Below are 72,089 nucleotides of genomic sequence, written 5' to 3' on the forward strand. Positions count from 1 at the left end.
AGTTATCCTCACTTTTGTCCTAACAAGGAGCAAAGGATCGTTTATGAAGCAAGTGTTGAAGAATGTAACTAGTTCCAGTCTTCATAATTTTCATTTGTCTCATGTAATGACGTAATATCTATGTATTTATCAAAAGAAGAAAGAAAAATGTAAAAGAAAATTATTTATAAAGCATGGGTTTCATGCTTGGGTCAATGGTCAATAGGTCAAAGCATCATTTGCATTATTATAGGGTTTATTATGAGTCAAATGTCATTGTTACATTGTAAATGACCTATTGGGAAATTGTATCAAAGAAACAAATATTATTTTTTGAATTATAAGTCTCTAGAGTGTTCCAAGAGGGCTTAAAGAGCCTCTTGGAAAGGAAATATAAAGGAGGTACTTCGACCTCCTTAGCAATACATACACACACTTATCTTGAATGTGGTATGTGGCCTAAAAGGGATGCAAATAAGTTAGGAAGTCTCAAGAGGATCCGATCTACATCATCACTTGTTCTCTCATGCAAGGTCCCTAGATTTTGCTAGGGTTTCTTCAGGTCCAAGTTGTAGGAAAAAAATCAAACTATGGAGAATTTATCTTTCGCTATTTTGAATACATTGTATGGGAAGGAAGGTCAGTTTACTTGTTTTTGGTAAGATCCCTGGTCTAGGGTTTGGCCTTGGAAGTCTCCTTTGAATTCATTATATAAGAAGAGAAATTTTTGCTGGGTTTTCCCCTTGGAGGGGTTTTTCTATGGCTTGAGCCTATTTCTGGTGAGTCTCTCTTTATGATTGTGATCTTCATGTTTTTTCATTTATTTGATGATGAGAACATAAACATAATAATCTAAGAATAACTAAATATCACAAATAAATGTCATGTATGGAAAATGTTAAAGTTAAATATGTTTCCTTTATTGACTTGCCTACATGGTATCAGAGCTAAGGTTAAGACAATGGCAGCTAAAGAGTTCATTGTGGTTCGATGAATTTCAATATCCTTTGAAGGTCAAAGTAATTGAAGGAAGAACCAAGCTTGAAAATATCATCTTTTTGATAGGCCATACCTCTGTTATAGAGGTCAAATTCCTATACACTACTTCAGGAGGCCAAAGCTTCTGTATAGGTCAAAAATTTATGAAAAGGAAAACAAAACTCTTTTGTCAAGACTTCGAGGAATCTATTTAAGTGTGGATTTGATACCTGTAGAAAATTGAATTGTAGAAGTGAATTTTTGGAAGGAAAGTAGGCCTTTGGACTAGGTCAAATCTACGGTACTAAACTCAACTATCAAAAGTATCTTCATAGGCATGGCTACAAGTCTAAGTCCCAAAGTAAGAGGCCTATTTTACATTGAAAATATTTGAAGCAGAGTCGAAAATCTTGAAAAACAATACCTGTGATCATTTTAGAAGGATGAAGGGCCTACAGATCTGAGAGGCCTACTCTTGTGGTTGCATTGTCAAGGCAGAAAAACAATTATAATTTGGGAAGCCTAGAAATAGTCCTATAGGAATTCATGGGAAATAATCTACACTGACCTTCATTTTAAGATAACATTAAAAGGCATACATAGTGAAAGTGTGAAGCCCTAGTTTGAGGACCAAAGCCATAGAAGTACCTAATCTAGAGGGTCATATAAGAAGCAATCTGTATGAAGTTTCGCAAAATGGAAAGACATTTTTCTCAAGGAATTCTAGTGACTGTACCAAGAAGACCAAGGCTGGAAAAGGTCAACATGAACTAGTACTAGATCTACCAAATTTGAAATTTTGAAGTCTCAAGGCTAGTAAAATCTTCAGGCGTTCAAAATTCTGAGATAGGTATGAGACCTATTTTTTAAAAACGAGACTTTTGTGGAATTTTGAAGTTGGTAGAAGTGTAGATATCAAATTTGAAAGGACAATTACACTCACGAGAAATAGTTGTTAGTCGTCATAAGAAGAAGTAGTTTGTCTCTTTTTTGGCACTCTCAAGATCATTGGAAGTCATATTTTAGCTTTGGCATCTTTGGAGTTTTCACTCTTGAAAACAATAAGAATTAGATCATGTAAGAAGTGGAAATACCTTGGATAATGAAATCAAGGAGAGGGATTTGTAGTAGCTTCCAGTTGTTGAAGATATGTATTCATGAGGTACGTACATTTTTTTATGAATAGAAGAATAAAGGGTCTAACATGATACATATTAGGGTTTTGTGACATGTTTGATTATGGGGTTCTCTAGTCTTCACCTTTTTGAAGATTGTTGGTAAGTAGGATTTGTAAACCCTAGTTGGCATTTGGAAACCCTAGTTATATGAAAACCCTAACCCTAATTTGTTTTTTACCTCATAGAGACTCTGAATCTTGATTTCTAGGGTGTGTAGATAGTTTAGGGTATATGGAAAGCTAGAGCAAGGGTGGAATTGAACTTTAGGATATGAAATCAAAAACACTAGGGTCAATATTTCTATGAGCAATATCAAAGGAATTTAGGGTTTGTGTCTAAGAATCCTAGGAGAATACCCTCTGTGAAAACCATGAAACCCTAGGTCGTTACCATGCTCTTGTACTTGTGTTTTTCTTGGTCATACTTATCGGTGAATGTTGTTGGTACAAAATGAAGGAAGCAAAATGAGAAGAAAAGAAACCCTTCTTCTTTGGTGAGCATGATGGAAGAGAGGGAATTGTAAGGACCATGGAAGTATTGATAACATCAGATTCATTATAGTAAACATGCATAATTGTATTATGTTGATTTAGTATGGCATCATGTAATAGTAGCATATTTAGAATCTACTTGTTTGGATTTATGTATAAGAATCACCTAATCTTTTAAATTTTGAGAGAAACTTGCATAAGGTTCATCCTCTCATTGTCTAACATTATATCAATTTTCTAAGGTGGATCCTCAAGATCCTATAAGAACCATCACTTTGGAGGTTCTTGGAAGAAGCATTATGACATAAGGATGATAAAATGCAGTTGGTTTGGTTGCAATCTCATAAGGAAAGAGATCCATCTCTCTTTGAGTATGATATGTTGACTAATTTAAGGTATATAACTAGATGATTGAATGAAAGCATATGAATTTATAATTGAAATAACTTTTGGGTAGGACTTATAGTAATCCTGCAATAAAATTTAGTCATTATGATTCTTAGGAAAATGTAATTGTCTTACTCTAGAAAGATGGAATGTTGAAGACTTTCTTGTTAGAATTTATATGTTCAACATCTAACATGATCTTCGGAAGGAAGTGGTAAATTGATAATCAAGTTGGATCCTTGGGCACTCTAATACATAAAGGTAGACTTGTGTGGTGATGGACCATGAGGATGTTGATGCCTTGTTGAGAAGGTCGTCATAGTAAGGTAAGTTTGTTGTTAATATCTATTATTGGTTATTTGGTTAACATAATTTTTTTTCTACTTGGAGGAATGTTGTAGGTATTCATAATGACAGTGGAGGCTAGTCCAACTATGAGGATGGAATACTTGAAGAATATGGAGAGGAAATCAATACCTAGCAACTATGAAGATCAAGATGTGCTCATATTTGGAAGTAGCAGTGTGATAAGATAACCTAAAGGTCAAAATTTGTACTAAATTTCGTACTACGAGAATGAAGATCACTTTCGAGGAAACAATGATGAACTTGAAGTCTAGGAAGGCTTGAAAAAATGCCTTCATGAATGAAGACAAGATGAAAATGATGTGTAAAATGGATGAACTGGAACTTGCCCTGAGAAGATGGCCCTATAACCTGTGATATCAAGAAAGGAAGCATGCTCAGTATAATGAGATGCGGAGGAAAGATGAAACCATGCAATCTTTGAAGAACTAATAGTTGAATGAAATAGAAGTAAGAGAACTGTGGAAGTTTGGAATATCTTCTAGGTTTGAGAGGGAGTAAAATGAGTCTCCTTAATTAGGAGCAGGATATCCTCCCTTTGGGGAGCGATGGTGGATAATTTATATCCCTATTTGTTATGCACTAGACTAAGACTAACAATTGTAAGTCTTAGTGAAGGCCATAAGGAAAGAATGGTGTTTGGAGGATTGGATACACATCTAAGACTAGTACTCCTTAAGGATTAGGAATCCAATATAGGAAGTATTCTAGTGGACTGACACTCTTTGAGAACAAAATAGGCATCCAACATAAGAGTTGGCGAAGACGACTGATATTCTTTGAGAATTTAGGACCAGGAATCCAAGATAAGAATAGTCCTAAAAGGACATACCTTGTGGACATTTGGATGGGGTACGTGCCTTATATAGGTAGTGCAATATCACATGTTGGTTGATCATAATGTTGATGCTTACAATATTTCTTATCAATCTCTTCTTATGAGACATTTTCAAAGGGAGCATTTTCCTTGTGCTGGTTGAAAAATTATGAATACCTCCATGTTTAAGAGGGAGTGTTGAAGAATGTAACTATTTTTGGTCTTCATAATTGTCATTTGTCTCATGTAATGATGTAATCTCTATGTATTGATCAAAAGAAGAAAGAAAAATGTAAAATAAAATTGTTTATAAAGCATAGATTTCACGATTGGGTCAATGGTCAATAGGTCAAAGAATCCATTGCATGCTTATAGGGTTTGTCATGAGTCAAAGGTTATTTTTACATTGTAAAAGACCCTATTGGGCACTTGTATCAAAGAGACAAATATTATTTTTTGAATTAGAGGGTTTTGAGAGACAAGTCGGCTAGCCTTTCTTAAGTTGGCCTGCGAAGGCTTAAAGAGCCTCTTGGAAAGGCTATATAAAGGAGGTACTTCGACCTCCTTGGCAATACATACACACTTTTCTCTTGAATGTGGTCTGTGACCTAAAATGGATGCGAAGAAGTTAGAAAATCTCATGCGAGATCCTTAGATTTTTCTAGGGTTTCTTTAGGTATGAGTTGCAGGGAAAAAGATCAGACTATGAAGAATTTATGTTTCACTATTTTCAGGACATTTTATGGGAAGGCAGGATGGTTGACTTGCTTTTCGTGGGAGCCCTAGTCTAGGGTTTGATCTTGGAAGTCTTCTTTGAATTCATTATATAAGAAAATAAATGCTTGATGGGTTTTCCCCTTAGAGGGGTTTTGCCATGGCTTGAGCCTATTTCTGGTGTCTCTCTCTTTATGATTGTGATCTTCATGTTTTGGCATTTATTTGATGATGAGAACACAAACATAATAATCTAAGAATAACTAAATATCACAAGTAAATGCTATGTATGGAAATTAAATATGTTGCCTTTATTGATTTTCTTATAGTAAGAAAGAGGAAGGCACTAGCAATAGAAATAGAGTTATCCAAACCATCATATCCAGTTAAATACAATATATCATTGAAAATTATTAACAATCAATGGAGAACAAGTTGAATCAATACTAGCAAGGGCCATCTTCGCGCGTGGCATCCCTTTTAATCTAGTTTGTGTTGAAACTGGGTAGCATCAAGAGGTACTCTCACATGCCCTTTGAGTTAGGCTTGTGAGAGAAAAATACCCACAAAGTATGAGTGTGTGGGCCTTGCACCCAAGTTGTGGTATTTTCACCCAAAGTGGTGGGGTTTTGTGCCCAAGAAAAACAATTAATATTCTAATTTAAAGTTCACAATGATGTTTGAGGTTTATTAAAGGACAAGGGGGTCTCCAAAGGGACCTAAGGATAAGTATAAATAAGAAGTTAATGGAGAGGCTTGAGGAAAAGGAGATCAAGGATCATTCTCCGTGTGAGGAGAAAGAGGGCTAGAAAAGATCTAGACATAGGTTGGTGATTTTGTCTAGGGGATAGACATGATATTTGGCATATATTTCAAAGATTTTTAGGTTTTAATTTTTGAGGTTACCACGAACCTGTGTTTAGGGAAACAAAGTATTCTTTATGGAATCGTGGGGATATTTCAAGAGGGTTGAGTTGAGGTATGTGCCTTAAGAGACTAAGCGACAACCAAAGGAACCTGTGTTAAGATTGGTAAAGTGTGCAAATCAAGGTGTGGATATTGGCCACAAGGTCAAAGGACTATTGGGCTTGCATCAGGATAAACGTGCATCTCTGCCTAGAAGTGAACAAAGGGTTGGTAAAGTTAGTTTGAGGATAGTTGTGGGTTGTTATAGGCCTTGGATAGCAGGGAAAGCTCGTTTAAGGAGTAACCAAGTTGGTTAAGGTTGGTTGAAGGGTACTTAAGGAGAAAAAACTAGTGCAGGAGTGAACAATAGCCTACAAGGAGCTAGGAAGCTGAGGAAAAAGGTCATTGAGCCTAGGAAAGGTATCAAAGTGACATGGTAAAAAGTCAGACCTGAGTGAAAGCAGTTGTGCTTACTAAGAGGGAAAGGTGTGCCTTCATGGATGCTTATGCATGAAGGAGTTGGTTGGGAAAATTGGTGGGCATAAGTATTGGTGGAAAAGGACAACCACTAGACATTGTAGTTGGGCAAAAAAGGACCTAAGGGAATTGGCCTCTGCCCTAGGAAATTTTGACAAAGGATTTGTCTTGCAATTGGGCATTATATAGGGATTATGAAGGGACATTATCCTTGGCACGGGGAGATTTGAATTTATTGTTAAAGGAATTATAAGAAATTAATTTTGGAAAAAAAATTATATGTACAGTGCATGGTCTAATTGTCAGTGTGTTTTTTGTTGTGAAAAAGTTATTTTAAGGTTAGGCATTTCAATGTGTTTGTGTATTTTGTTTTGTGAAACTTCCAATCAATAAACCAAACCTAGGGTGCGTGGAATTCTAACATGTTATTAGAGCTACTCTCAATAGAACTTAGGTTAGAATTGTGCACAGGTGGCAGCTCTAAGAGGTAGCTGAGTTGTCTTATTTATGGAGGGATAGTTGGTCTCTTGGATTTCTTGGTAAGAATCCAACAGAGAAAATGATTTCTAGCTTGAGGTTTGAGGATTGGTTGGAATGGATATCTAACTACAGTTCGTGGAAGGAAAGAATCAAGCTAGTGTTATTAGTGAATGTTATATGGGATTATGCCAAAACCCAGATCAAGGAAGGCACTAGCAATAGAAGAAGAGTTATCCAAACAACAAATATAGATTGTTGAAGATTCTTGACAATTAAGGGAGAGAAAAAGTTGACTCAAGAATGGCAAGGGCCATCTTCACTTGTGGCATCCCTTTTAATCTAGTTTGTGTTGAAATTTGGTAACAATAGGAGGTACTCTTACATGCCTTTGAAGATATTCTTGTGAGAGACAAACACACACAAAGTATGAGTATGTGGGACTTGCACCCAAGTTGTGGGATTTGTACCCAAAGTGATGGGTTTAGGTGCCCAAGGAAAACAATTAATATTCTAATTTAAAGTTCACATTGATGTTGGAGTTTCTTAAAGGAAAAGGGGGATTTCAAAGGAACCTAAGGATAAGTATAAATAAGAAGCCAATTGAGAGGCTTGAGGAAAATGAGATAAAGGATCATTCTTCTTGTGAGGAGCAATAGGGCTAGAAAAGAACTAGTCATAGGATGGTGATTTGGTCTAAGGTAGAGACATGATATTTGGCAGAGATTTATGGGTTCTGATTTTCTGAGGTTATTGTTGAGTATGTTGTCATTGATTTCAAAGCAGTGGATATCATCATTGATGTCCTCAGTATGTTGGTATCCATGGATGAGGTGATGCATTAAAGAAACCCTAACCATAGGTCTTTTACATCAGTTGGATGGCATGCCAAGGTTGAAGCCTCACATTTGTTGAGTATTTTGAAGATGCAAGTCAATGAATTTTCCTTGGATCCCTTTCCATTGGATTCTTCTTGTCATGTTGATTCCAACAGTATATGGTATGTCATGAGATTCCTCGTGGTTTGAGAGATATTCCCATCAGAAGATATGAACCCCCACCTTGTGGCGAAAAGCCCCAAGGTGATGATTTGGCATAATATTATTGGCTTGACCATGGCTGAGAAGGATGCTTTAATTAAGGATTAAATATATTTTTTTTAATTTTCAAAAGGGTCCTAAAATTAAAAGGAAAAATTGGCTTCATTCAAAATGCAAGTCGACCCAAGTTAAACATGGGATTTTTGGCTCTATCGATTGAAATTTAAAATTTGGATTTATCTCCAAAAACATTAAGTCGGCTACCCTCAAATGATGTCTCCTCAAAAGTATATAAGGATGAATTTCTAGCCTTCTCTTGTATCAAAGCAAGTGGATCTTATCTCTATTTTTCCTGTGGCCACAACAATCCTAGAAACCTTAAGGAAGTCAAGATTCTGGTATGATTTTCTTTTTGGCTTGGGTTATGGTTTGGAAAGGTGGTTTTTCACTGGGTTTTCTTTGTAGGTGAATTTGTGCTATTGAAGGGTAATTTTCAACCAGTCGAAGAAGAGACTTGTGTATGAAAGAAGTCTAAAATTCAAAAGATGTGATCTCCTATGGATGTGAGTTTCTTCTTGTTTTTTACTATGAGATTTGGATAGGGCCTAGGTGAACTAAAAAGAAAGGTCTCCATAGCCTCACTTTAGGAGGATATAAACCTTACCATGAAACAAGATTTATCATTGTGATAATTTCGATCTTCTAGGAAGTTTTTCCCTTGGTACCTTAATCCATTTATCTTGTGAAGCTAAGGGTTCGTTTGTATAAAGCAAAACATGGACCAGTAATAGGTTCATAGCTGAGTTGAGAATGTGGCTAGGGCTTTCAATAGCCATGCATCTCAATGAATCATTAATCCTTGACGATTGATCTCAAACTATCTTCTACATTGGAATACATTCTCAAAGCTACTATGGAATTGTTCTTCAAACAAACTTAATGAATATATGTATCTTCGAATTTTTAATGTGAATTCTGACTAATCTGGTGTGAGCCTCAACATCATTGATTTGCATGTACATAAGTTTTGAAGGCAGTCTTGTAGTTCATAGCAATGAATTTTTTAAAGACAAATTCTAGAATGCTTCTAAAGAATATTCTTCATCACCCATTGATCAATAAACACAAGGATTATTTACATCCTTGTTGTGTGTGATATCTAGTGCATGGAAACTCCCTATTGGAAGGCGTAATTTATGAAACATTGTAGGAGGAATATGCATTATTTTGAGGTGCATAATTGTGAGTACCATCAATACTCTGAAGTCTTTTTCTATATGTGAATTTTTTAGGCTTGTTTGGTGGATAGAAGATGGAATTCATGCATCCCTACTCCATGTGAAACCTATAACCTATGGTTATGAAGTTATTAAAACATTTCTTAGGCATAGATCTAAAGGATTGTATTTTTGAATTGTGTTTAAGTGCAAGCTAATGTATGTCTCTGGAGCCCAAATGCATACAATAGCATAAGGTAGCATTGATCAAAATATATGATCGTTTATTAAAATGATGGAGCAATTTTGTATTAGCAGTGGATTGGATAAGTGAAAAATTGGTTGGTTGATTTATGAAACAAAAGGAGGGTTAATTGCAAACTTATGTGCTTGGGCATTAATGACCAGTGATTGGTATGTTATGAATATGTTTGAGTACAAAGTATGGTCAAAGTATTTATTGTGAAAATTTATGCAACAAAAATATTGGCAACCTTCTTGTGTAGTCGCTATTGTATGGAGATTGCGATAGTGAAATTGTTTGTATGACAAAAAGTAAGATCATAGGCAATGTAATTTTTATCTAACATTGTATTGTAGGAATACAAAGGAGTAAATCATGTTTGTGTTCATTTTCATTGTTTTCAGGGTTTGTTTTTCATAAGGATTGAATATGGAGTTGCTAGGGTTTATTAGTGATCTTGATGTGATGCCTTTTATATTATAGAGTGTTATTGAGTTTCCATGATATTACCGTGTTTGTTGGAGCTCATACTTGTTTCCATGTTGGAATATTTTCTAAGCTATGATTTTCTCATCTGTGCACTACTAGCTAGGGTTTGATGCACATGCTATACAGAGAAGGTTTCCTATGGTATGAATTTTGAATTTGACAAGGTAATGTGTTGTTGTTGTTTAGAGTATGGAAGAAGGCATCTTAAAGCCTTGTCAATAATTTAGTGTATCTCTTCTTGCTTAGATCTCTGTAAAAATATTAATGTGTTGAAGCTCAATCAAGTTTCTAAAAGGCTATCAGAGAGAAGTAGCATCATCAATTTGGAGGCGTCAAGATAAGTTTCAGAAACAATAGTTGGTATAGCATCAACATTTAAAGAATGTTGAGAAATCAATATGCTTGTATATTAGGGTTGATTCCTCTTACTTGATAATACTTGTGAGTGTTTGTTGTATTTTATTACGTTATTACTTCTTCTTCATCAAGAAATTATCAAAACATAAAGTGCATTAATATCACAAGAGACAAAGAACACAAGATGGAGGCTCCAAGCTAGGGAAAAACCCCACAAAGGGGAAAACACAAACAACTTCTCTTTTTATAGAATTATATCAAAGTGAGATATCCAAGGCCCAAGACCAAGTCAGCTCTCCTTCAAATCTACTCCAACCAAACAAACTCAACAAGTACCAAATTTGGTTAAACCTCTTCTATTCAAAATTTCAGACCTGCAAATTCACAGAATTATCCCAACACCTTCACAAAAGCATAATTTCAGCCTTGTCAACAACTTTGCATGTGTGAACAAAGACAAGTAAAATTTTGATTTTCCTTCCTTCCATAGAGTCTTCTCTTTCTCCTTGGTCTTAGCTCTACTTTTTATTCTCTCTTTCACATAAATCAAAGTGTAAGTTTCAATGTTCAAATTAGGTCAAAGTATCTTCCTTTTATAGTCATACAAGAGGTCGAATAGGGCCTCTTCAAGGACATCCTGGTCTTGTGGGGAAAAATGACCATTTTTGACTCAAAATAATTTTTTCCTTTTTGTTACAAATTGTCCAAATGGGACTTTGATACATGAAAATTTTTCTTCTTGGCTCAATAAACCCTAGAAGCATGATGATCATGCTTTGACTAGAAAATAATAATAATTATAAAAAATATTTTTCTTCTTTTTGCTTCTTACATGAAAGACATATTGATACAAGTACAAGCATAATTTTGAAGACCAAACCTAGTTACACTTTTCAACACTCCCTCTTAACTAGGGAGGTATTCATAATTACACAACGAGATACAAGGATACTCAAATTGAAATATTCTCATAATAAGAGTTTGGATTGATAAGTATCATCAAGCATCATCATCATAACCAACATTGTCAATTACAAAATAAAAAGGCCTTGATTGACAAGATCTAACTCTCCACTAGATTAGAGCACAATGCTAAGAGGCATACATTTGGACACCACCACCACCAGCTCTCAAGGCACATACCCCATCTGAATGTTCACCAGGTATGTCCTTATAGGAATATTATTTTCTTGGAATCCCAATCCTAAAAGAATATTGGTCCTCCTAGTTTTGGAGAATTTGGTATCTACAGATAAATACTAATTCCCTAGATAAGTAGTTGTATCTAGAACAACAATTTAAGTGTTTTAGACTTTTCCTATAAGCAATAGATAAGATGAGAAGATAAGAAGGCCTACTTGTAGTTCCACTTTCCTCTCGTCTCCCTTGTATCGATCCTGTCACTCCTTCCCATACTTAATATGCTTGATAAGTACCCTACAAACACAACAAAAAACAAAGAACCAATCAAAGCACACGATCTATTGAATATAAGTGAAAGGAATCAGATACAATTCACACATATAAGCATTATGAAACAATACAAACATATGGGAAAAAGGTTCAAACAATTTATTAGATAGAAGAAGGAATTACAACCATTGGTGTCTGATTCAAAGCCATTCCTCCAACTTGGATCCCATCCACATCACATCAAAAGCATGAAAAACTTGTAGCACTACAATACTTGCTTCAAAGCCAAATACCATAGCAAAATTATCTCCTTACAATTCAACATAATCCAGCCCCTGATCACTTAGATGAGTGGTCAATTTATAGGAAGATGAAGGAGGTTTTGTCATAAATGGTGGCATTGAATGGTCTTCCATACTTAGAATTAGTTCCATGGAGGAAGGGATGAAAGGATAGGATGCACTTTAACTCATTCCTCATCCATTTTCGAGCTCATAGGAGTTGATAAGTGAGGGAACCTTCTAGATGACTCCAAAAGATAAGAATATTCCCCAAAACCTATGTGAATTTCTCTCATTATCACCCAGCGCAAGTGAAAGGAAGCCTAATTTCTCTACAGAGCACCCTGGTAGTGGACTCAACTGCTCTGCAGCGCACCTTTACAAGGCCTTACCTGCGCTGGTCCCTCTAGAGGCTAATTTTGGATGTCTTCAAGTCATGAAATTGTCTGGGAAGGAGGCATTCAAAGGGGTGACTTGTTTATGGCATGAAGCAACTGAAATTAGGGTTTGATGAGCCCTAAAACACTGATCTGGATTTTGTGATTGATGTACCCAAATCGATCTATAATAGCTGCCCCTAAAGCATGAAGTCGGAAAAATGCCAATGTCAAATGAAATGCTTTATGATGTGATGAGGAGGTATCAAAGTGAAAGGTGACGTGCATCAATTACAATACATATATCATGATATTTGGTTTTACATGAATTGCTGAGGGAAGGCATACCCATGCTCAACTTATAAACTTTCATTACATGTACATAAACAGTCATCTACAGATATAGACCCATGATCGGAATGACCATCAATGTAAATCCATTGTACATATGATTTAGTACTCCTGAAATCGCAGCCCAGATGAAACTAGATCTGGGGTCTTCTATCTCGTTCAATCTTTCACTCAAGTACGAGTCTAACCATGTGAATATGTGATTTGAAGTCAAACATGGGAAGACACCATCTGAGTACTAGTCAATGATGTAAGTTGTTAATAGAAGCGAGAAAAATCACCGATAACGATAATGATCCTCAAGGCATTGCAGTACATTATGCATGGTGTGAATGGATGATTTGATGTTGAACACCATACAAAGTCTTTCGGTCGAAGTCCATTGATGTATGCCTATCGCCAGAAGCGAGAAACCTGCCATTGATGCATGCAAGCCTCAAGGTACTAGAAGGGTGTTTCTAAGTCAACTTCTTAGATAATGAACTAAGGTCGAAAAGAAGCGACTTATCGCAAGAGGGCCTTGACGTATCCCACATCAATGACACAAAACGAATGTAGTGATTTATGAGATGGAATTTCACTGACAACACAAGGTTCAGGAATGGTGGTCATGAAAATGAAGGCTTATGGTATTGCAAAGGATGGATTTTGACTAAATGACTTCTCTTAAACATGTCGGCGACACTGAAATGAATTGGTAGCATTGACCCAAAACAAAGTGATGGATGGTATGATAGACCAACGGTGTGATAACCATCAAGCTAATAACCCAACCCAGATAGTCACGATGATGGAGTGAAAGTGTCATGTTCAAGAACGACCTGCTAGCATAAAGTGGTTTTCCCCTTTTTCCATTTTCACTAGTAATTGCTAACCAGTACCTCTTTATTTTTATCAAGCTTGAGGAGGATAACGTATGCTTGTTGTATAATTTCACCCTTCTGGCGAATCCATCGCTATTTGATGTTTTAACGATTCTAGCGAAGGTGAAACTCGGTCTTGTCTAGATGGAAAAGTTTGTCGCTATTTGATTTTTTAACAAGTTTAACGACAAAGATAACTCCGTCCTTTTCATGTTTATATAGTTTGAAAAGGGACAAAAAGAAAACTACACAAGTTCTTTTTCGTAAATTAATCTCTCAAGCCCGAAAAAGTGTAAAATAATACAAGAGAGATATCATTTCCAATCCGTTAACAAGATGGAAAGGACAAGCGCTCGACAATATTTTCATGTTTAGAGAGTCTGAAAAGAGCTTAAAGAGGGCTCCAAGGGGGTTCCTTTTTCATTTTTAACAGAGCTCAAAAAGGAGATAAAAGTGTGCTCTATGGTCAAAGGGACAATTTACAACTGAGCACGTTGAATTCTGTAAGTCAGTTGCAAAACCTACTCTAAACACCACCAAATGGATTAAAAATATCTATTTCATAGGCAAAAATAGGTAAATACTAATGTTTACTCAATTAATGAACATGAAATAAACATAAAACAAGCTTTTACTGCGACATTTTACCATTTAGAACTTACCATTCAATTTTGTGCTCTGAGCTAGTTTTTACCTCGACCTTCACCGGCTGATTGCGAGAGATTCTGCGGACCATTTCTTGAGCCGTCTAGACTAGGTAGGAACTAAACCTCTCTACTTTATTTTCAAGTCACTCTTTTGTTATTTCATACAAGTTTTAGTGTTTTTTGGGGGCCCTTGGGGTTTCATTTTTTTGCCCTGGGATCAGCGTAGGCTTTCACATCGAAAACTGCGTTGAAGAGCACCTAGATAGAAGGTTGTGTGCTCTTCAATGCATTGTCTCTATGCATGGGTTGAGTTGGGTGAATTTACCAAGTTTGATTTAGCTGTTTTCTCCAAAATTTGTCCTGTTTTTTGCATGGAAAGGATCCTAATTAAGCTTATGATTGTGTTTCAGGATTTCATCGGATCAGAATGTCGATTACATGGCGAGAAAGAGAGCTTGAATAAGAAGACACGGTTGCCCTAAATAATCCAGGTACAGTTGAGGCCCTCAAAAACTGCAGGTTACTCAAATAGTTTAAGTTGTCCGTAATGAGGCAAAAAATAGAACTGTTGCAGTTCCTTGTTCGTGCATGGGATCTGACAGATCAAACTTTTCACATTAGGGACAAGATGGTCCCTATTACCATTGATGACACTTACTTTCTTACCGGACTGTCGAGGTGAGGTTCCCCCATCTCACTTTCTGGATTTGCCCGTGGAGGTGAATCGATGAGAGATTATATTAGACAGTTTTGTCAGCTAGGTACACAGCCTACCAAGGATGGGAAAATAAACATCAGGGATGTAGGTGATTTTCCTTTGAGAATGATCCTCTTCACAATCACAAAATTGGCTAGCAATGTGACACTACATCTAGCGAACACATCTTATACGCAGTATGCACTGAAGTGTCTAGAGCCAAAAGTTTTCAACTGGTGCGAGGCTATGTTTTCTTCACTGAAAGAACAATTGACTAAGGTAAAAAGTGGTTCGATCTTAATCGCTTTTACCTTGGAGAGAATCCCATTGATGCAACCACAAGATGTATCACTGGGTGTAGCTAGTCCTAGAGATCCATGTATGCAGAGGTGGGTTGAATTGATGGCTTGACATGCAGGTCAGTCAACAATAATTTTTTCCACTACATTCTTCAGTTGGCTCGAGTGACAACATCTTTTCATCGAGGAGCATCCATACTCAGGGATGGATTTATGTGGAGATCCATATTTGATTCTACCAGTTGGAGCATTATGGGGTGCTATGGGTAAGTTGTTTGACTAAAGTGTTTTTTGATTTTTCAAGTTTCTACATGTTTTTTGTGTTTTTAATGTTTCCAAGACTAAACTAAAATTACCCTTATGCATGCAGATGTGGGTACTGTTCGACCTGTGGGACACCAACAGGTTGCAGGTGGGCCAACGCATAGAAACATTGGGAGAGAAGTTCTCCAAGACTTAGATTTGGTCGAGACCTTAGCAAAGTTGCAGGATCACATATTGGGATTAACCCTTGGTATGCCGAAATTCCAGATCGAGGAGTTACCAATGAGGCTACAGTGCCACACTATTGGTGTTCCTAGCCACTGGGTAAGGCTTTTTCGCATGATAGCACATGTTGTGACCTGTTACCATGAGCACCACTAGATCTACTTAGGATGTTTTGCATGCATTTTGAGTTTTTGGGTCAGATGACCAAATGTGCCTTGGACACAAATTTTGTAAAAACTTTTAAAACACCTATTTCTTTTACTTTCAGAGTTTTCTACAGTTATATGCAATCCTATTCAATGGATGATGTGAATTGAAAATATTACTTTACATGTGTTGCAAATGTCTATTTAACACATAATTTTCTAGAGAATTAGTTAATGTGTTAAGACTTCTGGAAATATGTTGATATTGAATGTGTTCAAAATGTCTTTCCAAAATACGAACTCTAAGGAACATACGAAAAATTGTTGGATTTCGAACAGTATAAATGCTTGTTAGTTGTACTACAACAAGTTTCAAGTCCAACCTAACGATGATTCAACGAATGCCAAGTGAAATGGCATCAGAGAGTAGTTTAATCAATGCGCTATACTCAGCAATGTTGTTCGTCGACCGACCGATAAAAATCCCTTGGAAACTCACTAACTCGCCACTTGGAGTGAAAATAGCCCACGCTGCAGAGGACAAGTTCTGCATACTATGACTAGCACCATCGGCGTGACCAACAAAAGGTTCCGAAGACTCCGACATCTGCAACAAATGTAGAGAAGATTACTAACCAAATAAAAATATCTAAAAGATACACACACACACATGCAACGAAAGCATATATAAAGTGAGTTTTACTACACTTTAATCAAGCATAGTAATGTTTGAGGTACAACCCGTTTCAGGGTTGCGACAATGGAATCCCATCATAATCTACTAACTCATAGGCACCTTTTGCCAAAACAAACTTGAAAATGTAAGGACCCATCCACATTGGTTCGAATTTCCCTACTCCAAGTTTATCAGCTTCTTGATCATAAAGCAAGACTAGGTCTCCTTCTGAGAAGATACGAGGCTTTACATTTCTATCATATTGTGCCTTCATACATTTGTTATGCGCTTTGTTAGCTAATCCAGTATCACGACAGATTTCATCCATATGGATTAATTCCAAGAAACACGCTTCTTCTTCAGAAGTGTCAAGTAACAGGTCAATCGCGAGTTTGAGTGATGAAATTTCATATTTTATTGGTAAGATTGCTTCCAAACCATACACCAAATGAAAGGGTGTGAATCTAGTTACATTTCTCACTAAGGTTTGATATTCCCACAAGCTAGGGTATAGGATTAAGTGCCAATTTTGCTTATGAAACCCTATCATTCTCTGAAACATCCGCTTCAGGACTTTGTTGATGGCCTCAACTTGTCCATTTGCTTGCGGGTAATAAGGGGTAGAACTATCATGTGACAGTCCTAACTTACCAATCAACTCAACCATCATGTGATTATGAAAATGCAACCCATGATCTGTAACTATGGCTTGTGGCACACCAAACTGGGCAACCACTTGGTTAGAAAAGAAAAGAGCAGTCATTTCACCACTATTGTTCAATGTTGGAATCGCCTCAGCCCATTAGGTAAAATAGTCAACGATGACTATAATATACCCATGCCCCCTAGCCGAGGTAGGATTACATGTCATAAATTCAATGCCCGAATTGGTGAATGGGCCAACAACAATGACTGGATGAAATGGTGTAGGTGGTAATCTGGTTTTTCGGTCATATATCTGGCATGCATGACAACTTCTGACAACAATAATACAATCTTTGAATATAGTTGGCCAAAAGTAACCAACACAAAGAATTATCTGTGTAGTTGCATATCCAGATAAGTGTCCACCACAGGCACCTGAATGGTAATCATTCAATGCTTTCTTGGCTTCCTCATGCATGAGGTACCTCTGTAAAACCATATTGATACCACGATAGTAAAGAGTGTCGCCAACGATCAAATAATATTTGGCTTGGTAACGAATAAGTTGTTGTTGCGAACGAGAGGTGTCAGGTTGGAAAGTTTGGGTCTGGAGATAGATTAGTATATCTCCATGCCGCATGTCAGATGAAAATATTAGAAACAAAGACTCATCCAAAATCGATGGTTCAAATGTTGAATCAATGGAGGTCGAGGGAAGGTAACAAAGTAACTCTGTGAAAACTAGAGATTTCTTTGATTTGGACTTGATTAATTCCAAATCAAATTCCTGTAAAATAACTATCCATTTTGAGTATTTTCCCCCTAGTAATTAACGTGACAAATTGTATGTCATAGGGTTGCAATTCGAAATGATAGTTGTTTTCTGTAGCAGGATGTAATGGCGAAATCCTCGAACAACTTGCACAGCTGCCAAAGCTAGTTTTTCAACATAAAAGTACTTACTTTCTGTATCATTGAGATTACGGCTCAAGTAATAAATCGGATGTTCAATCCCATTTTATTCTTGGACTAAAACCATTCCAATGGTTGTATCTATAGCGGCGAGATATAGGTAATAATCGTTTTGGTAATTTGGAGAATACATTAATGAATCTCTAATCAAGGTATCTTTAATAGCATCAAAGGAAGCTTGCGCAACTTGATCCCAATGGAAGGGTATCTCATTTTTCAAAAGACGTGTAAAACCTTTAGCCATTTTAGCTTAATTAGGAATAAACCTCCTTGGAAATTTTACTTTCCCTTGGAGTCTCTGTAATTGTAAAAGATTTGAAGGTGGAGGCAAATCCAGAATTGCCTAAACCTTTAACGGATTGAGTCGAATCCCCTCTCTAGACACTACAAATCCGAGCAATCGACCATAACCAACACAAAACACACATTTGTGTGGATTGTGGATTGAGTCATATCTTGTATTGTTGGAACTGTAAAAATATCGCTCTCAAATGTTGCATGTGATCAATCCGCTTTCGTGAATGAGTAGGTAAATCATCAAGGTAAGGTTGAACAATGTGCTTGATGTCATGGAAGGCATAGTTCATTGCACAATGAAATGTTTCCTCGACATTCTTCAAACCGAATGGGAGTTTCCTATAAGAAAATGTGCCCCATGGACAAATAAAATATGTTTTCGATTAGTCCTGTGGGTGGATATTGATTTGATTGTAGTCGGAAAAACCATCCATGGATGAGAATATTTCGCATCCGGCACATTCGTCAAGAATCTGGTCGATAAAAGGAGTAGGATAATTGTCCTTTGGACATACCTAATTTACATCACTATAATGGACGCACACTCGAATTGTCCCTTGTTTCTTCATGACAGGAACAAGGTTGGAAACCTAGTTAGTAAGAGGTACAGGGTAAATGAAACAGGCCTGCAAAAGATTTTCAACTTTTGCTTTAATTGCAGCAGCTTTCTTTGGATGAACAGGTCGAAGCCGCTGTCAAACTGGCTTGACATTAGGGTACATTTTGATTTCGTGTTCAACAATACTAGAGTCAATTCCGGACATCTCCTTGTAAGACCATGCAAAAATATCTCTAAATTCATGAATGATCTGAAAATGGAATGTACTTGTTGAAGGGTGCAAGGTATCCATTTCCCATAATTTCAAATGTGAGTTATACACTTCAAGTGACCTCTGAAAATGTGAAAACTTCTTATTTCTTATACAGAGATAGACTGTAGGGGCATTCACCAGACATGTCACCTCTAAAAAGAGGATGAGTTCCAGAGGCTACCTGGCCCTCTACAGGCTCTGCCTAAAGAAATAACAATGTAAACACTTAGAAGTCTTTGACATACACATACTTGAAGTTTGATGTCTTGCGGAATCAGACAAATAACTTTCTGCAGCTGAATAGGTGATTATGTGTGTATGCAAGTTATGTATATTTTCTGTTTAACACTTTATATCCGTTTTGTTTAGCATATCATATTCAGCAAATAAAGACATCAAAATGATAAAGCAGTTCACCCCCTCTCTGGGCTACATCTGCTGGACCAAACCTCTCAAACTAGGCTTGTCCTCTTGTATTAAAAATGCTACAAAGGCTAATACAAGAATATGAGTGTCTCGAAAGACAGATCTGACTGTAAATACAGAATCAGAAGATAGGAATTATCTAAACATGCTCTTTCCCAAACACTAAACAGTGAAATTGTACCTTCTATAGTACTTTCCCCAATTGGCCCTGGTGTCCCTTTAATATTGCATGGAGAATTTCAAGGTGAAGCTGACCTCAATTCGTTCTGAAACCCATACCATTAGACTCAGAAGGTCAAAAATAGTAGACATAGGCTTTTGAATCACCAAAAACGGATGAACATAGCCCCCAAACAGCTCAAGCACTGAAATGGCCCTGGCGGCCCTGAAGGCTTCCCTGAAGCTAAACAATGAGAAGAATGCCTCAACAGGAAAAAAAAGCTATAGAAATGGATTCAAAATGCTGAAAGCCTTCAGGAATGACCTTCGTTCCACATTCATTGGCTGCAAAATTCCCAATGCAGCTCCCAAACTGATTTGGCCCTAGTGGCTCCTGGAACTTCCACGAAGCAAAATCACCTGCAAATGACCTCAGATGGCTGTGAAACCTGTGCCAATGGCTTCAGAAGGTCGAAGAGACCCAAAATAAAAAAACAATTCGTCCAAAAAGGACTTTCCTAGCCAAAGTTATGGCTCATTAAAGATTCCCTCCAGTTTGGCCTAAAAAAACTCCAGCTAACTGTAGTTGGGGCCAGTTAGCTCCGCCAATTATGGCGGGACCGCCCAAATTTGGCGCTCCGCCAAAAATTCGCCAGTCTAACTGCTTGTAATTAATGGGCATGTGACCAAAAAATTCGAGCGGTTTGTTTGCATGGGATTACGTGCTGGCGGTTAAGGGATTGGCACCTGGTCATGGGTCGCTGGTCACATGGTATGGGGGGCTGGCGCTTAGGGGCTGGCCCCCTTCATTTCCCGCCCAAAATGAGTTTTAAACCTTAACTATACTTCAGTGCGCTCATATAACAAGAATGGTTCTTGTGACCCAACGGTAAAGTGCTTGGGTGTTAGATGGGAGGTCTTGGGATCAAACCTCACCGCCTCTAAACAAATTTTAATATGCGCCCAAACAAACCTTTGCTGACGTCATCCCTGGGCCACATGGTGCCCTCTGGGCCTGCCATGTGGCAGCTTCTGATTCGCTACCCAAAAGGAATATTCCAAGGAATATTCTATGGAATATTCTTTTTTAAATTTTTTGAAAAAATTCAAAAATTAAGGGTTATTGGGCAATTTTGTTTTTGGCATAACTTTCTCATACGGCGATCGTTTTTCGAACCGTTCATGGCACCGGAATCAGGAATACGAGCTCTATCTGATCGTTTAGGTTCAAACCAGTTCTGAGCACTTTCATTTTTGACCATTTTACAACACTTGGTCCTGAGCTCCTGATCAATGAAAGAGAGTACGGTAACTATCGAGTTTTGATGGAGAACAAGATTTACCAACATGAATGTTCTTTATAACATTAGGCTTGGTATAAATATTAATAGAAATCATTTCTTCAATATTTGATAGGTTTCGCTCAGATTCTATTGTGTCTATGAAAACTGAATTCGAAAGGAAATCAACAACTGAAGGGTGGTTTAGTTCATTTGAATAATCTTCGATGTCATCTAGAAGATGGGAATGATGATGATAATCTTCCCAAGGTTTGTTGGTATCATCCTAAGACCCTTTTTCCTTCCCAAAAACATATCATTTCTCCATACATTTTCATCATATTTCCCTCAAAATCCTTGAATATTGATTATTAATTGTTCTATAGTTATTAAATTGCATAGAAATTAATTTAGGGGTTTTATGTTCCAGAATTAGAGGTTTTTGATGACATGATTACAAGAAGTACCCACAACCTGTAATGGGCTTACCGTTTGACATGTGGCGCAGCAGATGAGCGAGAACGAAAGGCATGGGCGAAAAGCAGAATGTCCAAGGATGGACAAACACCTATCTCCCATCCAAATCGAGCCTCCTATGCATGCGGTCAACTTCAGTCAAAGCAGGGTACTCTGGCGCATAAAAGCAGCAACAGCATCATTCTATTTTCATTTTGATTTTTGTTCTTTTTGAAACTTATGGTATGGAAACATTTTGAAAAAGCTATGTAATAAACGCGGCAACAGCACTATGTACATTCACTGCATCGATGACATGGCTGTATGTACGCATGTGTAAATACAGTTAGTTCAATGTTTTGAAGGTTAATCAGTTGTTGAAACATTTGCTCGGAACAGAGTTTTAGTTAATACACAGAACCATTTACAGTCACAACGTGTATACCCTTTTGCATTGGTTGATTGCTGAACGGTGGTAGTCAGTATACCCTTAGGTGCGGACGGGCCCTGTGTTCTTCGTTTGGTATACTGCTCTTCATTTTGTTACATTTCAGTCCTTATTTATTTGCACAGCGTTGTATTAGATTCGATTTGTATGTTTGCACAACGTTGTATTGAATTCGATTTATGTATCACACAGGTTGCATCATAGTTTCGATTTACATAACTGTTGATTCACATAGCATACGGGTTGCAGTCATATAAGCTTTCGATTCCTTTATGTTTTGAGTTTTATTACATGTATATGGTGTGCGCATATCAAGGGTTTATTGTTATGTTGAATGGTCAGCACTAAGATCTGGAACGAGAATCTTGTAAGGGATTTGGTCCTTGTGCGACTTATAGATGCATGCTCATAAACTCTGTTTCAGTTTATAGATCATTTATGCTCTTTTTATATAGTTTAATAGTGTAAATATGTTGCATGCTGTGTGTGTTTACCAAGCAAAGGTTTTCTGAGTGATACCTCTATAAGGAGGTTAGAATCATTGCCACAGTCATACACAGGACTTAGATTCATGGGTTGCTTTGATAGATGCATTTCATAACCAGCATTGTAGTCAAGTACATCAGTAGGGCAATCTAGGTGTGTGAAGGATAGGCTACATATCACGGTCTTCCGTAAAGAAGCCTTGCAATTTACCTCATAATCACCTGGGCGGTAATTCTTTATGTCTATATATTTTAGACCATGCCTCTAAGCTTACGCACCTCGGTCGATATTAAATATAGAGTCTAGTCTAGTACCCTAGCTAGAACCACTGCATTTTGGCGCGAGTTTTACTGAACCATTGTCATAAGCCTGAAGCTGTACAACAAGCCCATCAGCCAGCAAGATTTTCTCCATACACTATCTCAGCAAGAAGAGGTTGAGGTACTGCAGCCCTCAGCTGCAGTATCACTGCCTTAGTTTCATTTTCTTTCAATTTCAAAATCAAGAAGAAAAAAAAAAAGAAAAAAAAAAAACAAAAATAATAACAAAAAATAAAAAAAAAAATTAAATAAAACAAAAACTCAAAAAAATAATAATGGGTTAGATGTGAAAACCAGGATCTGGCACAATCTAACCCCGAATTCCTACCTGAAAACCAATTTATTGGTGGGTATGCATTCTATTTCTGTTGTTCATTGTTTCCTTTCTCAGTTGCATCATGACTTGAGGACAAGTCAAACTTTCAGTCGGGGAGAGGGAGACATCTGTTCTGTTACTTTTATCTCTCCCTTGTAAATTCTTCAGATTTCTTATTCTATATTTCACTGTAAATTTCCAACAGCAGCTTGTTACCAGCATTCTAGACTTTAACAAATAAGCTGTTCTGTCATGATTTTCAGAGGGACCTGGTTATAAATAGTTTGCAGGGGGGCCTGTTTTGTTTAGACACCTATGCTATCAACACCATCAGTGCAATGGGACCTGTTTAAAGCAATTGACACCTGTTTGAGACATTCCAGCCAGCAGTAGGGACCTGTTTAAAACATTCAGTTGGGACCTGTTAAAAAATATTCTTGACACCAAGGGCTACTTCAACAGACTTCCACCAAGCTTTACAAGGATTTGACACCAACACTCCAGCAAATTGCAAGCTCAGTGAACCTGTAACAATACAAAGAGCTGCATGAACATCTTTAGTTTTTTTAAGGGACCTGTTACAGCTTTCTCAAGGGACCTGTATCTTCAAATCTTCTTAAGGGATCTATAGCATCTTCAGTTTTCTCAAGGGACCTGTATCTTCAGTTTTTCAAGGGACCTATTACATTTTCAGTCTTCAAGAAGGGACCTGTACATTCAAACTTTTCAAAGGGACCTGTTACATCTTCAAAACTTTTCTCAAAGGACCTGTGTATTCAACCTCCCTCAGAGGACCTGTCAAAAAGAAAAGTCAAAAGGATTAGCAACTCAGCATGTCAAATGATCAACAAGAGAGTAATGTATTTCTGTTCTTGGACATTTAATTTCCTAGATTAGTTTTTAATGTAATTTTGGTGACTATAAGCTGTTGTAATTAATTTCAAGGACACCTTCATACATCCACTTATCACCCTTTATCCCACCAAGTTTCATCATTTCCCTACATCCACCTATCCCTAACACCCATCACCAACACATTCACCATGTCATATACCCTCCAGGCATACCAACATTCTCTACATGACTGAATATAATTGAAAAGGGCACGTGGTGAGCTGTGTGTTTGTTTTAAAAAAATATAAAGGATGAGATAGAAGCGGCCTATATATATTCTTTACTCCATACAGTCGAATCATAACAAGCGGCCTATATGTTTTACATCACACGCACACCCGAATCATAACCTCGCCACCCAGCATTGCCACCCAGCATTATAGCTCAGCACTATGGGTACGCTCTCAGCGTTCTTATGCTAACATGCATACAAGCATACAACCCTCTGTTTTTAAATTGTATGATTACATTGTAAGGCGAGTACAGGGTATTTCACATCCTCGGTTCCCATAACTTACAAAGTGAAAGTTTGAAGCAAGGAACGCGAGGAGATTGTCATCATTCGGGTAGAGTTACAAAGTAAAAGAGTGAAGCAAGGAACGCCGAGGAGATTGTTACCATTTGAGTGGGGTTACAAAGTGAAAATTTGAACAAGGAGCACATAGGAGAATATCACTGTTCGGGGTCGGTTTGCACAGTGAAACCGGTGAGCGCCGAAAAGGGAAGCATCACCATTCTACTTCTAACACCCACAACAGTCATATCGACCAGCTAAGCACCATAATTAAAGACTGAAGGAAGCTATATATACCAGGTAACCGACTTGACATCTCTGTGTTTAAATTCTAAAAGTATAGACAGAGAGGGGTTAGAGGCACAACCCTCTGCCATCACCATGACTAATAGGGTTGAACCTAGTACATTCGATAGCTCACAGTACCATGAAGACTGTATTGAGATTCTTAGAGAAACACAGTGGCTACCTTTTCTGGAAAAATTCCATGGGAGTAATGAAGAAGTCACAAAACAATTTGCCTTTACCTTTAATGGAGAAAAGGCCCTAATAGGCAACTTCTCCTTCAGAATCTCAGAGGATACTATAGCTCAGGCCATTGGAATTAGTCCTGAAGGAGAGAAGTACTTCAAAACCAAGCAATTCAAGGAGAAATCATGGGTACAGTTCATGTCCAGATCCAGAGTTTCCTCAGTAAATTGGAAAAAGGGAGTTCCAAGAAGCTGGTTAGTTCATCCTTGGGATGAAATGGTTTACATTCTTCAGAAGTTTATAACATGTGAAGGTAGATACAACATTGTTTATCTCTATCACATCAAGCTACTCCTCCATTTAAAGAAACAATGTGTAATCAGTGTGCCATATTTTCTGCTGCAAAGTTTAACAAAGATGGCCAAAACTATCCAGAAACAAAAAGGGAATGAGGACAAAAGCCTGTACCATTTTGGCCTGATTAAAATCCTCATTGAACATGAGTTGCAGAAGCGAGGGAAGCCATGGAAAGAATTCCTAGCTGTCAACCAGATCAGAGATGAGGAGGAAAAAGAAGAAGTGCAAGAAGATTCTGGGTTCATGAAGGACATAGATGAGGAAATTCCAGTGTCCAAGGCCAGCAGAGCACCTCAACCTGAGGGCAGCATAAGGACCAGAAACATGCAAAAAGAGGATGTCAAGAGGGCTTAGAAAGACAAAATCTTCACCACCTACTCCCGAAGATCAAGAAGGACACCAAAAACTCAGCTGCAAGAAGACCAATTTGAATCTCATGCCCCTGCCCATTTGGATGTTGAAAGTGGTGATCATTCACCACCAGCACCAGAAGTTGACATAGAGGTGGAAAGCCATAACCAACAGGAGAAATGTTCACCACCTCCTACCAAAAGACAGAAGAAGTTAGAAAAGCAAATTGAGGAATTGAAAGAAGAGCTCATGGAAGCTAACATGTTGGAAAAGGTTATTAAAAGAGAAAATGAAATGCTCAGAGCGCAAAGCAAAGAAACACAGAAGACAAATGAAAAGCTAAAGGAAAGGATCAGTGAGTTAGAGACTGAGCAATCTGAGATTTCCAACTGGGCCACTAAGTGGTACAACCAGAAGAAGGCTCTTAAAGAGAAATATAAAAAGTTAAAGCAGGAACTCAAGGGACAGAAGGATCACCAGGTGAAGAAGAATGTAGATACCTTGCTCAAGGCAGCAGAGATCCATGCAGGCACAGAGTTCAAAGGAAGTACTTCTGGGGTAGCATGAGGACATGCTAAGTCCTTAAGTCGGGGAGAGATGTTGGTATCATCCTAAGACCCTTTTTCCTTCCCAAAAACATATCATTTCTCCATACATTTTCATCATATTTCCCTCAAAATCCTTGAATATTGATTATTAATTGTTCTATAGTTATTAAATTGCATAGAAATTAATTTAGGGGTTTTATGTTCCAGAATTAGAGGTTTTTGATGACATGATTACAGGAAGTACCCACAGCCTGTAATGGGCTTACCGTTTGACATGTGGCGCAGCAGATGAGCGAGAACGAAAGGCATGGGCGAAAAGCAGAATGTCCAAGGATGGACAAACACCTATCTCCCATCCAAATCGAGCCTCCTATGCATGCGATCAACTTCAGTCAAAGTAGGGTACTCTGGCGCATAAAAGCAGCAACAACATCATTCTATTTTCATTTTGATTTTTGTTCTTTTTGAAACTTATGGTATGGAAACATTTTGAAAAAGCTATGTAATAAACGCGGCAACAGCACTATGTACATTCACTGCATCGATGACATGGCTGTATGTACGCATGTGTAAATACAGTTAGTTCAATGTTTTGAAGGTTAATCAGTTGTTGAAACATTTGCTCGGAACAGAGTTTTAGTTAATACACAGAACCATTTACAGTCACAACGTGTATACCCTTTTGCATTGGTTGATTGCTGAACGGTGGTAGTCAATATACCCTTAGGCGCGGACGGGCCCTGCGTTCTTCGTTTGGTATACTGCTCTTCGTTTTGTTACATTTCAGTCCTTATATATTTGCACAACGTTGTATTAGATTCGATTTGTATGTTTGCACAGCGTTGTATTGAATTCGATTTATGTATCACACAGGTTGCATCATAGTTTCGATTTACATAACTGTTGATTCACATAGCATACGGGTTGCAGTCATATAAGATTTCGATTCCTTTATGTTTTGAGTTTCATTACATGTATATGGTGTGCGCATCTAAAGGGTTTATTGTTATGTTGAATGGTCAGCACTAAGATCTGGAACGAGAATCTTGTAAGGGATTTGGTCCTTGTGCGACTTATAGATGCATGCTCATAAACTCTGTTTCAGTTTATAGATCATTTATGCTCTTTATATATAGTTTAATAGTGTAAATATCTTGCATGCTGTGTGTGTTTACCAAGCAAAGGTTTTCTGAGTGATACCTCTGTAAGGAGGTTAGAATCATTGCCACAGTCATACACAGGACTTAGATTTATGGGTTGCTTTGATAGATGCATTTCATAACCAGCATTGTAGTCAAGTACATCAGTAGGGCAATCTAGGTGTGTGAAGGATAGGCTGCATATCACGATCTTCCGTAAAGAAGCCTTGCAATTTACCTCATAATCACCTGGGCGGTAATTCTTTATGTCTATATATTTTAGACCACGCCTCTAAGCTTACGCACCTCGGTCGATATTAAATATAGAGTCTAGTCTAGTACCCTAGCTAGAACCACTACAAGGTTCTTATCCTATCATCATTGATTGGATGATTCCTTCATTCGTAGAATGTATATGAGAGAAAGAATCTGAAGAAGTACCATATTCTAACGAACGGTCTACCCGTACAATTGGTGAATGTGGATTTGGGTTTGCCGCACAAGCCCGAAAAATTGATCGCTATGCTAATTCAATGGGGCTTAGCGGAATTACCTCAATATTACCACTACAAGAAAAAAGGGCATTGGTGAGGGGCGAAAAATGTCACCATAAGTTCATTGGTGACGGTTAAAAGAGCATTCGTCACCAAAAAATGAACGTCACCAAAGGTGGCGTCGCCAAAAGTATAGGTGTTGTAGTGACATATAAAGTCCGTCACCAATAATGATTTATATGATAGATAATGATCGTCACCATTTCATATGAGAAATGGTGATGGACCATAGCCCCCGTCACCAAAAACTGAATGTCACCAAAGGTGGCATCACCAAAAGTATAGGTGTTGTAGTGGCATTCAAAGTTCGTAACCAATAATTATTTATAATGACGGATAATGACCATCACCATTGCATATGAAAAATGGTGATGGACCATAGCCTCAGTCACCAAAAACTGAACGTCACCAAAGGTGGCATCGCCAAAAGTATAGGTGTTATGGTGACATTCAAGGTCCATCACGAATATTGATTATAATGACAAATAGTGACTGTCACTAGTTCATATGAACAATAATGATTTATTGTGATGGATCTTTAATGGTCATCACTATTGGTGCATATATATGGTGATGTTCATTGATCGTCACCAAAAGCCGCATTCCTAGAAGTATAGGTGTTGTGGTGACATTCAATGTCCATCACGAATAATGATTATAATGACGAACAATGACTGTCACCATTTCATAGCAACAACAACAATTTATGGTTACGAAACTTTGAGGGTCATCACTATTGATGCATATATATGGTGGTGTTCGTTGACCGTCACCATTTCATACTTTTGGTGAGGGTCGAAAAATGTTACCAAAGCTCATTGGTGATGGTCAAAAGAGCCTCTATCACCAAAAATTGATTGTCGCCATTCCATATGGATGTTGGGGCATGATGGAATCGAACTACCAACCTCCTACTTATAAAGCAAGTTCTCTTCCATTGAGCGAGCACCCTTTAAAGAATTATATTTTTTTAAATTAGACCTTGAAACTTCATAAATTGTAAATCCTACAACTTTCAATAAATTAAAGTCTCGGCAATATTTTAATAAATAAGCAAAGCAACATCAAAGATGTAGGTCGCTGCCTAATGGTTATTGAAGTTATGAAAATTGGGTGGAGGGAAAAATAGTTATGTATAAAAGAATCAATATGTTCAATTGAATACTTAATTAGAAGTAAAACTCTGAATACATTTATAACCTTTAAATGACCTATAACTATCAAATGCACCAAATATTGCAAAGGAAATGTCATAAGTGGATATCATATGGAAGAAGAGGAGGTAGGGACTTGGAACCCTTCTACATCTTGGCATGCCTTAGCACTTGGCACATCTTAGCTTGTTTGACATGTCTTCATACTATCTGGCACATCTTAGCATGCCCTAGCATTCCCTAACACACCTTGGCAGTCATGACCTCACAACTAGCATTGTATTTTTCCATGACTTGGGAACCTTACATTCACTAGAACACCTTGGCACTACCTAGTTGTCCTGCCCTCTTTTATCCTCCATAATGTCCCAGGTTGATGAAGAGATCAACGGAGGTAACCACAGACCAAGCTTTTAGTTTGGTAGCTAGCCCTACCAAACCAGAGAGGGCTCTCTCTATGAAATCACAACCAAGAGATGACTAGAATGTAAAGGATTTTAGGCTATATAGCTAGGGTCATGTGGTTTTTTGGAAAATTTAGGGACTTGGAACTCTATCCACCGGTGTCTTGTCTGGTAGGGACTTTGTCAAGGAGGCAAGGACTTGGAACTCTATCTAGGATAAAGCACCTAACATGCATGACAGAAGCTCCCTAGAATAGAGTACCTCATACCTAGAAGAGTGTCCCCTGCTCAAAATATAGGACCCTTCTCTATTGTGCACTTTTCTTAAGGATAAGTCTGTGCATAAAATAGTAGTAAGAAAAACACCTAAATTAAGAAAAGTGAGAATCTAAGTCAAACTATAAAAGTATAATAAATATGGCTCTATATAAGTTTGGGAAACACTAAACAAGAATGATTTCATATAACAACAATAAGATTCCTAAAATCGATGCGATTCTTTCATCGTTGCTATACACTCACAGTAAAATTGGAATCTATAGCATGTACTCCAAGGCTGTATGCAATTGCTGAAGGTGTAGATTGAAAGGATCTGCTGAGATGAAGTACTATTGAAGAAGAAACACATTCAAAACAATAGATAAAGTCTATTGTGAATTCAACCCATTTGCACATAGACCAAGGCTTCTACTGGGTACACTTCTCCGCTGAATGGAAACTACAATGTATTGTAGTGTTGCTGAAGGAAAAACACCTTTAGTGCAACACAGATAAAACTCTAGTAGATATTGTCATTGTGGCCTCGGTTTTCGATGATCTCATCAATATAGGTAACAACTTCGATAATTGAAAAAACAAAAGGTGAGATGCATAGATAATTTGAAATGACGGATTTGGGCATACTTATTATTGTTTAGGAGTGTTAGTATAGAAAATGCAAGGTAAATTGTTGTGTCTTTATGTCACAAGCCAAGGATGCGAAGAAATTCATAAAATATTAAATAGCATGGTATAAATCGATTGTAGGTTATTTTGAAGCAATAATGGAATTCTCCTTGTGCGGGTTCTAATCTAGTGGGTATAACTTTGAATAAAAAATTGACAGTTATGGGGTTGAAATTGTCTCAAATTCATGAAAAGTCCTAAATTTGTTCACTAGAAAGAAGTAGAGCGAGTCGTCAGGTTTATGGAAGGGAACACCCTATTCGTAGGAAGTTAACTTGAAATTAGTTGGGCATATTATTTCTTGTCTTCTTGTATGTGTGTGCTTTGAAAATATAACCACATCCAAAGACTCAATAACAACTCTAGTAAAGTTTATAGATGTGAAGCACTTTTGAGAAAACTCATCGCTTAATGACAATTGAGTGAGGAATATGTCGAAGGATTCAATCTTGCACTCATTCATAAAAAGGAAGTTGGGGTATCCAGCATCTTGCCAATGAACCGACTCCAACCATAATGTGAAAGACAGGTTAACTGCGAAACCTCTTTCCCACTTTGCAGTATTGTTCCCTCTTGAATTCCAATAGGTATCTGGCTGCTTAGATCCACAAAACTCGTGCTAGGTAAACTATTCATGATACAATTGTGACGTGAAAGCTTGACACACGCTCTAGTTTCCTTTTGAAAGAGGGTAAGTCAAAATATTATGACAATCTTAACTATAATTTGATCATACAATATTGAGGTATTGCATGGAATAAACAATATATTATCAATGCACTAATGAAGAACTCAAAATAAACAAATTTCTTATTCCTACAATAGTGCCTCTTGGGATTCTCAATTAAAGCACCCAACCTGCATGGCAAAAGCTTCCTAGAATAGAGTACCTCCTACCTAGAAGTGTGTCCCCTACTCAATATAACCCTTCTCTACTTTGCACTTTTCTTAAAGATAAATCTGTGCATAAAACAAAACTAAGAAAAACACCTAAATTAAGAAAAGTGAGCATAAACTATAAACTACTAAATATGGATGTATACAATAATGAGGTATTGCATGGAATAAACAATATAATATCAATGCACTAATGAACAACTCAAAATAAACAAATTTATTATTGCTACAATAGTGCCTCTTGGGATTCTCGGATAAAGCACCTAACTTGCATGGCCAAAGCTTCCTAGAATAGAGTACCTCCTACCTAGAAGTGTGTCCCTTGCTCAAAATATAGAACCCTTCTCTACTGTGCACTTTTCTTAAAGATAAATCTGTGCATAAAACAGAACTAAGAAAAACACCTAAATTAAGAAAAGTGAGAATCTAAGTCAAACTATAAAAGCATACTAAATATGTCTAAAATCGATGCACTTCTTTCATTGCTGCTACAACCTCATAGGAAAACTATAATCTACAACATGTATCCCAAGGTTGCATGCATCTACTAAAGGTGCAAACCGAAATTATCTACTAAGATGAAGTATCGTTGAAGGAGAAACACCTTCAAAACAACAAATAGAGTCTAATGTGCATTCAACCCATCTGCACACAGGCCAAGGTTGCAACTGGGTACACTTCTCCCCTAAATGGAAACTATAGTGTATTGTTGCTCTACTGAAGGAGAAACACCTTTAGAGAAACACGGATAAAACTATAACATATATTGTCATTGTGGTATCGGTTGTAGAAGTTCTCATCAATATAGGTAACAACTTCAATAATTGAAAAACCAAAAGGTGAGCTACATAGATCATTTTGAAAGATATATTTGGGCATACTTTATTATTTTTTATGAGTGTTAGTATAGAAAATGCAGGGTAGCCTGTTGCATCTTTATGTCACAGACCAAGGATGCAAATAAATACAGAAAATATTAAATAGCATGGTACAAGTCGATTGCAGGTTCTTTCAAAACAAGGATGTAGTTCTCCTTGTGTAGATTATAATCTATTGGGTATAGATTTAAATAAGAAATGTATAGTTATGGGGTTGGAATTGTCTCACGATTCATGGCAAGTCCCAAAGTTATTCACTAGAAAGAAGTAGAACGAGTCATCAGGTTTATGAATGGGAACACCCTATTCATAGGTAGATAACTTCAAATTAGTTTGGCATATTATTTCTCCTCTTCTTATATGTGTGTTCTTTGAAAAGCTAACCAACTCTGAAGACTCAAGAGCAACTCTAGTAAAGTTTATAGGTGTGCAGCAATTCTGAGAAAGCCCATCACTTAATGATAATTGAGCGATGAATATGTCGAAGGATTCAATCTTGAACTCAACCATAAAAAGGAAGTTGGGGTATCCAACATCTTGGCAACAAACTGACTCCAACCATAATGTGAAATCCAGGTTAACTATAAAACCTCTTTCCCACTTTGTAGTATTGTTGCCTCTTGAATTCCAACAGGTATCTTGCTGCTTAGATCCAAAAACCTTGCCCTAGGTAAACTTTGCGTCATACAATTGTGATGTGCAAGCTTGACACACACTCTAGTTTCCCTCTAAAAGAGGGTAAGTCAAAATATTATGACAGGCTTAACTGTAATTTGATCATACACTATTGAGGTATTGTATGGAATAAACAATATACTATCAATACACTAATGAAGAACTCAAAATAGATGAATTTCTTGTTGCTACAATAGTGCCACTCTTGGGATTCTCCAAGGATCCACTAATTTATACACATTTGGAATATTTACTTGGTCCGCAGAAAGATTAAGCAATGGTAGTGATCACTCTTTGCCCTCCCATGGAAGGTCTATACAGATTCAGGAATAAATTGATTTAAAAGTGAGGTATATGCCTGAAAAATAGGAGTGTGTCTCTTACTCTAATTTAGTGACAAGGAAATATTCAACTGTAAATGCTTGATCTTCTACAATATAAATTTCTAGATAAATGGTTCGCATAAATCTATCCATTGTCCACATATCCCAAAAACCATGTATGTCTGGACTCTGGTTGTGTGTAAGAGAGGGGAGATCACATAAATAACCCATTATCAAAAGAAAAAGTTAAAGCACAACATTCTCTGGAGATTTTTTTTTAAATTTTATTACATACCTTAGAAAGTTTGAAAGGACATAACTGAAGCTTCCCTCTCCTTCCACACTTCATTAAATATGTCCCATTTCCAATGTTGATGTGGCGTGCAGAATCACAATCAACAAATAGAATATGAAAAGTAAGTTTAATGAATTAAAGTAGCTTTTTTATACCTCAAACAAATGGACTATAGTGTGACTGTGTTTTATTTATGTTCTATTCCACTACAAATTGGTAGAGATATTTTTGTCTTCTTGCAACAATTACTTTCAGATTTATTCATTCAAGCAGTAGTAGAATTTCAAGGAAATTATACACAAGGGACAATTAATCTATATTTTCACTTATATCTTTTGCAAGTAAAATTCACAACTAAATTTTCATCTAAAGTGTTTAGGTTACTAGCAAGTGGTATCACAACATATCTCAACATTGCAAGGCATAAATAATATTATTCAATAAGGTTGAGACTTGAGATACAAAAATCTTCCCAAGTTATGCAAGCAAGAAAACTGCTGATTTTTAGTTCTAAATCTATCCAACCAAAACAAAATTATGCCATTTTCAACACCCTCTAGTCAAATTTATTCCTGGCCTCATTCAACTCAATTAATAATATGCCAATCTCATTGAGATTTCTTCTTCATTTCATGCTTCTAAGTTATATATTTATGCAACCTAATATATCATTTATGTTAAGTGATTATTCATTAAAAATTATTTAGTCCGTCTAGCGCATCTACCTAATTTTCTAATCAGTTTCTGGGAAGACTCTATCAGACATTTGCAGCAGAAAATAGAAGACTATTTTAGTACCTAGTGTTATAAAACTCTAATCTGGAAAAAGTATTTTGGGTTGTTTCCCTAAAAATATTTACAAAATTTTCAATCCCAAAGCCATTTCAGGGAGAATTTTAGTCAAGGAGAAATTTAGTATTATTTTTGGAAAATTTGAATGCAACTAAAAGAAATTCTTCCCATTTGCTCAAAATATTCCAGCACCAAATATGAGTGAATTCACAAAACTTAAGATTTGGAAATAATTAAATTTCACTTCGCTTTTCCAGGACCATATATGTGTGAATTCACAAAAACTGAGATTTGGATTCTGGAAACACTTAAATTTCACCTCATTTATTAGGATTGAAATTTCCCTGAGATACAAACATGTAGCATTAAGGATCTACTTTGCTTGTTCAAGGACAATGTTTAGTTTATAAATAGTGATACAAAAATCCTTGTATACATGTCTAACACAATTCTTTGGTCACAACATCACAACTAACGAAACTGAACTCCATCAAAACATAACAGACAAGGTAGAATGTAAGAGAGCATCTACTTTTCAACATATACTCTGACAAAAATAAACATCTATACAATCATATAAAGTTGTCACCACACCAAAGAAGGAATTAAAAACCAAAATAAAAATAGGAACATGCTTGGATTGTTATGGTTACTCTAACAAAATGTTAAATAGGATCAATATGTTAATATGGAAAATAGTGTAGTTGATTATGATTTATTGAGCCCAAGGGGTTAGCCCAACCAAATGTCCTTAATGTTAATGGGTATTTGGCTAGTTCTCTGCTGGCAGGTGCCCTGTTTGAAATCCCTTGAGTGAGGTGCAATATTCAATGCCAATGGGTTTACCAGGGATGCCATCCATGAATGTGGGGAAACATCCATTGGGATTCCCATATAGTTTTTCTTGGAAAGAATAAAAATAGGAATTCCTAAAGAGAAATTTTGAGATGCATACAATGTACACCCAGTAAAATCAACTCTATAGAGACAAACCATAAAAGAAGGAAAAATACATATGTTTTTACCTATGTTCCCTCATTTTCCCTCCCGCCCCGTGAAAAGTGAAAATATGCTACTCTTAAACTTAAAAGAAAGGATGAAAAAAATAGTGAATTTTGAACTAGTCCTCCTTGTGTGGAAATGCAGGTTAGAAATGAAACATACCTGGGCACCATTAATGGATTGAAGAGGTAAAACCTTAACTTACAACTTTCTTCAATCTCGTTTTCCCTCCCACCATATGAAAAGTGAAAATATGCTACTCGTAAACTTAAAAGCAAGGATGAAAAAAATAGTGAATTTTGAACCAGATATCTGAGGTGTGTGTACTCCTCCCTGTGTGGAAGAAGACTAAAAGTGGGGTGTAAATGTAGCGAGGTTAGAAATGAAACATACCTGGGTGGAATTAATGGATTGAAGATCCAATGGTATGGGATCTGAGGTGTGTGTACTCCTCCCTATGTGGAAGAAGACTAAAAGTGGGGTGGAAATGCAGCGAGGTTAGAAATGAAACATACATGGGTGCCATTAATGGATTGAAGATCCAATGGTGGGGTTCGATATCAGTCTGCTACTAGTAAAACCTTAATTCACAACACTCTTCAATCTCATTTTCCCTCCCACCCCATGAAAAGTGAAAATATGCTACTCTTAAACTTAAAAGAAAGGATGAAAAAAATAGTGAATTTTGAACCAGTCCTCCTTGTGCAGAAGAAGACTAAAAGTGGGGTGGAAATGCAATGAGGTTAGAAAAGAAACATACTTGGGTTCCATTAATGGATTGAAGATCCAATGGTGGGGTTCGATATTAGTCTGCTACTGGTAAAACCTTAATTCACAACTTTCTTCAATCTCGTTTTCCCTCCCACCCTGTGAAAAGTGAAAATATGCTACTCATAAACTTAAAAGCAAGTATGAGAAAAATAGTGAATTTTGAACCAGAGATGTGAGGTGTGTGTACTCCTCCCTATGTGGAAGAAGACTAAAAGTGGGGTGTAAATGTAGCGAGGTTAGAAATGAAACATACCTGGGCGCCATTAATGGATTGAAGATCTAATGGTGGGGTTCGATATCAATCTGCTACTGGTAAAACCTTAATTCACAACTCTCCTCAATCTCGTTTTCCCTCTGCCCTGTGAAAAGTGAAAATATGCTACTACTTTTCCCTCCCTCCACCTTATGAAAAGTGAAAATTTAATTCACAACTCTCTTCAATCTCGTTTTCCCTCCCACCCTGTGAAAAGTGAAAATATCTACTAGTTTTCCCTCCACCCTATATAAAGTGAAAATATACTGCTTGTTTTAGAAATTAAATTAAGGTTGGAATTAGGAGGGCTTTGTTACATCAAAATTAAGTGATATTTTTCCCTCCACCCTATGAAAAGTGAAAATATACTACTTGTTTTAGAAAGTAAATGAAGATTGGAATTAGGAGAGCTTTGTTACATCAAAATTAAGGCTGAATTTTTTCAAAAATGTTAAAATTTCCCTCCCTAAAAACAATAAATACAATATTAATAGAGTATAGAGTAGATGTGTAGGTGTAATGCAAGTATGTAAACAATTCTAAATATGGGCTTTGTTAAAGAATAATAGTAATTATAATAATAAAAGTCAAAAGTATGGGGATGAGTGCAAAAATCTAAATGTTGGCTCAATTAATAATAAAAATAATAAAAATAATAAAAAATTAATTTGTTATATTTTGATTTGTTATTAACTTGTGAATAGGTTTTGTTACAATACCATGAGCCAATACCATGGGTTATCAATACCTCAAGCCCAAAATCCATAACTTATTTCACACCAAAATTTTTTATAACAATATGACAAGATTCTTATGGATATTCACCCCCCACTTTACAATGGATACTTGTAAAAAAATGGTTTTGTTATAATACCATGGGCCAATACTATGGCTTATCAAAACCGCATGCTCTAAAAACATAACTTATTTCACAATTAAAATATTTTATAACAATATGAAAATATTCTTAACCATGGATATTCATTCTCACTTTACCATGGATATTATTAACTTGGAAATAGACTTTGTTACAATACCATGGGCCAATACCATGGCTTATCAATATTACATGCCCAAAAAACATAACTTATTTCAAAATCAAAATATCTTATAAGAGTATGACAAGATTCTTAAGCATGGATATTCACCCCGCTTTGTCATTGATATTATGAACTTGTGAATAGGCTTTGTTGCAATAGCATGGGCTAATATCATGGCTTATCAATATCGCATGCCAAAAAATCATGTCTTATTTCACAATCTAAATATTTTATAACAATATTACAAGATTCTTAACCATCCATATTCACCCCCACTTTACCATGGATATTATTAACTTGTAAATAGGCTTTGTTACAATACCATGGGACAATATCATGCCTTATCAATACCACATGCCCAAAGATCATAACTTATTTCACAATAAAAATATTTTAATTTAATTTAATTTTATAAAATTTTTTATTTGAGGCTAATAGGAAAAGGGTTCTAATTAGTTTTGAGATACATATAAACCCTCTATCCTCACGACTACTAAAATTATTCCCATATAAATTAAATTAAGGTTTTAATAAAATTAGAAATGAGAATACTTTTGTATTTAAACATGTGAAATTTATATAATAGAAATATTAGTAAGAACCAACATAGATCTGTGAAATTTATATAATACAAATATTATTAAGAACCAACATAGATCTATCTTAACTAAGGATCCAAGTGATGATAGCAAGCAAAGTGAAGGGAAGAGAAGGGGAGGGAGATAGTGACAAAGATGGAGGGTGGAGAGAGAGAGAGAGAGAGAGAGAGAGTGAGAGAGTGATGGGGGAAGACAGAGAGAAGGAGGTAGGAAGAGAGAGAGGGGAGAGAGAGAAGAAGAGAGTGACAAGGCATAGGTTGATAAAGGTGGAGAGAGAGAGGGAGTGACAAGGGATAGATGGATAGAGAGAGAGGGAGAGAAGAGAGGAGGGGAGAGAGATAAGATGTGGGGATAAAGATAGGGAGATAAGTGAAAGAGAGAGAGAGGGAGGCACAAAGATGGAGGGGGAAGAGAGAGAGAGTGATGCGGGGGGTAGAGGGAGGTGAGAGAGAAAGGGGGAGAGAGGACTAAGGGAGAGGAGCGAGAGATGAAGTTAGAGGGGGAGGGAGAGGGAAGGAAGAAGAAAGACATAGAGGGAGAAAGGTAGAGAGAGAGAGGGAGTGACAAGGGAGCAATGGAGAGAGGAGAGATAGAGGGAAGAGAGAGAGGCTGAGAGGAAGAGGGAGGGAGAGAGAGATATATATGGAGAGAGAGTGTGTATGTTTGGGGGGTCAGATAGAGAGAGGGAATAAGAAAGAGACACATATATACAAATATAAATTTATATAGTATTATATAGTATTATATAACCAACCTAGATACATCTTAACCTGGATCTACCAAGCGCCAAAAAGGAGGTTTGCACATCGAGAGATTGCATCCCTCTTGGCGCTTGATAGATCTTGGTTAAGATGGATCGAGGCTGGCTTAATAAGTTTGTAGTTGTATTTGATAAACTAACACTTTTTTATGGTTGTGTTTGAAAACAATTTTTCCATATTTGGTGTATTTATCATAATAATAATAATCTAATTTTAATTTAATTTTAAGCTTACCTTTTTATGCAATGATTTTGTTGTTAGTTTATAGAGATAGAAATGTTATACTTTTGTAATTTTAAAAGGAAACACGTGCTCTTAACTTGGTTGTATTGAAAACATTTAAGTGTAAGAAAGAAACATGCCCTCTTAACTTGGTTGTATTAAAAACATAAGTGTTCTTGTATACTAGGTGAGTGCAAACAAGAGAGAGTATATGGTAAGTGGATTAAATAGTTAGAAACAAATGTTAGTTAAGGAGAAAGTTACAAAAATCTAACAAATAGGCTAGGGTTAGGATATTACTATTTTGGGACATCTAAAGTTGAAGATACATTTTATGGAGGTGTATTCTAAGCCCTTGGGTGTAGGGCATATATTATGGGTATCATGGACTTTTGGTGTGTGTTAGTGGTTTCAACTAGTGGTGGAGTGTCCAACCAATGAGTAGGCAAAGTTTTTCATTTACAATGTTGGCATCAATCAAGTATTCTCCCTCTCTACCCAACTCTAAGATGAGGAGTGTGCATAATGGACTTATTATTGTAAAAAATTTCAAATATTTGATTATCTTTAAGCTCAAGGGCTTGAAGTGGCTGCCTCAACCTACAAATCTTTAATGGAACTATCTATTTTTCAATTAAACCCTTGTGGTCAAGGAGCTGCAAAAGAGGAAGGCCTGATGGCTATTTTTAAGGGGTTGTAATGACCCTCGTCTTGTGGTAAATATGTATATATGATGCTAATGGTACTGATCTTAGTACATTCACATATATAATGTAAATATTTTCCTATCACCTTGCATTGTGTAAATATGATAAATATTTTGTGGTTACCCTAATGTACTTGTTGATGTTCCACTTGCATGATTATGGGAAACACTTCTCGGTTATCCTTGTGTACATGGGGAAGATCATAATTACTCTATGTGATAAAAAAACCTAGTGATATTTTCACACTGAACACTATACAATAAACTTAACCCTAATATCTTAGTGAAGAACTGTTAATTTATGGTATGTTCTATTCTTATAATAGTTTACTTATCTTTCTTATTATTATCCACAGATTAGCAATCACATGTACATAAAGTAAAGTGCAGATAGAACATTAAACGATCGATAGAAAACAAGCCAAGAAAAGAGACACAAGATGTGGTAGCTAGCTAGGGACAAACCCCAATGTGGGGAAACCCTTTGATAAAATATTCCTTTATCTTCAATAATCTAGTAGAGAGAAATAGTACATAAATCAGAGTTACATTAGCAGCATCAAACCCTAGATTAGTCCCAAACTAGGGCAAATAATATCTCACAAACCAACCATCGGATCGGCTTGATTCCACCACCAAAAGATGCAGCCTTCAAAGGAGATCCAAGTGGAACTACAATGTAGTTCTAAGGAGGGAGTATTCTAGTCAACATCGGTCAAACTTTGGTTCTGCAGTTGCTGCCCCAAAACTGCGTCCTTCCTTCCACGTGTGAGAGAGAGTCTCTTTTCTGCGCAGTAGAGAAGAGACTCTTTTCTGCGTAGGAGAGAGAGAGATGTGATGAGATGAGTGAGTGAAAATGAGGAAAAGTCCTCCTGTATTTATACACAACTGTTGATGTTTTAATAGATGCGACTATTGGGCTTCTGAGCCTACATGAGTTGTGGGTTGGCTTGATAATAATTCCATAATCAAAATAAATTCATATCTCCATAAATACTTATTGGAATCGAATGATATTTAGATCAATCCTACACCTATCAACGAGAGGAATCTAATAAAAATATTATCATCCATGAATAAGATGAACCACATGGAGTTTGGCCCTAGTTGCCAATTTTAACACTCCCTCTCAACTAGGGAGAACTCCAGCTACAATCTGTCTGTTGGTTGCTACTATTCATCCATCAAATGCACTTCCTTGTATAGCTTGACCCCTGCTCTGCTCTACTCTATCCTACCTACTCTTCTCTATTCTGCCTGCTCTGCTCTGTTCTATTCTGCCTTGTTCTCATCTGCTCTGCTCTACTCTTCTCTGCTTTGTCCGAATTATGAAGAGGAAGAAATGATCAAGGATGTCTCATACTGAATCAAAGTCAGTCTCAGAGTATGTACCACTGGTCCCAGACTAGTCTCAATCAACCCGAAGTCAACGTCATAGTGGGTACAACTCCTACCATTGGTCCCAGAGCATTATCATCCTCCACTGACTCAAAGTCAGTCTCAGAGTGTGTACCACTGGTCCCAGACCAATCTCAACTGACCCAAAGTCAGCGTCATAGTATGTACCACTCCTACCACTAGTCCTAGACTAGTCCTTCACTAACCCAAAGTCAGTCTCAGAGTATGTACCACTGGTCCCAGACCAGTCTCAACCGACCTGAAGTCAGCTTCATAGTGGGTAAAACTCCTACCACTGGTCCTAGACCAGTATCACTGACTCAAAGTCAGTCTCAGAGTGTGTACCACTGGTCCCAGACCAGTCTCAATCGACCTGAAGTCAGCGTCATAGTGGGTACAACTCCTACCACTAGTCCTAGACTAGTATCATTGATCCTAGATCAATGAAGGTCATCCTAGCATAGGGAGTACAATAGATACAATGATGCATCCATCGGTACTACTATGGTCCCTATCCTCATTTCCTTTCTCATTGATCAGATGAGAGGTACTTCCCATGAGTCCCAGATTGCATGGGTAGGATGCCTTGACATGAGAACTTAATCAATCCTATCCTCACAAGAGAAATAATCATCCTGCTACATAAACGCCATGGAGAACACAACATCCATGCCTCACAGGAGAACTAATCATCCTGCTACATAGTTGTCATGGAGAACACATCATCCAGACCTCACAGGAGAACCAATCATCCTGCTACATAGTTGCCACGGGGTGTGCATGTATACCACCAGGGGATGGTGAATCACCCTGTGGTCATATGTCGCTCCAAGAAGTACCCCGCACCCCCCCGGAGCTCCCAGAGCTCAATGCATCATATAGGACCCTCATCGGAGGGTCTTTGAATGACACTAAGTTGTTCTCAGAAATTCAAAAATTTGACCTTTCCTAGGGGCTTTGTCAGAATGTCGGCGACCTGTTCATTTGTACCAATATGTTGGAGCCTTATAGCTCCTCGCTACACCATATCACGAATCTAGTGGTACCTGATATCGATATGCTTGGAGCGATCACGAAATATGGGATTCTCTGACAAACTAATCCCACTCTAGCAGCAATATACTCTACTTCAGTGGTGCTCAAAGCCACTGACTTCTGCTTCCTGCTCATCTAGGATATTGAAGCAGATCCCAAGGAGAAACAACACTCAGAAGTGCTCTTACGGTCCTCCACATTTCCTTCCAAATCAGCATTAGTGTATCGAAGTAGTCTCATATCTCTGGAAATGTATCTTAACCCATAAGTGATTGTGCCATGAAGATATATCAACAGATTCTTGGCACCAATCCAATGTATGTGGTGAGGTTCAACCATATGTTGACTCAATGTGTTGACTGCAAAGCATATATCTGGATGGGAGTTCACTAAGAACATTAATGCTTCAACGAGTTGATGATACTTGGTAGCATTTCGTAAAAAAGGTCCAACAGCACTACCGCTTAACTTCTTGAAGTCAAGCTCCATCAGGGTAGTTACAGGCTTACAATCCACCATACCAAATCTTTCCAATATCTTCACCACATATTTTCCTTGAGATAGGAAAGTTTCCCCTAGCTTCTACCACACTTCAACCTGCATACATGAGATTTTCGATCATAAATCTCAAATCCTTTGGGTTTCTCCACGTAGACCTCTTCTTTGATCGAACCATGCAAGAACGTGGTCTTGACATCCATCTAGTGTAGCTTCCATCCTTGTGAAGCCGCAAGGGCTATGATCGAGCGGATGGTCGTATATCTAGTAACAGGTGCAAATATCTCATCATAGTCTATACCTTCCTTCTAGGAGAAACCACGAGCAACAAAACGTGCCTTATACTTTTCTGTACTTCCATTTTCTGCATACTTTATCTTATAAAGCCATTTAGAAGTGACAACTGTCTTGTCCCGGCGTCCGGGAACTACTTCCCAGACATCATTCTTCATAATAGACTCATTATATTTGGTCATAGCATCCTTCCATACTTGATGCTTGACGGATGAGAATGTTAAAGGCTCATTTTGTATGATCATGCTCATGATGGTCAGGTATCCCTGATACTTGTTTCTTACTTTCACAGAAGGTTCCTAGAGGTGCAGCATGTCCTTCAGCATCATCAAGTAGCCCCCTAAGCCATGAAGGCCTCCTCCTAGAAGAGGAAGGCTCAGGTGGATAAATAGGATCCATGGGTTCCTCCACATCAGACATTATTACATAATCTACCCATAGAGACTTCAGAAGTCTTTAATCATGGAGGATGGCATAGACAGCTTCCACAATTGTACGGTTCTTCCTTTCTGCCACACCATTATGCTCAGGAGTATGTGGTGTAGTAGTCTCCCTCTTAATACCAACCTCATATATGCCTGAGTGAACCAACTGTAATATATCAGAGGTCTTTCTTGGGCTTGAGGGAAATGGTCCTCTTTTGAGCTTTCCTTCGGCACATCCCGGACATACACCTTCTTTCTTTGCTCGGAACTCAGGAATCCCTATCACCATTTGTCTTACATCAGGTAGAGATTTATAATGAAGGTGGGAAAACCTCCGATGCCAAAGTTCAGACTGAAGAGATGTGTCACAAGACATGACACCTAGCGGACTTCCACCGACCTAATACAATGAATCAACTCAAAACCCAAGAGTGAAGGCATCTTTAACATTATTTTTCCATATACGTACCTTGCCATTGCTAAAGGTTACCTTGTAGCCTTTGTCTTCCATTGCTGAGATGGACACCAGGTTCTTTTTGAGGTCAAGTACGTATAATACATCCTGTAAGTGGATTGTATTACCTTGATTCAATTTGAGAGAGACATTGCCTACACCTTTCATGAGATATTTCATATTATCTCCAAGGATAATTTCCAGGTTAGTTTCTTTCTCTATGAGATTATGGAGAACTTCTTTGTAACCAGTGAAGTGCCTTGAGGCACCACTATCAATGAGCCAAATTCCCATTGAGTTCGAAGGAGAAAAGGTAGATAGAGCAGCTAGTAGATAATATTCATCCTTCTTATTTTCAACAATGTTGGATTCATACCTAGAATTTCTAGCCTTCTTGAATGGATGTCCTCTTGCTTGATTTCCAGCACTCCTTTTACCTTTGATATTAAATTTTCCATTCCTTTGATTGCCATGAGAGGGATTTTTATCATCATCCCGGTGTGAGTCCTTTCTATCAAGGCACTCCCTTGCATAGTGACCTGCTTTATCACAAATGTAACATCGTTCTTTTCTTCCACCCTTAGGTCCAGCCTTTCTTTTTTATTTAGTCCCGAAATTATTTCTCTTCTTGGCATGAGAAGAAAAGGTAGTAGGAGGACCTTTAGGCATGGGAATTTCTTGCTCTTCTACCCTTGTTTCTTCTTGAATGCATCTATCCATTAGTTCCTCGAAACCAGGAATTACATTATTATTTAGAAGAGTAGTCCTAAAAACGTACCATTTGGATGGTAATCCTCCAAGAGTCGTGAGTGACATTTCCCTATCAGTAATAGTCTCCCCAATAGATAGGAGATCATTCCTGATCTCAGTGATTCTTAAGAAGTATGCTTGCATACTTTCATCTTTTCCCTTCTTAATTTCCTTCATCTTATTTCTAAGAAACAAAACTTAATTTGCATCATTAACTTTAAATAAACTCACCACTCTATTGTAGATTTCCTTGGGGGTGTTTAGGTCAGAGATGTAGGCCACCAAGCGCTTGTCAATAGAGTCCTGGATGATCTTCTTTTCTTTGACTTCTCCAATTTTCCATTTGTTCCTAGTAGTAGCGGATGCATTTGATGGAGGCTCAACAATATTGCCTCTCACATGGCCCAAAACTCCTTAATCTTCTAGGGTTAGATCGATAAACATCTTCCATCCGTGACAGTCAGCTTTCTCACGGAGCTTGTCCTCAGCAGGAAAGAGCAATGAGGACCCCATAGTTCTTTTAGGATAGCCTTGCCAATATTCTCTTTGGTGATTTCTCTTGCTTTTACTCAGGCTTTGTCTTCACCTCAGCTCTGATACCATGTTAAGTTATGGTATGTTCTATGCTAATAACAGTTTACTTATCTTTCTTATTATTATCCATAGATTAGCAATCACATGTACATAAAGTAAAGTGCAGATAGAACATTAAACGATCGACAGAAAACAAACCAAGACAAGTGACACAAGATGTGGCAGCTAGCCAAGGATAAACCCCAATGTGGGGAAACCCTTTGATAAAATCTTCCTTTATCTTCAATAATCTAGCAGAGAGAAATAGTAGATAAATCAGATTTACATTAGCAGCAGCAAACCCTAGATCAATCCCAAACTAGGGCAAACAATATCTCGCAAACCGACCGTTGGATCGGCTTGATTCTACCTTCAAAAGATGTGGCCTTTAGAGGAGATCCAAATGGACCTACAACGCAGTTCTGAGGAGGGAGTTTTCTGGTCAACGCTAGTCAAACTTTGGTTCTGCAATTGCTGCCCCAAAACTGTGTCCTTCCTTCCACATGTGTGAGAGAGAGTCTCTTTTCTGTGTAGTAGAGAAGAGACTCTTTTCTGTGCAGGAGAGAGAGAGAGATGTGATGAGATGAGTGAGTGCAAATGAGGAAAATTCCTCCTGTATTTATACACAATTGTTGATGTTTGAATAGATGCCACTGTTGGGCTTCTGAGCCTACATGAGTTGTGGGTCGGCTTGATAATAATTCCATAATCAAAATAAATTCATATCTCCATAAATACTTATCAGAAGCAGATGATCTTTAGATCAATCCTACACCTCTCGACGAAAGGAATCTAATAAAAATATTATCAACCATGAATAAGATGACCCACATGGAGTTTGTCCCTAGTTTTCAATTTTAACAAGAACAAGAAACTAGCTAGACTCTAGAAGGGTTTTTGGATTGACTGTTAGTGAAACTCATTACAATTAGGTGTGCCAATGTGTGGTGAGCGTTAGTGAGTGCTAGGGAAACATAAGGGAGCACTAGGTCAAAATGCATGGAAATGAATGAATAAGAGTGTGTGATAGGGAGTGTCAATGAGTTCCAGGTGTGGTAAGAGGGGAGTGACATGGTATGCTAAGCAGCGCTAAGTCATTCTAACGTGCCAGAGTGACATGTAGCCAATATGTGCTAGGTGCCAAGGTGTGCTAAATAGTGCTAGGAATTGTTAGGGAGCATTAGGGAAACACAAGGGAGCACTAGGTGAAAATAATGCATGCAAATGAATGATTAAGAGTTTGTGATAAGAAGTGTCAGTTATTTCAGGGTGTGATAAGGAGGGAGTGACAAGGTATGCTAGGTAGTGCTAAGGAATTATAGAGGCCAGGGGAACATGAAAAGATGTGCTAGGTGCTAAGGTGTGCCAATGCATGCCAGGGTGAGTTATGGAGTGTCAGGGAAAAACAAGGGGGCACTAGTTTTAAAATCATGGAAATAAATGAATAAGAGTGCATGACAGGGATTGTCAGCGAATTCTAGGTGTGTTAACGAGGGAGTGACAAGGTATGCTAGGTACTTCCAAGGAATGCTAGAGTGCTAGGGCAACATGCCAAGATGTGCCAAGTCCTATGGTGTGCCAATGTGTGTCAGGGAGTGCCATGAGAACGCAAGGGAGAACTAGTTCAAATTGCATGGAAATGAATAAATAATAGTGTGTGATAGGGAGTGTCAGCGAGTTTGAATTGTGTTAAGAAGGGAGTGACAAGGGTATATGCTAGGTAGTGCCAAGGCATGCTAGAGTGTCAGGCATGTTAGGGAGTGGTAGGGTTTGTTAGGGAGTGGAAAATCATGCCAAGGAATGCAGGCGATGACAATGTGTGCCATGTAGTGCCAATGGATTGTTATACATGCCAGATGTTATGGCATGTGAAGATGTAAACTATGTTGCTTAGTAGTTTTATGGGCACTATTGGATGTGAGTCTTGACTTGGGAACTTTTTAAGTGGGATGAGTTAATATTGGACATGAGAAGCCTAAGATGATTTATAGTCCATTAGCGGAACAAGGCATAGTCTAGTTGTAGTAAATGTATCTTGGTAAAGTTGTTGTAGTCGAGGCAGGACTTGGTTGGGTTCCCAAGTCTAAAAGAAAATAAGGGTAGTTATGAGTGAATGATAATTAAGGAGTGCCATGGCATGCCAACAAATGAAAAGGCATTCAAACATATGCCAGATAGTGTCAATGCATGTCAAGGAGTGTTTGGGAGTGTCAGAGAATCATAAGGAAGAACTAGGTCAAAGTGCATGGAAATGAATGAATAAGAGATTATGCCAGGGAGTGTCAGTGAATTCTAGGTGTCCCATGGACGAAGTGTGTTAGCAGAATTTCATATTAGGACTTGTAAGAGGAAAGACTATGATTGTGATAATAGGATGGGAAAATAAGTTTGAGACAAAGGGAGACTTTGGTCTAGGCACAACACTATTTTTTCAATGACTTGGTTGGGTTCCCAAGTCACAAAAAAAGTAAGGTTATCTATGAGGGCATGAAAACTAGGGAGTGCCAAGGTGTGCAGGGAATTTCAGGAAGTGCTAACACATGTTATAAAGTTCCAAGGAATGTTAGGCATGTCAAGACATGCCAAGTGCTAAGGCATGCCAATGTGTTCTAGGTTCTAAGATGTGACGCCAACACATGCTAGGGATTGCCAAGGAAAGACAAGGGAGGACTTGTTTCAATTACATGTAAATGAATGAATGTGCGTGTGTGATAGGGAGTGTTAACAAGTTATAGGTGTGCTAAGGAGGGAGTGACAACATATGATAAACAGTGACAATAGACGATAGAGTGCTAGGAAATCCTACTAAGATGTGACAAGTGCTAAGGCATGCCAATGTGTTCTAGGTTCTAGGATGTGGTGTCAACACATGCTAGGGATTGCCAAGGAAACACAAGGGAGGACTTGTTTCAATTACATATAAATGAATGAATGTGCGTGTGTGATAGGGAGTGTTAACAAGTTATAGGTGTGCTAAGAAGGGAGTGACAATGTATGATAAGCAGTGCCAATAGACGATAGAGTGCTAGGAAATCCTAATAAGATGTGACAAGTGCCATGGTGTGCCAATGTGTGCCAAGGAGTTTTAGGGAGTGTTAGGGAAACACAAGGGAGCACTAGGTCATAATGCATGGAAATGAAGGAATAAGAGTGTGTGGCATGGAGTGTTAGTGAGTTCCAAGTGTGTTAAGGAGGAGTTATAAGGCATGCTTGGCAATGCTAAGGAATGCTAGAGTTCTAGGGTGACATGTGGCCAAGATGTGCCAACTCGTGTAAGGAAGTGTTAGCTAGGAGTGCTAGGAAACACAAGGGAGAACTATGTCAAAATGAATGAAAATGAACAAATAAGAGTTTGTGATTAGAAGTTTCAGTGAGTTCTATTTGTGATAAGGACAAATTGACAAGGTATGCTAGGCAGTGTTAAGGCATGTTAGAGGCTAGGGCGACATGCTAAGATGTCATAGGTGCTGTTATCGCTTGAAATTTCACCTCAGGCTGAGAAAGGCAAACTCCAAGGCAACATCAAACCACTTAGCCTCGTAGCTAGCCCTACGGGGCAGGAGAGGGCTCTCTCCGGTATATCTCAACAAAGATCTTCAAAGGGCGGAGATAACCAATAAAGAACACTGATTTTAGGCTAGTAAACTGATAAAAGGTTTGATTTGAGATTTTTGGGATTTTGGTGGAAAATCGGGGAAAGGCAATTTTGGGTGCGGGGATTGGACACAGTTTTTGCAGGGGGTTCTTTGGGGCAAGGTAGGAGACTGTATTGATACCTTTGAAAGAGTCAGATGGGCAAGAATGACTAGTGAGGAGCTAAGGAGAGCAAGTAAACACCTTGAGTTCTCCTTAAACAGATGAAAACATTGATATTAAGCAAACTTAAAAGTAGAGCATGGCAATCATGAATTCTACTTTAACACTTCATTTTCCTAATTTGAAAAAGGAAAAGTAAGAAGATGATTCACATAAAAAACTTACAAGTACAAAGAGAAACACACCATCAATACATGTAACCACAGGAATCCCAAAAAGGACTGCAAAACCCTGGTCTTTCTTCCTTTGCCAAAATTGCAAAGATACAATGAGTGATACAATAGAAGCTTTCTCCCTCAAGAGTCCAACCATGAAAATGACCAAGAAAGTACATAATATAGGAAATATAACATCTTTCCTTGCCTCTAGGGGTCGATCTCACTATCCTAGGAGTTGTTTCAACCAATTCCAAACTGAGCACTAAAATCTAGGCAGTCAAAACAACTTGCCTCTATAAGCTAGGAAACCAATTCATTCATCAAATTTTTGCCTATTTCATGAATGAATCTTCTAGAAGAGATAATTAAGTGTCAAAGTATCATAAAATTACATAATTTACATCAATGAGGATGAAAATCCACTCCAAAAAGTCAAACCTAGTCAAAACTGCGTTTTGCTGAGCTGTAGGTGCATTTCTGTGAAAATAGCCTGATGCATAGCGCCCTAAATCTCAACGCGTAGCGCGCCTTTGGGCCTGCTTTTGAGGCACTTCCCGGTGTCCAAATGAAACAAAAGGGGCTTGTTGGAAAGGTCTGGATGTCTACTTTCCAACCCAAGTAGAATTTCTGAATTTGGTGACCATTTTCCCCTCCAAAATTGCAATCTCCCAAGACTGCTTCCTGTGTGTCAAAAAAGTGGCAGAAAGTCATTTTTTGCATGTTTTTTGACCTTCTGAGGGCTCAAAACCTGATGAAATGTCTTGGCAATTGCTGAGCAAGTGTAATTTGTCATGAAAAATCCAAAAATGCTGAGTTTTTGAGAAATGGACTTGCCCATCTTCAGGGTAGCGCGCGGCGCGCTACGCGTTGAGGGCAAAATCCTGTTTTTTGACAAAAAAAATTCAAAAATGACCAAAATTGCTCCACATTCTCTGAAATTTGGACTTTAGGTTCTTCATCAAGGACAATGATGAGCCAAGGATGCCTCAGCCAATATCTAGAGTCCTTCATCCACTTTTTGCCTCCTTGGAGCTCTCTTTTACCTTTGCTTTCAAACTTCCGATTCTCGCTTTGTACACCAAGTTCCGGGACAAGTAATGATATTTCTGCCTCCTCTATGAAGCCTCATGAGTGCATGTCCTTCCAAGGGTGAGTCACTTTGGGTTTCCACTTCATAATCGGATGAATGACCGAATGACATAACTGTTGTTGCACGACTGCCTTGGATGAATGCTGATATGTGAAACTGCTGTATGACTTTTCAAATGTTGTTACCAAGGGGACATAAATACAAGGGAACTGTTAGGGATAGGGGAACATGTGGGAATTAGGGAGAATAAACACAAAGAAGGAATTTAGGGAAGATAAGCATGGGAAATTACAAGATTGTGGGATTTTGAAGTGTAGTAGGGTTTAGGAATTAAGTATGCCTTTAGGAATTTTAAAGAGGAGGATGATGAAATTTCAAGGGAAAATTTGAGGGATAAAGGTGATGAAAATGAGGGAAAAAGGGATTTACAAATGGGCATCCTTGGACAGCAAGAGAAATTTGAAACCCTAGTGCCATTGAAACTTTAAATTTTCCATAACAAGGGAGGGTTTTTGATTTATCATTCACATAGCATTTGAACATATTAATTCTCTTTTCAATTTGCAAAACCAAATCTAGGCATAAAGGAGAAGCCTACCTGCACTTTTCCTGAGAGAAAAATCAATTTGATGACTTGCTGGCAATTTTTTGAGCTAAAACCCCAACACGTAGCGCGCCCCTGACGCGTAGCGTCCTTGTAAAATAACACTGGAAAAGTCTGCCTGACGCGTAGCGCGCCCTTCCTAACGCGTAGCGCGCGACCAAATCTTCCACTGCAGAGTGTGCCCTGACGCGTAGTGCATGCCCAACGCGTAGCGCGTAGGCCCTGATGCATAGCGCACAGGTGCTGTCGCTCAATTCACCCAGTTTCACACTAAATCGCCTTTCACACTTGCTCTTGGAGTCTTGGAGGCAAATGATTTGCAAAATGAGGAGAGAGGGGCTTTTATAAGCTTGATAAAAATTTATTTCCCTTCAAACCCACTTTATAATGTTTATGCAATGACACTTTTTAAAACTAATTACTGCTGACTTGTGGTTTCCTTTTTGTCATGAAATTGATTGAAATGATGCTTTTTCTTGAAAATTTTTGCAGGGATAGCTTCTGAGGAGTCTTGGCAAAGGAGACCAAGACCACATGCCGACTTCTGGAGAATTTGAATTTTTTACAAATTTTTACAAAAATGAGAAAATGACCTTGCCTTCAAAAACAGGGTTTTTGAACTCAAGGTAAAAATTAGCTATACAATATGAAATCATCTGAAGTGATGCTTTGATGGACATCCCTCTGGCCTGCTGGGCACTTATTGACCTTAAAAGACATGACCTTAAAAGACAAAATTGGACTAAACCCTAGACCTAGTACTTTGACTTCAAGACAAGACCAATGACCCTGTAAAGAATTTATTGACTGAAACAAACTTAATCCAGCAGTGCCAAGGGGAATAAAAGACACAAGGTCCTCCATCAGGGTTATGGCATGCCTAATGGAATGCAATAAGATGACACTGATGAGACACCTACTTATGTAAATGCAAAGAGCTTTGATCGCTGATGGAGGGCTATTAGACCGACTCTAACAGGTGCTAGGGTGTAACAACACGTGTCAAGGAGTGATAAGGAGTGATAGGGAAAAACAAGGGAGAACAAGGTAAAAATGCATGGAAATGAATGAATAAGAGTTTGTGACTAGAAGTGTCAGCGATGTCTAGGTGTGCTAAGGAGAGAGTGACAAGGTATACTATGTAGTGCCAAGGAATGCTAGAGCGTTAAGGCGGTAGGCCAAGATGTGTTAGGTGCTAGGGTGAGCTAGGGAGTGTTAGGGGGTGTCAAGGAAACATAAGGAAGCATTAGTTAAAAATGCATGGAAATTAACAAATAAGAGTGTGTGAGAGGGAGTTTCAATGAGTTCTAATTGTGTTAAGGAGGGAGTGACAAGGTTATATGATAGGCAATGCCAAGGTATGCTAAACTACCAAGGAATCTTAGGAAGTGCCATGGTGTGCTAGGGAGTGTCAAAGCATGCCAAGGAATGTAGGGGATGTTAACGAATGCCACACAGTGCAAAGGCATTCTAAGACATGCCAGGTGCTATGGAAAGTCAAGATGTAAATTGTGTTGCTTAATTGTTTTAGACCAAGGTTGGATGTGATGAGCCTTGTCTTGGTAACTTATTAAGTGGGATGAGTGAGATTGTACATGAGTACCCTAAGATGAGTTACAAGTAGTTCTTAGGTGAGCAAGGAATATGTTGAATTTCCATGACACATGAGAATCCAAGTTTGGCCTTAGAATTTTTTATGCGAACACTCTCAAATGCCACAACACATCTACTATGCAGAACGAAATCTACCATGAAAGAAAAAGTAATGGATTGAATGCACATAGTTTAGGATCTACATATCTTCATATGTTAATGCGTATTATTGTGATATACAATAGCCATTTATATGTCTGGTGTAAGACTCCTCTGGAGATTTCTATCCAACAACAACATCTTTGTGGTAAAAGGTGTACTGTCAGAGGTTGCTCCATCAAAAATAGCAACCAAAAGGGACCTTACTGTGCACACAGATGAAGAATTAAGAATATTGTTATCTATGAGTACTGATGTGGAGGTATGGGACAAAATTACATAGGCAGTGAACCTTTTTGTTCAACCAATCAAGATCTAAAAAGGAAAATGTGTGATTATATATACATGTGTGATAATATTTGGAGAAATGGCAACCTAACCCACAGATTTGTTGACATTTTGCTGGAGCTAACCTATAATTGTTCCTAAATTCAATAAACATGTAAAATAGGACTGACTTTTCAATACAACATATAAATTGATAGGACATGGCCAAATTGTGAAAGTGTAAAAATTGGTATGGTTTAAAGGGATCGATCCCTTTGAAAAGTCTTAAATGTGGTAATGAAGGTTGAGCCTCGTTCTAGAACCCCTTTGGGCATCCATCTTAGGAATTGGTGTAGGATGCAACACTTCAGAATAATTTTTGTAGCAGTGATGTCAACACTTGTATAGTGACATGGGGTAGGAGTTGGCCTATCAAAGCTCATTGGTCTACTTTGGAACTTCTCTAGGGTGATGCCTTCTATGATTTGGAGTACAAGGGCATGATTTGATATTTAGTTTGCATTGAAGAAGCTTTGGGGGCTAGATACTACAGAAAAACCCCTTATTCTGAACAAGGAAGCACATGCCACTAAAGAAAGCAACAACAAGTACACAGATTTGAAGCTCAAATCACATCACTATTTATTACTCTTTGAAACAAGAAATAACTAAAAATTTCAAACACTACTATTCACTTTTCCTATAGTCTAGAAGGTACAATGAATATGAAAACATGTACAACAATGTCTCAACTTTCTTAACTCCTAATCCTAATGCACCTTCCTTGCATGGATAGATAAAACAATTAAAGTCTGTCGCTAGTGAATATGATATGAGATATGCAAACATGCTTCCTTAGCTAAGGCTGAGAATTAATAACTAGGGAAGTGCTCCTTTTACCTATGCATGCAAAAACTAAATAAAGCAAAGAGTTTCGCTACTCCAAGTGCTAGAAACGAATCCACTGCCTAAGGTAAGTGATTCACCCAGAACAAGATATTAAGGACTTAGAAACTTTGTTTCTTCCTTCAAGAGAGGTGTATGCCAAACAAAACTAAGCTATCATGCACTATCCTCCAAATCCATTCACCTTTAACAGAAATCTTGTTCCCAGAAAAAGACAAGAGACCAATATCCAACAAAATTCGTTGACCAGCTAGAGACCCTTGTGCTCAAACAGCGATATAATAAGGGAATGTCAACTAGGGTGGAATATTTCACCACCGAAATTGACAAGAGATAGAAGGGGTCAAAAACTATCAGACCTAATGCTCAAGAACAAATGAATTAATCCACACTTGGTGATCCAAAATGAATTCAATCCTTCTTTATTTATAGATTTTGTAGAGGGGTTTCATATTCTTAAGTGATTGAGTAAACCTTACTCCAAACCCCAAATTTGGGTTTTTTAAGCCCAGTTTCCCCAAAAATTTCCCAACAATGGGTATTTTGGGGTTTTTTTCCCCTTTATGGAGGACTATATTCTACAGGGATGGATAGGATATTACGTCCCATTCGTCCTCAATTTGTAGAGGACGTTACATGGCACCTAATAAAAGAAACAGTGCTTTAGTTTAGGAGGTAATAACTAAATGCTTATTTCTTTCCACATAGGACATACATCTTGCAAAAATGATCATGGGGTACAAATACTACAAAAGGCCTAAATCTTACTAGCATTGTCATAGTCCAAGAATAAAAACCCTTTCAAGTGAAACAAGGTCAGTACCACATACTACAAGCACAAATGACAAATTCAAAAACAATATACTTATTCAATGAAATAATGACGAATCATATTAGCACACTTTAAATTTAATACTGTTGAGTTGTAGCATCAGTCAAAATTTCTCAGGTTGGATCATAATTAAGTACTCAATTATGTTTTGGGTCCAATTTGGGGGAAAGGAGGAGCTCTTGGTGACAGTGAGATGATCAGGATTTTCAAAAGGGAGCTCTGCTATACTTTTCAACATACAAGCCATTCATTCTAGTGGAGGAGATATAGAGAAGCCTTTAATAAGGACCTTTCCAAGATCAATTTGGAGGAAAATCCATTTTCAAAGATTAAACATAATTCTACATTCAAACAAGAGTAGTCATTTTTCAAAACAATTATTAATTCCCAAGAAGTTGGAGCCAAGATGACATGTTGACCATTTATTCTTCTATTGGACAAGGAAGCATTTATGAAAAGTCCTTGGCCCTTTGATCCAGTATTTGATGTAATCTCTTGATTAGAAATGTAAAAAGAGACGCAGTTTATATTAAGGAAAAGGGAAAAGTAGAGCCCAGTTAATAATTATCTCTTAAAAACTCTCAATAGAATCCTAACATATTTGAAATGGAAAAGGATAACCCCATCATTATTTTTTGCTTTAGAAACTTTTCTTATTTCCATGATTGAAGCATGTATTCATGCCTTGAAAGAAGCCCACAAATGCTTTTGATATTGGTTGAAGCAAAGAAAATGTGCAAAGTTACACTCACATAGAGGTATGGAAAAAAAGTATGTGGAGCTTGTTGTCCTAGACTCCAAACAAAGAATCAACAAAAGGTGAAAACACCAAGTCAAAAGGTATGTGTATCTTTTGTCATGCAGAGGTAGGTGTTAACTCCACACTCTATAACGAAGGCTTTGCGGCCAAGTGACACAAAGGTTTGCATGCAGAAATTTGGATTAAAAGGAGTGGAGCTTGATGCTACATGTCCACTATTACCCTACTTTTTCTATGAGTTACAGGAGATAAAAATAATGATATATGGGAGATACAGAGTAGATACCATTGTTATTCAAATTTAATAAAAAATATTACTATGGCTTCCTCGACATAAGAGAAACATCTTCCATAAAATATTTTCTCCATGAACCTGATTTAAAATGAATCTCTTCCATTGAAGCACCTAGCCGCAAATAGAAACGATGTCGATGGGCCAATTTCAGTTTAGAAAATTCACAATTAGTTTCAATTGTAAGATCTCCTATTTTCAGTTCAAATTTCAGTTACAAGCGGTGAAATAAGACTCATCGATCAATCACGATTAATCACAAGTTGGAATCTGCTCGCTCTCAAAATGATCCGTTCTAAATATTTGTGAGTCTAACTCACGTTGACCAAGTTTAACTCATGGTCAATGCAAGTTTGACTTGAGACTTGCCGATTAAAGTAGGTTCCTGTGATTGATTCCAATTTATTTGATTTTCAGCCTTGACACGACAAGCATGAGTTTTTCAAGTTTAGGTATGCCGCATTGCTAAAAACTAAACATCAATCGTTCTAAAATTTATTTCTCATTTCTTAAGCCCAAAACTCATACATTGAGACCTTCATTAATCAATCACTACTCACTATTACATAGTCCAGACTCAATATCGTGGAACTGCCAAGGTGAGCCTAAGTCCAGACTCCATATCGGGCAGTCGTCAATGTATGCTCTATCCATACTCCATATCGACCCTCGGGCAATCGCACATCACCTTTAGTGCATGTTACCTTTAGGCTTAGCCGCTTCACTATTCAAAAATCGAGGTACATTGGCACTTCTCTTAAATAATAGGTATATTACTATATTGAAGTTTCAATGTCGTTTTCAATGGCAAGTTTCAATTTTCACTATTCAACAATCGAATGTTTGGCGTATTCCTTTGGTTATGACTTTTCAACCGTATAAATGGGGCTTAAATATATTTTTAAAATGCACTAATAAATGGTTTCATACCAACCATCGACCAAGTCATCAAGCATTCCTTCCTTGGTCGATATCTTGCCGACTTCAAAGGCTTTAACCATCCATTCAGAACTTTGGGTATTTTTGTTCTTCCAAAATCTGTTATTGATCTATTGGTTCAGTTGTCTTATGCTAAATGAATCAAATTCAAGATTACAATGCAATATATGTTGATAATATTTCCTTTATGTAGCATTTCCTCATATATACCTAATTGTGTTTCAAGGTCATAATGATATATTAGGTCAAAATGTGCTTGTGTTGCTGGACAGACTCCTCTTTGATCCTTAACAAAACCTCATATCCTCTAAAACCAACCCTCTTTTTTGCGAAGTTATATATGGAATTTTTAATTTTAATTTTTTATTGTATTTTACAAGAGCCAAATTAAATAGAAGGCACAACTCCAAATCTAAACAGAAGCCACAAGTTAAACACAAGTTCAAAACAACAACAATGTCGAGGGAGGACTTTGCTTGGGCTTATTGTGACAAGATTCTTGGAGACCCTAAGCTCCTTTGTAAATTTTGCAAAGCAAAATGTAGTGGAGCCATTTATAGATTCAAGTACCACCTTGCACAAATACCTCGCCATGATATAGGTCTCTGCAAAAACATTGATGAAAATGTCAAACACCAATCAACCTTGGCCATTGATATGTTGAGTTAGCATAATGCAAAGAAAGAAAAGCAAAAAAAAGAAATAGAAATTCCTGGAGTTGACAATTTTTCTTCCACTACCCCATTGTCATCTCCCTCTGTTGAATCCTCAATGCAATTCCCAAGTTTCCCACACATGCCTCAAAGTGCAAGTCAAACTCAAGGCCAAATGAATCCTCCTACATTCAACATTGGAGGTGAAAACATAAACAACTTTTTTTCTGCTCGCACAAAACCCGGTTCCCAACCTACCTTGGATACCACTGGTCGGAAAAAAATAACCATATTCAAGAAAGGAAGGCCATTTCTAACTTTTGGTACTATTATGACATACCTTTCCACTATGCCATAAGTCCTTATTGGAAAACTATGATTGATGCAGTTGCTGTTGCAGGTTCAGGGTTCAAAGCTCCTTCATTAGAGAGCATTAGGACAAATTTGCTATTAGAAAGTGTTGAAGATGTCATGCTTGTGCTATCTGAGTTTTGTTCATCATGGGTAGAAACAGGGTGCACGATCATGAGTGATGGATGGACAAATCATAGGAATAGAACTTTAATAAATCTCCATGTATCTTGTCCAATAGGTACAATGTTTCTTAAATCAGTGGATGCCTTAGACAAGGTTAAGACTGCACAACTTATTTGTGAAATGATGGAGGAAGTCATTCAAGAAGCAGGAGAAGAACATGTTGTACAAATTTTCACCAAAAATGAAGCTAATTATATGGCTGCTGGTAGACTTTTTGAGTTTAGGCACCCCACTATTTTTTAGACCTATTGTGTTTCCCATTGTATAGATTTAATGCTTGAGGACATTGGTAAGCTTCATTGGATACATGAGGTTGTGGAGAAGGCAAAATCCATAACCAAATACCTATACAACCACATTATTGTCCTAAACACCATGAGAAAATACACTAAAGGTAAAGAAATTGTTTGACCTACAGTGATTAGAATTGCAACAAATTTCATATCTTTGCAATTTGTGGTTGAGTAAAATATAAATTTGAAGAGGATGTTGAAATTTCGGTGGTTGGATTTTGGCTTGAACCTCTGGCAAACTCAGAGAGAGGGATTGCGACCATGGTCGCTGTAAACGCATCGCTGATGGTGATGAATGGAGCATCGCTCTTGCAACGGAGGTTAGTGGAGTGGTCAACAGACGACAGGCAGATTTGAGCAAAATGCATGGCAAGGGTTAGTAATTTTGTTGTTGTTTCGATCTCTTTCACCATGGCCGGGTCTCCCTTGTCGAAGTGGTTCAGCAGACTGCATGATCTCCCCATTTCGTTTGGCTGTGAGGTTTCGGGGTTTCCAACGGCGGCAGATCTGAAGTGCGGTAGCCTAAAGCCTGTGTTCGATGGGAAATGTGGAGAGCACATCAAATCCGGCCTGGATCTACTTGATCTAGCCAACATTCGAGAACAGCCAGATCCCAGGTGGAAGAGCGGTGACAACAAGCATAGATCAAGCAGAGGGTTTGTAGATCTAGACATGCACAAGGAAAAACGACCCAATACGAAGCCATATCTGGAAGATTGTTTACAGCCAGAGTAGGTAACAACAACTCGTTTTCATATTTTTATTAAATTCCCTGAGGGGAAAACCCGTTTAGTGTGGGTTCATGCAGGAAGCACCATCTTGCAGCTGAAACAACAAATATGGGTAGAGACAGGATACCCAGTTCAGATCCAACATTTGGTCAGTGGTAGGTGGTCCCTCCAGGATAGTAGAACGCTGAAAAGCTATGAGATTAGTCCAGGAACAATCATTGCTTTAAACCTTAGGCTGAGAGGAGGGGCTCTGCCTCAGGGACAGCCAAGCTCCTCAGGGGGAGACAAGGGGAAAAAGACAGCACCTCAGCACCAACCCAAGGGAGGTTCCTCCTACAAAAACATTTTACAGGGCAACAGAGACTCAGGGTCCTCTCCAGATCAAGGCGGATATACACCTAGGCCATACATAGTAGATCAACTAGGGCAAACCCCAGCCCTTAACTTTGATTCTACAGGGCTTGATGATTTCGTTAAGTCCTATGAAACACAGGCCCTAATCTGTCGTTTTAACAGTTTTTGGCCAAAACCAATGGATCTATTCCACTTGATCTTCACCAGTTGGACCATGGAATGTGATATACATCTATGCTCCAAGGGGTTTTTTATAGTAAGATTTGCTTCCAAGGAAGTCAGAGATACAATCATCAGTGCTGGGCCTTGGTTTTGGGGAACATCGGGGCTGTTTATGACCCCATGGTTTCCAGATTTCGATCCAAACAAAATGACTGTATCCAAAGTGCTGGTTTGGGTCCGCCTATACAACCTTCTTCACTTTTTGAGTCAACGAGTACTGGAAGGCATTGGGAAAAACATACGGAAATATATCAAAAAAGATCTGGAAAGGATTGATGAAAGGGTCTACACTTTCGCACGCAATTGTGTGGAAGTAGATCTAAGTAAAGGGCTGTCGGACAACATAAGGCTGATCTACAAACAACAAAATTGGCTGCAAGCACTAGACTATGAAAACACCGCTTTCAGATGTAGGCTCTGTAGGCAGACAGGACACTTGCAAAGTACATGTCCAGAAGACAAGAAAGTAAACAGTAAAAAGAAGCAGAAAGGGAAGCAGAGGAAAGGATGGCAATTTCCCCCCCCAGACTCAGAGGACGAAGAATCAGAAGCAGAGGAAGAAGAGACCCCCGCAGAGAAAGCCAAGGTTTCTCAAGAAATGGAGACTCATAAGGAAACCACATCAGACAACAAGGCTTCACAGCTTCACTCAAATCAGGCAGAGAAGGCAAGCGAGGATCTGAATATGGGAGGGATCAAAAGGCATCACCACTCAGACACTTCAGAGGTAGACAAGGAAACAGTCTCACAGAAAGCAGAAACACAGTTAGTCATAGCTTCGATTGAGCCCACTCAAGGAGAGTGGCGCAAGGTCGAAAAGAAAAAGGGGAGAAAAACTTGAAGGGTGAGTCCTTTACTCACATCTGGATTCCAGTTTTTCTGCCTCTTTCTCCCTTCTTCTCTCTTTCTCTTTTTCTTCTTCTAATGCAAGTTAGTTTTTGTAACGTTGCATGGGTTGCGAAAGCACTTGAGCCCAATGGGCATCTTACGGAAATGCTTCAATGCATCTGCTAGTGTAAATTTTCATTTTTTAAATAAAAAGTTACCGATTTTTTCCTTGGAAAAAAAAAATCTGAAGAGGATGTCCTTGGGACCTGAGTGGATGGCATCTAAACATTCCAAGACCCTTGAAGGCATCGAAGTTGTTGCACTTTTGTTTAATGACGGTTTCTGGAAAGATGCTGAAGAGATTATTGGTGTGATGGAGTCCCTTGTAGAGTTCTCAGGTACTTCAAGTCTTTTAACTTTTTCATGTTTTAAATTTCATTTCAAGCTTCTTTTTATTTTCAATGTTCCATATTAATTTAAATTTGAAAGCTTGAACTTTCAGGATGGTTGATGGTGACAAACCCGGTATGGGTTACATTTATGAAGCGATGGATCTCACAAAGGAGGCCATCAAAAGAAGATATGGGGATGAGGAGGCAAATTATATGCCTCTTTGGGACATTATTGATGCACATTGGGATAGGAAATTGCATTCCCCCTTACATGCTACTAGGTACTTCTTAAACCCATAGTATTTTTATGATAAGAGCAAATTTAATGAGGATGGGGAGGTTCACAGAGGACTTATGACATGCATGGAAAGGTGCTTCCCTGATCTAGAATTTCAAAGTCGTGTCTTTTCCCAACTATAGGATTATAGAGCACCACCTAAATTATTTTCCTATACCAGTGTTATACGAGAAAGGTCTAAGGTGTTGCCAGGTACCCTTTGAGGCTTGAAGGCTTTATCAGTTCATTAAATTTGTTTAAACTTTATTTTGTATGTTAAATGTTTTATTAAATTTTGTTGTCTTTTTAAGTTTTTACTATTTAGTATTTAGTATGTCTACTCACGAACCCTTGCCACTTGCTAGGTCTTTGGTGGCAAAACGTTTGTAGTGATGCGCCAGATTTGGAGATTTGCCATTCGGATCTTAAACCAAGCATGCAGTGCTTCAGGTTGTGAGTGCAACTGGAGCATGCTTGAGAAAATAAATTCTAAGAAGTGCAACTGATTGACACAAAAGTGCTTAAATGACCTTGTATTTTTCCATTACAATATACAACTTCGCAACAAGAAAATACTAGGCGAGAGCTTGAATTTGAAGGTTTCATAATCTGATTTGGAATTTAAAGTTTAAACTATAAAGTTCAAAGTCAAACTTAAATTCACATTTCAATGTATCATGATAATGATAGGTTTGGATCATTCACCAATAAACCTTGAAGAGATAGATTTGAAAACTACAAATGCAGCAGACTGGGTCCAATTAGAGGAGGCTCCTCTTTTAAGCCTACATGACTTGAAGAACTTTGAGAGTCAAGCAAGCGGAGGAGTGGGAGGAATCGCTTCTAGTTCTCACTCTTAAGAGTCTTAGACTCTTAGTTACTAATTTTTTCTAATTAGTATGCAATTGTTTTTAAACTTTTAGAAGCATTTGCTTCTAGTTCTATGTAGTCACTAGTTAGGAGTCATGACTCAGTACTTTGGATCATGTTTGGACTCATAACATATATGAGATTCTTATTCATTCATGATATTTTGGACATATATTGATATTATGAATTGTTTGGACATGGCTTTACTGAATATCAATGAAAAATGTCTTTTTTTTTTTAATTCAATATATGTGTATATTTTTATTTATTGAATTCACTGATTTTTTCTTGATTTTTTTTTTTTTTCCCCAATCTGATTAAAGCTCTTAGCTATTTAGCCTCACCAATTTATTATCTATTCCGAGTCTGGTAACATTGGTTACAAGTTTCATTCTTCACTTATGAGAGCTAAGGTGTGCTAGAGAGTGCCAATGCATGCAGAGGAGTGTTAGGGAGTAGTAGGACAACACAAGGGAGCACTAGGTCAAAATGCATGGAAGTGAATGAATATGAGGGTGTGTTGGGGAGTGCCAATCAATGCTAGTTGTCATGCCAATGAGGGAGTGACAAGGTATGCTAAGAACGGGTAAGGCATTCCAGAGAATATCAGGGAATTTCAAGAAGTTCTAGAGTGTGCTAGGTAGTTCCGGGGTGTGCTAACATGTGCCAAATAGTGTCAAGGCATTCCAGGTGCTAAGACATGATAGGGTGTGCAGGGTGCCAGAGTATGCCAATATGTGTCAAGGAGTTTCAAGGAAACAAAATGAATAACCAAGCTAAAATGAAAGGAAATGAACACATAAGAGCGTTAATAAGTCAGGACTTTATCTTTTTCAAAAGAGGCATGCTAGGCACACTAATAATATATTACATGCGAAGTGCCAATGTGTGCCAAGTGCTAATTTTTGTGAATGAAATATTATGCCAAGGAGTTCTATGGCATGTTATGGACTACAGGGAATGCCAACACATGATAGGGGAGTGATATGCTATGTTATGGCATGCCAACATGTGCTTTGGCGTCCTACTCATGGCAAGATGTTCTAGGTACAAATATTTTCCAAGACATGCGAGGTGCCAAGGAATGTTAGTGTATTGTTCCAAAGCATGTTAAGTTGTGCCATGAGTGTTGAGGAGTGCTAGGTCTCTCTCATTAATAGAATTGATAGAACTTGATTATGTATTAAATAATATAGTTCCTACACACACTAGTGGAACTTTATTTAAAGGAAAATTGCTAGATAATAAACCTAATAGAGATGAATCATGTGTTGACTCATAGGAAGACTATATTCTTATGACTTGAGGGAAATGATACACACTAATTACTTCTTAACAAATTTACTGGCTATTATAACCAATATGACCTTGGACACATAATGAAAAAGACTCCACAACAATGGTCTTAAATCATTATATTTTGACCAAAAATATAGTAACAGGTACATAGCGTCATAAAAAACTCATTGGAATGATCAATGATGATGAACATTTTTTGATCATCACCAAAAGTAACCAAAAATAGCATTGGTGAGGGTCAATAAAAGATCGTCACTCGAAGTGTCACCAAAGAGAGAATTAGTGATGGGAACATCACCAAAAGTGTCACCAAAGAGAGAATTAGTGATGGGAAATTAACGACCCTCACCAAAAGTGTCATTGAAAATGGCTTTGGTGACAAACCTTAAAGGACCATCACTATATCTTACAACAATGATTTTTTAAAGACTGTCATCATATGCGACATTGGTGATGGACCTTAAAGGTCCGTCATAGGCATGAAGCATCATCAAAAACTCATTGGAATGATAAATGATGACGAACATTTATTGACCATCACCAAAAGTAGCCAAAAATATCATTGGTGACGGTCAATAAAATATCATCACTAGAAGTGTCACCAAAAAGAGAATTAGTGATGGGCCTTTAATGACCCTCACCAAAAGTGTCACCAAAGAGAGAATTAACGATGGGCCTTTAACGACCTTCACCAAAAGTGTCATTGAAAATGGCTTTGGTGACAAACCGTAAAGGAAAATCATTATATACACTTACAACAACGCTTTTTTAAAGACCATTACCATATGTGACATTGGTGACGACTGTCACCTTAAAGGTCCGTCACAAGCGTGACCCTCACCAATGACCTTTTTTCTTGTAGTGTACTATTAACTTCAAAATTGTCAGTAATCCTCCTTAAATCAGATGAGGTGGAGGAAATCCTGTTCCAAGTCTCTACTCTTGCCACTTCTGCTAAATCAGATAGTGACGGTAGCGTAAAAGTACCCATTAGGGAAGAATCTTTAAAGAGACCTACTCCAACACTTTGAAGTGATAGCGGGGGTCCGTGTACCAATGGAATGCTTCTCGTACCCTATGAACTATTAGCAAAGAAGGCTACCTGATCGATGAATGTGATTCCACCCTTATGAGGGAATGAAATAGTACAAAAGTACATGGAAACCACAACATCCATAACATATACCCATGGCCTTTCGAGTAAAATGTTGTAATCGAGGGGTACATCAACTACCTCAACTTCAACAGTAACTGTTTTTCCCCCTAGTTCAATTTGCAGGTTACTCATAATCCCACAAGGAGTATATGCTCTTCCATCAAAAGCTTTTAACGTGGTTGGTGATCATGACAACGGTGGTGAACCAAGTGTTTTCCAGCAGCTCATTGACATAATGCAAGTAGATGCCCCTTCATCAATAATAGTTCGGTGAACATTCTTATTGAGAGATTTTAATTGAATTAGGAAATCTAACTACACTGGTAACTTTGGTGTATATCCCACATGGTTAAAAACCATAAGATTAGAATCCATAGGATCTACCCCACCTATTGCTGATAGTAAAGCCTGCTTTTTGGAGGGACAATTTTGTAACACCGTGAGTATCGACATAGAAGAAGGTGATTGAGGAAGATATTCCACTATGTTATAGTTCTGAGTTGCTCAAGCCCAAGGGTTAAACATTGATTTGTGTACAACTCCCTTTAGTGGTTTTATTGTCAATTTTGGTACAATACGTGGAATATTTTTAGATGAAGTCAAAGTCGAAGGATTTGGTTGATCAATGGCCTGATTATTCGATAATGACGTTGGATTTCCATAATCTTTGTTTCTCGTTGATACCAAAGCTTCGTTTTGTGGCTTTGTGATGGATAACATGATTACTTGGGATGTGGAAGCATGGTCTATCGCAACCAAATGTGTCTTCGGGTTTGGAAACAGATCGGTCAACACTGCAGATGTATTTGAAGTCTTTAAAAGTTTAGATACCTCTGAGCGTTGTGGACAATCTCTTGTAAAATACTCGTCATTACAGATTAGGCATGGATAATGAGGTTTCCTTGCCAAAGTAGAAGAATCAGATGATTTCTCTTGAGGGGAATTATCTTGTTTCTTTTTGTTTTTCACCTTTTTCTTGCCTCCTAGTTGCTTTTGATTTTTGCCTTTGTCAAATGACACGACATTAATTTTGGAAGCAAGGGTATTTTCTGATGCATTGATAGTTTGATTGGTAACGACAAGATTTTGACCAGATGGTCTACCTGCCATTTGTGTACTCGAAGAACCGATCACATCGGTTTTGGAATGAGAGTCCTTACTCGATTGTGGAGGAGGAGGAACAATGAAAGTTGGTTAGGGTGCATTGGGAATTTTGTCGTAGAGAATGCCAGATTGTGTGTAAATCAAATCCAATTATTGGGCACGAGCAATTACTTTGTCTTTTGTGACAACTCCACCTTTCGCCACATTATCGTTGATTGATGGAAACAAGGATTTTATGAACCACTTAGCTAAAAGATGATTGGGAACATATGTCTTAACCATTCGACGATGACACCGCCACTCATGAATATGATCTGATATATGGGTAGCCGTAGTCTGTTTAAAGTTGGTTAGGAGTTCCGTTCCAGTCTCGTATCTGATAGGTAACTGGAAGTGGGTTAGAAATGTAGTGGCTAAAGTCATAAAGTTGTCGAAAGAAGCTCTTGGTAACTCGATGTACCATTTGGCAGCTGGACCAGTAAATGTTCTTTGGAAAAGATGAAGTCTAACCAAATCATCATTTAAGGAGTTTGATGAACACCAAAAATGAAAGGCCATGACATGATTTGATGGGTCTTCTCAAGGATTTCAATTGAATTTCAGAATGTCAGACAGTAACTTATGCAAAATTATCAGCCACCAAGGTGCATATAAGATTGGATCATTAATGATCCAATTTAAATCTGGTAATTCTAAAGTTGCTACAAATGGAAAATGTCGATTCAAGTCAGGTTGAACATACCCAAGATATGATGGAATTTCCTTAGCAATAGGTCTTTGAACACCAACATAGGGCATTTGCATTTGATAACCTTGGTAAGGTTGTTGTTGAACAAACCTGGCATAAGGTGGTTGTTGATAACCGGTTTGAGTTTGTGGTTGTCTATAACCTGCAAAGCCTTGTTGATCGGGACCTTGATAAGCTTGATATTGTCCAAACCCAGGTTGAGCCTATTGGGCAAGTCCAAATTGGGGTTGGAATTGCTGGAATTGGGGTTGTTGAAATCGAGGCTGCCACAGTTTTTGAAACAATTTTTGTTGTTGTTGGTACAACTGTTGTTGATTTAACGGTTGTTGTTTCCTAGCAATGAAATTTCGGCTAGGTTGTGAATAAAGTATACCAGTGTAATCTTGGGTCAGTCCAGATAAGAGTATGCTAACCTGAGGTTGTTGTTGAACCACATAAATAAGTGGTTGTTGTACAAAAACCTGAGAAACTTGCACTTCTTGACCCGAAACTTGTGGTTGTGAGGTAGAAGGACCGATCTGTATTAGTTGAGATACAACAGTTTGAACTTGTGACTGTGGTACATTAAATACAATAGGTGACACAGTTTTCATTGGTTGTTTTGGGTACACAAGCCTTGGTTGAACTAGCATTGTTGGTTGCCATTGACAAACTCTAATTCTAAGTTGACCTGAATACTACAGGATATTACCATATGACGGTCCTCTGGAATAAGGAGGATATGATGAATAAGAATATTTCTCTCCATATGGTGGCAATCTAGTATTTAATGGATACATAGGTCTTTGTTGACCAAATTTCCCAGCTTGATATTGATATGTAGGATCAAAATATTGAGTACCTATTAGAGAAGAACCAGGTAGAATTCTAGTTGAGGACATGGGTGATGACCATGGTGTAGAAGTAACCCCTGAGTGGGTTCCAGATAAAGATTGGTCACCAACCAGGATGGATGGTTCACCATATAGGTGTGACTCAGGTGTGGTAGAAAACATCAAAGAGGTTGCAATAGAAGATTCTTCCGTTGCTGCATCAGATGATATAGTCTGGGATGTTGATGGTTGTTCATCCATAGTTAACTGACCCAAAAAATTTCCTAAAGAATTGACGGGTACTTGAAAATAAGCAGGATCAAACGAAGCCGTAAAATGAAGAGTATGAGGGTAAAGATAAATCCCAGCTCCAAAGTGGAATGGGGTTCCAGGTGTAGAATCTTCTTCCAATTCTTCCTATATAGCAATTAAACCTAGTGGAAGAACTTCATCATCTAGTCCGTAAAAGATTTATGGAGTTGACAAAGTTGAAATTTCATTAGTTACTGTTGTCTAAGGAGTAACTGGTTGATCGTATTCCAGTAAAGTAACAACTTCCAAATGTTCAAATTCGATGTCCAGATGTTCGGGTAAATGAACAACAATTTCAGAAAGAGGTTCCTGAACAACTTTAGGTTCAGATGTAACTTTTGTTTGAACTGTGATAAGTTTTGGATTAACTTTTGGTTGAACTAATTCAAGTTCAAAAGTAATTTCTTGTTGAGCAACTTCAAGTTGAGGATCAACTTGTTGTTAAACAACCTCAGTTACAATTTCACTAGGATTAGTGCTAATGTCCTCAAGTAATTGTGAAACTTCTCCTTCAGAAATGGATGTACCAGAAATGGTTGGAGTAACTAGAGTCTCAGTACTTACCGAAATAGATTATTCAGGTAACTTAGATGAAGAACTAGGAGTTCTCAATGTACTAGACCCAGTTAAGCGAGACCACTTTGATCGAATAGGTGTAGCTTCGGGTGGCAAAGAACACATATTTTGTTAAAATTGGAAAATTTTTATTACAAGGACATTAATATAATTGAGCTTTTTTGTTATTTTGAAATTCTAGATCCACTATTTAATTCCAAATTTAATGAAATATGTGTTAAAGGAAGTTTGCTAACTGTTCTCCGCGAACGACGGGGTAAGGGTTGATGTTCCTCCACAATTGTTGATTAATTTTATTATCAAAAAAGAAATAAAAAAAAGGGATAAACTAGGCAAAAGGTTTACCAAGCAACTGTGAACTGCAGAATACCTCGTGGCGAACCAAGAAGTACGGGCAGAAAATCTCCCCGAATGTTGTGTTCGGTGTATCACAGTGTACAAGGCGGCTGACTCAGTTACTTAAGGATGGATAGAAACCTAGAGTTGTCCTCCCATATATACCCGGAAGTACGTGGAGGCCCAGTCTATATAAGCGTTGTCTAATGCAAAACCACACAGTGAGAGCATTCCCATATACTTTACGTACTATAACATCGCCCTGTATACCCAAAGATACGTGGAAGAACTACGATATACTCATGTACGTGGAATGAGGTATCACACTCGAGATGTATTACAGACAAGTTAGCGACAACTACTTTGTTTTAAGACGTCAGAACGCGTCTCTAGCCTAGAACCACTAAATGTTCTCGTTAATGACAATGCTCCATTAGGTAAATTGATGTTAATTTTAAGTTGATCTTGCTAAGGAATTTTCCTTTCAAGTTCACCACGTGATGTATTCTGAAATTCCTAGGAATGCAACTATCATGATAAGCATTCTTTCCATTCAATTTAGCGATGAAAATCCTAACTACTTAGGGATAGAGCAATCAAATTTATTTCAATCAAAGAGCAAAGAGCACAATCTAATGCAATTTCCCTACACTATTCCTATGAGCACACACAAACTTTTTCAATGCAACATGCATGTATTTCTTTTCTATTTCCTTAATGTGAATATGAAAAAAAGGAAATATGCACATACAACCAATCAATCTTTCATAAGAACAAAGACTTTTATGACAATTCTAATTCGAAGGAAGATAAGACTTTACGAAACTTTCTTTCTAATGAAGATTAATCGACTATATTCTAACTTTGACTATTGATCGATAATGACAAAGAAAAAATCAAGAAACTTTAATCAATTCAATCAAAGTTGGGCTAGACCAGGAGATAGAAACTTATTTTCTTAGACATAACATTGATTGATCAATCAGCAAACAAACAAACAGGGAAAAGTTGGCAAAACACTTTCGAAAGGTGGGAAACTGATCCTAGGAGGATCAGCACAGCAAGAAGTGGGATACAGTGCACTTCAAAGCACTATCACTAAGCTAGGGGCGCTCTGCAGTGCACTATGTCCCTCACAAGCCTACACTGGTGACAGTAAGCCATTTCAAGAGGCAATTTGACACAATTTTGACCAATGTTTCAATGTAAAGAGCTAAATTACAATCTATGAACAAAAATAAGGTCTGCAAGAATGTCTTAGGAGGTGGATAAGCTACTAGGAAAGAGGATCTATCCCCAGTATGGTTGCCAATTTGTTTTGGAGAATTTGATATCTACAGATATATGCTAATTCCCTAGATAAGTAGTTGTATCTAGAACAACATTTTAAAGTGTTTTAGACTTTTCCTATAAGCAATAGATAAGATGAGAAGATAAGAAGACCTACTTGTAGTTCTGCTTTCCTCACGTCTCCCTTGTATCAATCTTGTCGCTTCTTCACGTACTTAATATGCTTGATAAGTACCCTGTAAACACAACAAAAAACAAAGAACTGATCAAAGCACACGATGTATTGAATATAAGTGAAAGGAATTAAATATAATTCACAGATATAAGCATTATGAAACAATACAAAGATATGGGAAAAGGTTCAAACACTTTATTAGATAGAAGAAGGAATTACAACCATTGGTGTTTGATTCAAAGCCATTCCTCTAGCTTGTATCCCATCCACATCACATCAAAAGCATGAAAAACTTGTAGCACTACAATACTTGCTTCAAAGCCAAATCTCATAGCAGCATTATCTCCTTACAACTCAACATAATCTAGCCCCTGATCACTTAGATGAGTGGTCAATTTATAGGAAGATGAAGGAGGTTTTTTCATAAATGGTGGCATTGAATGGCCTTCCGTACTTAGAATTAGTTCCATGGAGGAAGGGATGAGAAGATAAGATGTACCTTAACTCATTCCTCATCCATTTTCGAGCTCATAGGAGTTGATAAATGAGGGAACCTTCTAGATGACTCTAAAAGATAAGAATATTCCCTAAACCCTATGTGAATTTCGTTCATTCTCACCTGGAGCAGGTGAAAGGAAGCCTAAGTGCTCTGTAGAGCACCCTAGCAGTGGACTCAACTGCTCTGTAGCACACCTTTGCAAGGGCTTACCTGCGCTAGTCCCTCTAGGGGCTAAAACTAGATGTCGTCAAGTCATTAAACTGTCTGGGAAGGAGGCATTCAAAGGGGTGACTTGTTTAAGGCATGAAGCAACTGAAATTAGGGTTTGATGAGCCCTAAAACACTGATCTCGATGTTGGGATTGATGTGCCCAAATGGATCTGTAACACTCCTTAAGACTACTTTTATCTGGGATGCCCTACCACATCCTCAAAGAGTATTGGTATTCATGTTAATTTTCCAGAGTTCTATGCTGAAACAATCACTTATTACAATTCTTCTTCAATTAGAAATTACTTTATCCAATAAATTAAGTTTTCTAACAACAATAAGAAATTGTAGAAAGAACACTAAACCAAATGCACAAATAGAAGACATCCAAACTAATAGAGACACAACAATTTGGTCAAAGACCAGGGGAAAACCCCACAAAGGGGAAAAATCGTTCCAAATTCTTCTTCTATTAGATTGTCATCAAATGTTCAACTGAGAGATACAATGTCCAAGTACATCACAAATTAGTCAAAGGTTAAATAATTGAATTTCCCAAACACCAATCTAATATCCAATCAAAGATGAGCTAAAAAAGTCAAATCTACAAATTCTAGTCAAAGTCAACAACATCAAAAACAACCCTAACCAATCAACAATTAATGGTCAAATCAGCCTCCAAATAACTTGGTCAACCAATCAAAGTATGTTGCCTTCTTCCTTCAACCAAACCCTGTCAAAGTAGAGCTAAATCCTTGATCAAAAGGGAGAGAAGGGTTTGTAATCAACCCCTAACTGACCTACAGTCAAACCCTGTCAAAATATATTGTCAAAAACAATCAACATGCCTAAAAAACTTTGATCCAAGACCCTATCAACTCGACATCCAAAAACATGCCAAATCATGTCAAATGAAGTCAATTCCTCTTTGGTCAACATTGTTCAAGCAATTCCAAATAGAAGTCAAACTTAGTCGACAAAAAGAAGACTCTCTCCTTCGCACATGTGAACTCAGGCTTTTCAATTTCAGCGTTGTATGAACCAATCAAGAGAAGATGTGATGTGTTGATGTTGATTCCAAATTATGCCAAGATTCATCTATTTATATGAGGTTGAGGTTGAATTTCCTTGCCTAGGCGGACTTGTACTTTTGTGTAGATGTAGGTTTCATACTAAAATAATATATTTCCATGTGCAAAATGAATTCTTCCAACAACTAGTAGGGTCTCCAAAGGGTGAGGAGGACTTCCAAAAGGAGGGAATTTCTCCCTAAGCTGCCAAATTTCAACACTCCCTCTCAGCTAGGGATGAATTTTCTATTGCATCAAAAATCTCATCTCAAATTCCTCATCATCATCAACGTTGAATCATGTCATATCTCGTCTTTGCTTAGTTCTACTCATCTCTACTCATATCTTGTCTCTTCTCATTTGTTGAATACTCTTGAATCTAAAGAAGAAGAAATATCATAGGGGAAATAAATCTACCACCCTATATCTAAGGAAAATAGGTAGGATACTACTGACCATGAAAGGAAAGGATCACAACTATCATGTTTTCCACTTATCTTCCCACCTTGACCCTCAAGAGTCAAGTGGTAGAACATTTGCATCCACTACCTTAGGGGAGATACACACTTACCATGAGATGTAAGGACCAAACACACCCAAGGCACTTGGGGGAGATACACACTTACCGTGAGAGTGTTAGTTTTTGTAGCATCTAGTCTTGAAACATTGTGGAGAGGCTAAAACACATGAGTTCTCCAAAACCTAGAAATCGTTTCTGGAAATTCCACCTAGAGATAGCTCAATTAAATTAATTGACCATAATTTTAAATTTTCCTAAGTCTAACGTAAGAAAAGTGGTTAATTAATAATAATTAATTGAGAAAGGTGAGAATCATCTAGAAACTCACACTGATCAACTTGGAGATAATCTCAACCATCGATTATGTTTTAATCATGATCGTTGAAGTCTCAATTGGAGATTATAAAAAGAGGTCGATGGGTAGATGGAGAAGTGGGAAGTGGGAACAAGAAGAACTCCAATTG

Source organism: Pinus tabuliformis, chromosome X, assembly GCF_031772625.1.
Source record: "Pinus tabuliformis cultivar Carrire ecotype Pingquan chromosome X, CPIR1, whole genome shotgun sequence".
Classification (NCBI taxonomy): domain Eukaryota; kingdom Viridiplantae; phylum Streptophyta; class Pinopsida; order Pinales; family Pinaceae; genus Pinus; species Pinus tabuliformis.